This window comes from Ornithodoros turicata, unplaced genomic scaffold (genome assembly GCF_037126465.1).
Source record: "Ornithodoros turicata isolate Travis unplaced genomic scaffold, ASM3712646v1 ctg00000783.1, whole genome shotgun sequence".
Taxonomy (NCBI): domain Eukaryota; kingdom Metazoa; phylum Arthropoda; class Arachnida; order Ixodida; family Argasidae; genus Ornithodoros; species Ornithodoros turicata.
The window spans coordinates 802,014-868,584 of NW_026999401.1; the positions used below are offsets into that span (position 1 = coordinate 802,014).

Consider the following 66,571-nt stretch of genomic DNA (forward strand, 5'->3'; position numbering starts at 1 on the left):
ATTACTCAGAAAAGTAATTGATTACTCGAAAAATTACTTTGACACTAAAGTAACTGATTACTCGAAAAATTACTTTGACACTAAAGTAACTGATTACTCGAAAAAATACTCAAAAAGGTAATTGATTACAAGTAACGCAATTACTAGGAACGCGTTACGCACAAGTCTGGTTAGAGGTGCCACAGCAGAATGCAGGTCACGTGATGAATCCAGTGAGAGGTTCGCGAGCGTGACTTGGACCAAATGATCGCTTTCGAAGCTCTCCTTCGCAGTTATTGGGGGCCCACCAAAAGGAGCAACACGTTTTCATCTACGCGGAAGTCGTCGGCTATCATTTATGGCCTGCATCTGTTGTGTATGAGAAGGCAATAAGCCGTGGGCAAAAACCGACGCGGAAACGGGTGTAATTGCTTCCATAGGACTTCAACTGCAGTTAGATATATATTTTTCAGTGCCTAGTTAAAGTACCGTATTACATCCCTGATAACTCGCATGTACAACCTTTCATGATTGTATCTGCAAAGTTTAGCTATACAATTGATTTACTGAAGAGTAGTGCCATATTCTTTCCATACGTTTTGTCGTCGCGCGGAGATGATGTTTGTGAAATAGATTACGGGAATTTCTGAACGACATTTTAGTGTAGGAAGGGATCGACATGCTATACACTCTAAAAACAGCACTTCACCGTATAGCACGCTGTGCGCCAACCATTGCCGCGAATGATATGGTTATCTCTGCTGATTCGAAGAGAAGGGTGGGCGTACGCCTTTTTGTGGCAATTTAGATATATGAAAATTGCCACAAAAAGGCGTATGCCCCCCCCCCCTTCCCTCTCTTCGAATCAGAAGCGATAATCATATCATTCGCGGCAATGGTTGGCGCACAGCGTGCTATGCGGTGAAGTGCTCTTTTTAGAGAGCAGTATTTCAAGAGACTGAAGCTTCCTGATGCTTCAATGTTTGTAAATTAAATTAATAGGTATTTCCTCGCCCTCCTTCTAACGATAACTACGGGAAACGACTACCCCCACCCCCTCCCCAACCCGCCCCGGTGTCCTCACGCGCTAAAGTGTGACAAGCACGTGATGCAATAGTTGTCGGACAGTGCAAGCGCTAAAATGAAAAGTAAGGTTCATGAATCAGGTTTCTTTTCACCTTCTTTTTGCTTCTTAATGGGGGGGAGGGGGTACACTCCATCTTGGACAGCATGCTACATGCACTATCTAGGGCCGCATCGCCCTATGAAGTAGCCTGTGACGACAGATATTGAAGGGAGGCCAGGGCATCCGAGCCCCATTGATGACTAAGTTTTGCGGTATTACTAGTTACGTTCAAATGTAATTGTAACCGTAAGTAGTGTATTATTTTGTCAAGATAGCTAGCTGGAACTCTAGCGTAGTTTCTTTTTAAAAGTACCTTAGTGACCCAACCCACGACTGCCACTCGGTGTGTTGTTTCCCGGCACGGCGGATATGCCCCGATATGCGTTACAGTGTTGTACATAGCGGAGCTACTGGGCAGCGCAACTGGCTCCTTTTCATTTTTATTTTTCGCTAACGTATTCGCTATACTCTCTTTTTCTTTTTCAGTAGTGGAGAAGCCCCACTGGTGGATTTTAAATTTTGCGCTACAAATTCGCGTAGCGGTTGACTTTTTTTCATCTACCCCTCTTGCTGCTTTCCATGGAAGACCCAGAACACGGGTACTGCACCCCTGTTTCCCCCCCTTTTCACTATTTCCTTTTCCTTCTTTCTTTTGTTTATTTTCAGTTTCCTTCTTTGTTATCCTTTCTTCCTTACCCTCTTCCTTCAGTTTATCTTTTTCTTTATTTCTCTTTTTCGGAATAGCAAGCAGGCAATAGCCTGGCTGACATTTCCTTCCTTCCTTTTTCTTTCACTCTATTAAACGTATCCCCCCACCAACCCCCGAAACCCGGCGAAAAAACTGAAAGAAACGCCGGCACGTTATGCGAACACGTTTTCCTCCTATTTATTCTGCTTTCTTACCGCTATGGGGTAGCGTTCCACTCCTAGACTGGAAAACCTCCCCACTTCATCATCAGAATATATATGTTGTTGTTGTTCACCGTTCATGCAGACATGCACGGCGATTGTTCTTTGACTTTCCCGCGGATTAGGAGCGGACGACCCTGCGAAAGCCAAAATTCGCGAATAGTACCTCAAAATTATACCGTTGGCTCGTTCATGTCAGCTGGCTTCTCTCTATACGTACGTAGCATTATGGCTCAGCAGCAGCATAATTTAACATTTTCAATATTGCTAGTTACTTTCTCAAGTAACTTCGCCAAAGTAACTTGCGCAAATTTTCAAGTTACGTTCTCTTTGGCTTCTCGTCCACGAAGAACGCGGGTCTGTTCTTTTTTTTTTTTTTTTTCATTAAAAAGGCGATGGCAGTTAGCCCGTCGCTTGCACGTGTGCGGCGCCTGCTCCTCTTTTGTCGTTGCTGCGCGGTGAGCGTGGTAAATGCCACCGAGCTGCCGAGTTTTCGACCTGCGTGGTGACACCCCCATATTTTTTTTTATCAATCAATCAATCGACCTGTGTTTGAGAGTCGCAGCAGGGCATTCATTCTTTCGGTGGTTTGGGCATTTTTAATGGGGGAGGGATCTGTGCAATTTGATAAAATGCTTCGGCCGCACTTGGCAAGGTTCTACGAAATGTGCGCGGGTGAACTTCAAATTCGGATGCTTGCTTTGTACTCCATTGACAGAGTATTTTCGGACCTCAAGGCCGTCCAACGCACAGGCGCTGAATGCGTGGGGACTCGGCGCCCTGATCCCCATCCCCAACTCACCCTCGGGAAACATTCCCATGGGGGGACCCTTCGAGAAGTCCACGCAGCTGGCACTCAACATGAATGTTTCGAGGGACATCCTAAAAAACGCACGTTTCCTGCACTCTTAAAAATGAACTTCACCACATAGCACGCTCCTAGCCAACCATCATCCCGAATGACAACGTTCTCGCCCCTGATTTGTTGAAAACGGGAGGAGGAGCCTATTTTGTGCCATTATGCACGGCACAAAATAGGCTCCTCCTCTCGTTTTCAACAAATCTAGGGCGAGAACGTTGTCATTCGGGATGATGGTTGGCTAGGAGCGTGCTGTGTGGTGAAGTTCATTTTTAAGAGTGTGCGAATGAGTAGGAAAATCTAGCAAAAATCTGCCTCACATCGTTACAACACGGAATCCGCGGCACCCTACTCGACCTCCGTGTATGAACTGGGGGGGGAGGCGTTCTTCCTCGGGCCCCCTCGGGCAGATTGAAAACTCTCCGCGTATGGCCCAACGCGATCAAGCATGTACATGAACCAGCGGCATGGGGGGGTGGGGGGGGATAACGTTGGGTAGACGAGGGGTCTGCCTGCCCAGAGCCGTTTATAGAGAGAGTTTGGCCATTAGGAGGAGCCTAACTTGAACCGCGTCATGCGACGTCACGGCTGAACGACCTCCCTCGCCGCGCTCAATTGTTGTCCAGTCGTCAACCGGTCGCCGACGCCATGTTGATGCAAAGCGTTGGTCAAGGGGAAGCGATGCAAGGGGGAAGACACGTGCGTACCGCGTCCTTCGAGACCCCTTCGTCCTTGAATCTTTTCAGTTTGGTAACAAAGCCCCCATTTCACAGGCGCCTGTGGGCCATAAGCCGGCGACTCTGGTAGATTACATTGAGCGCGACAAAAGTACATGCCGACCAGCCGGTGAACTGCATCAAGATGGCGCCTACCTGCTGGCTGATAAGCGGATTTCGCTTGGATTCAGGCTTTTTGGGGGTGCAACACCGACTCTGACGTCAAAACAGGCTCCGCCCGTGAAGCGGCAGAAGATCAAAAGATGGCCAAACTCTCTCTATATACGGCTCTGTGCCTGCCTAGCTGGCGGCATGTTGCTCGGGGGGTGGGGAGGGGAGAGGGAGGGAGAGAAGGGGAGATTATACCCCAGTCACACGGCAAATTGAGGGTCGATTCGTACGATGCAACTTTTTGCTGCAACTTAGTTCCCGCTACAGTTGCGCGCAACCGAAGTTGCACCAAAAATGTCCCTTACATACGGCGAGCAACTCGGAATGCCGTAGTTGTCACCGAGCTCGCCAGATGGCGCGAAGAAACATCATTTTCGTCCGATCGCACTGCGACTTCCGCTCGTTACGACTTAAATGCGTTGCGAGTTTGATAATTTTGCATAATTTCCACTGGTCAGTGATAATTTCATCGTCTCGCGTACTGCCGCTGCAATAACTGACACATGGAAGTCTTCCTGATTGGTCGCGCTTGCAAGGCGGAGCCGTGTGACTGACAGGTTGCAGCTAGAGTTGCAGGAGAAATCGCTCGTGAAGCGATCGGCTGTGCAACTCCTGCAACTCGAGTTTCGCAACTACACTCTTAAAAATGAACTTCACCACATAGCACGCTCCTAGCCAACCATCACCCCGAATGACAACGTTCTCGCCCTAGATTTGTTGAAAACGGGAGGAGGAGCCTATTTTGTGCTCATTATGCACGGCACAAAATAGGCTCCTTCTCCCGTTTTCAACAAATCAGGGGCGAGAACGTTGTCATTCGGGGTGATGGTTGGCTAGGAGCGTGCTATGCGGTGAAGTTCATTTTTAAGAGTGTAAAGCTTCGCGTTCACACGGTGCAACTTGGTGGCGTAACCTGGTTGCGCCCAATTAAAGTTGCGTCGTGTGAATCGACCCTGAATTTCATTCCCAGAGAATGATATTCGCACTGAATGGCATTCGTTTCGTGTCACATGGTGAAATCAAATGGCAATGCATGCGAATGATTTTCGCCCAGCGAATGAGTTCGGGGAGCTCATTCACTTTTCCCTTTCCCACCGACAGCGTACCCTCGCAGTAGAGAGGTATCAAAAACAACAACGACAAACCGTTCGAAGAAATGAAAGACGAGTGTGAAGTTGTGCTCCAATATTTTATCCCGAATGTGATAACTTTTGACGCGAAGGAAGGAAGGCCAAACACTGTTTTTCGGAGAACTACCCTATAGTTCCCAGTCGCCACGTTGCCAAGTGCGGTGCAGGTAGGCTTCTTAGTTGTCCTTGCTTGTGGTACTTAGCCATTTAAGGCTGTAAAGCACAGTCGCCCTCACCAACGCCGCGTGAACTGCGAGCAGGGAACGCTGATCACAGCCACATCCTGAGCCAGAAAGATGTTGAATTGCGGGGAGCCATCGCTGCACTTTAGTTTCAAAGTGTTTAATGTGGCAAGCCCTGCGCAAGTCCGAGTCGATTACCACGCCAAGGAAGCGGTGGAAGCGTACCGGCTCAAGCTTCTTGGCACCAACCCAAAGAGGAAAATTGGTCATAGCTTTGCACGTGCAAGGGAGCTCGACGCACTTTTCAGGTGAAAGGTCCATCACAAGGTGCGTGAGGTACGTATGTACATTATTTAAAGCGACCTGCAGGCGGCACTGTATGGCTGGGCGTGATTTTCCCACTGTCCCAAGGGCGACGTCATCTGCATGCACGGAAAACGACACTTTGCGAGGAATTACTGATTGCAGGCCTGCCATCACCACATTAAAGAATATCGGACTGAGAATACTTGCTTGGGGGACCCCTTGATGAACAGGATGCTGAGGGCTTTGGCCTTGGGGCATACGGACAGCGACAGTTCGGTTCGTCAGGAAGTCTTGGAGCCAGAGGAAGAGCCGACCGGATACCTCAGACGAGCCCAAGGCGTGCAGAACACAAATGTGCGAGACGGTATCATATGCGCGCTTGATGTCGAGGAAAACCGATAGGACGATTCGCCGATGGGCACGAGCATGTTGGACTGTAGAGACTAGGTCGAGAACTGGATCCATGTAGCTTCGGTGGCGGCGAAATCCAGCCATTTCATGAGGGAACGCACGTTGTTTTTCGAGCCACCAGTCGAGGCGATGTAAAACCATTCTCTCCATCTGTTTTCCCATACAGCTTGTCAGGCTCACAGGGAGAAAGGAGGATAGGGCATTTGGGTGCTTGCCTGGTTTCAAGATGGCTCCACTTGGTCCTGCACCTGGTCCTGCATTCTTCGTACTTTATCTACTTTATCACGGGGATTGCAGGATCAAAAGCTCGACTATCGCTCGAGGGTGCGTGACATTGACAGGCGAGACACAATGTAATCGGGGTCGATTACTTTGACGAGAATAGGGCCCGAGGAGTTGACTGTGGTACACTCTTAAAAATGAACTTCACCGCATAGCACGCTCCTAGCCAACCATAATCTCGAATGACATCGTTATCTGCCCTGATTTGTTGAAAACGGGAGGCGTACGCCTTTTTTGTGACAATTATGAACCGCATAAGTGTCACAAAACGGCGTACGCCCCCTGCTTTCAACAAATCAGGGCAGATAACGATGTCATTCGAAATTATGGTTGGCTAGGAGCGTGCTGTGTGGTGAAGTTCATTTTTAAGAATGTAGCAAGTAAAGGCACTGGTAAAAAAAGAGCTCGAAAAGGTAGGGGACACACTGTTAAAACAGAACTTCACATGGCACGCTCCTAGCCAACCAACCACCATTCCGAATGATAGCACTGTGTGTCGTTAAAAATGGAAGGCGGCGCCTATTTGGGACACATTTTGCGTATCCCAAATAGGCGCCTCCCACAACTTGGAACAAACCAGGACACAGAATGGTATCATTCGGAATGCTGGTTGGCTAGGAACGTGCTATGCGGTGACGTTCTGTTTTAACTGTGCAGAGGGGAATCACCTTGAATTAGGCAGCGCCCTATCCCAGAGTCGAAGCTCAGAAACTGCCATTGACGTACTAAGACTTTACTACCTTCAACTTTACGACTGCAGTCGTAAGACTTTATGAGTGCCACGCAGATGCTGCTGGGCCTCCGTGTCCGTCGCTAAAGTTAGCGGCGGTTCTGTACAATAACTGCGATACTATGCCTTTCCAGTATCAACCATAGTCCGTGTCTTGTTTAAACGCCCCTTAGTTCACATTGTCGCGTCTGTCACAGAGTTTGATGCCCCCGTGTTTCCGGGTTTCGTCACGTTCTGAGCATCGGGTTATTTCGGGAACTGTAACGTAGGGTAAGATCGGAAGATATTGGGTGGGAGGATCTATTTTTGAGTGGAGAACTTAAAAAAAGAAAAGAAAAGAAAGAAACTCGATTCTCACATTCACACAAAGTACGAGATGCCGAAAGCGTGCACTGAGCGTGCGGCGCCTAGCGTTCTACAGTGCTCGTATTGGCGCCTTGGCAATTTCATTTTCCTGTTGTTGTTTTTTTTTTGCTTTTTTTTAGGTTTTGCACTAAATGAGAGGATGATGCAAACGGCGGTAAAAACGAGCTTTGCGTGGTTTGAACCTACAGAACACAAGGATCTACGTACATCCAAAGCCTCAATTTGCCTAAGAAATTAACGACGAAAGATGAAATTCACTGAAAAGGTTAGCCAGCTGTAGGACTCGAACCCAAAGCTTCTGGATTGCCTGTCCAGGGCTCTACCAATTGAGGTAAGTTATTTTTTTTTGTAATTTTGTTTTATTTTCATAAAATTTATAAACCACGACCTGTGTGTATTTCTAGTAAAATGAACACATTGTGCTGTCGACTGTTGACGGTGGCTCTGCCGACCTGGTGCTTATTTTCTCTTTTTCCCCGGCATTACACTGTTCTTCATCCAACATCCGAATGTTTTTGGCTGGAGCTGCCTAATTATAGGCTGAAGTTCTTCCCATTTTCGTTCATCACGAAGCCTCTCCTTCCCAATTAGTGAGAGCGTCCAGCAAAGCTTCCCTTTCAGGTAGATAACCGGCGACTGCACCCCTGCATGACACTCTACCCGCGCCGTCCTCGACTTCCATAAAGCATGTAGCCCGGCCATTAGTATAACACATTGCACTTCGACGTGCTCTTTGTTCGAGCAGTTGAGGAACTTCAGCAATTCATATGTGATTTCCAATTGAGCTAAGTTAACACGCCTTCTGAGGGACTTCCAAGGGTGCGTCATCTGAAGGGACAAACCACCCACGCTCTCTCACTCGTGCTCCTTTCAGTGGGCTAAATTAAACTGATGGCGATAATAGCATCGAGAACTACACCAATCAGCAAGGCAGGCATAGAGCAAAATTGAACCTCTGTATGCAATAAGGGGATAAGTCGAAAAATACCAAACCGAGAAAAACGGCCTGATCTAATTGTGCGTTCCACTGACACACATTCATTTCCCGTTTTTTTTTTACGCTGATGTAGCCGACCAATAAACTGCAATACTGTCCTAACTTTTCTCTGGCAGATACATACTGGTACATAGATGTCATTGCAGCGAAAAAAAGTAAAAATGGGATAAATCGACTTACCCCTTAATGCATACTCAGTGCGCCGTGGTGGGGGGGGGGGGGGGGTACACCGGGTCTTTCAGTTAAATCCCCGGGCTACATAATTTGCGAACCGGTGCACCAATCTAATAACTTTCTTTTTCGCAAGTATCTGTCCAATACCGCCTACAAGATGCGCACCGCGTGAATGAGCGGGATGTGCTCATTATTTAAATAAAAATTCAAATGAGTTTCGCGAAAAAAGCTAACTTCTACAGCAGGGCGCCATCGGTATTAAATTGGGTACTACCCCTCGTGGGACCGTCAGTGGACACCTTTTAGAGAAAAATCTGCCACCATAGCGGGTCATTTGTTGCAGTAATTAATTGGTTTCGGTTTACGTATTTTTGTCGCGGTGAAGCGCAAAAGGACGTAATTCATTGGTGGACATGGGAGTGAAAGAGCGTCCTTTTGCACTTCACCGCGACCAGCCGCGACCAAAATATGTAAACCGAAACCAATTACAGTCGACCCCCGTTTATCCGGACGGTGCCGTTCCCGGCGAAATCGTCCGGATACCGGGGCATCCGGATAAATGAAACGACCGAATAGAGACGTCCTACAGAGCAAGGTTTAATTAAAACACAGAAATCTCGTCAATGACAGCTGTTACATAGTAGTGTAGGCACTCGATTCCTCCAAACTTTTGCTAATTGCATAGAGTTGAGCCCGCTGTTGCGCTGCTCGAAGAATGTCAGTGCGGTCGCAAAGTGTCAATGTCCAAGCCTTGTTTCTCACCGGCGTCATCGGCACCGTCTTGCTGCACATGATCGGAGGCAACAGCAGCAATCACACCGTCATCAGTCATAGCTGCACACGCGTCATCATCCTTATCAACGTCAACGTAGTCAGAAACCGCAGCATCATCTACGGCAGTCGCAGTGAGCCTCTGCATCAGGAATCGCAGCTCAACGGGCCGTAAGCAGCAGGCCCTCGGGTTGGAGTTTTCCCCTCTAGAACCGGACAGTTCCTCGAGATTATTTCCAAATGACTCGACTGGTCAACGTGCCCCAACGCACACAAATAGAAAAGGGGGTCATCGTGCACGGTTGTCTCCCCTACGGAGGAATGTAGGTCCCTGAAGTGTGACGGGAATAACCCCGAAACAGCGAAAGGGTGACGAAGTGGGGTCAGCGTCTCCTCTTACTCACGGTAGTCCGGATAACTGAAGCTGGATTACAAGAATTTTCGACTTTCGTTCCCTGGAATTCTTGTCCGAGTCCGGAAGCTGAAGTCCGGATAAACGAGAACAAAATACATGGAGGAAAATCCGTTCCCGTGCCTTTTGTCCGGATACCGCGGGATCCGGATAAATGAAGTCCGGATAAACGGGGGTCGACTGTAATTACTGCAACAAATGATCCGCTTCGGTTGCAGATTTTTCTCTAAGAGGTATCTACTGAAGGTCCCAGAAGGGGCAGTACCCATTTTAATGCCGACGGCGCCCGGCTTTAGAAGTTAGCTTTTTTCACGAAATCCATTTGAATTTTTATTTAAATAATGAGCACCTCCCGCTCATTCACGCGGTGCGCATCTTGTAGCCGGTATTGGACAGATACTTGTAAGAAAGAAAGTTATTCGATTGGTGCACTGGTTCGCGAATTATTTAGCCCGGGGATTTAACTGAAACACCCGGTATATAAGGTTAATGAACAGGAGGTGGCGTCCTCCACGTAGGGAGAGGTCAGCCGGACCTATGTCGGCTTGCTACGCCCTTGTGGAACCAAAAAAAACACATAGGTTCCACGCATACACAGGTTCAGTTCCAAATAGTTTTCTGAAGAAATACTCGCCATTGTTTATTGATGCGGAAACAGAAGACACGTTATTCAAATCTCAAATTGTCTTTGGGAAATATGAATATTTGAATAAAATAAATTCTCGCGTAAATTTCTTGTACTTTCAAAAAAAATTATCGCGGTAAGAAACATAGTCAGGTGGCAAAGGGTAACGATCTTTATCTGTACCAGTTCAGTTTATGTACGATATTATGGAGGAGTCTCAGATTTTTCCTGCGAGTTTCCAATGTGGCCCATTTGAGCATATACTTCAAACGCCGTTACACTTGACGGCCCTTACTATATTTCTACCGGAGATTGGCAGGTTACCCTGAGAGAACTGATGTTCTGAGGCTGGAACAACATAAAAGGGGCAATGACATACAAGGCCTATGTTGTTCCAGCCTCACAACATCAGTTCTCTCATGTTCAACATTTGCCGCTTCCGTCGATCCCGTGTATGAATGTGTGTATGAGTGTGCAAAAATGTAAGAGTGAAAGGAGGATGAGTGAGAGAGACTGACTGGTTTGTCCCTTCAGATGACGCACCCTGGAAGTCGCTGAGAAGGCGTGTTAGCTTAGCTCAATTGGTAGAGCCCTGGACCGGTCCTACAGCTGGCTAACCTTTTCAGTGACTTTCATCTTTCAAAGTTACCCCCCAAAAGGAACTATATAGTGACGAGTTCCGTTACTGAGCTATATACAGGATGTTTCACCTAAAGTGATAAAAAAATTCTAACTTGCGACGTACTCACGGGAAGATTGTGGGACTTTCGGCAATTACATTCTGTAAACTTTCGCCACCATTGTAGAAGGCTTTGGACAATTTTGAATTGCGAGAAATTTATTTTTGTCAATTGAACTTTGAAAATAGCAGGAGTTTTTTTTTTTTTCTAGTATACTTCACTGGCTTTGCACTGGGCTTTCAGTGGTGACTTAGCTCACCCTGACGGGAGGAATCACGTGTTACGTGACCTTCTGACGCCATCCAGTCAAACGTTGCCTGCCTGCGTACTGTTGATGAGGACCAAGAAGGCCGAAACAGCTGTCCAATAAACTTCTACTCGAGAAACGTCATCATGGACTTTGGTAGACACACCGAAACCAAAACAGATCGGAAGAGGAGAGCTGGGTTCCACGAATGGGCAATTGTTCGCTGCCTCCTATTTATAGAAAAGTAAGACCGAATGTCGCGTCCTTTTCAGAGACCATCGTCATCCCCTGAAGACCGTGGCTTTCGGGCGCGACCTTGTTCGCCACTAGCATTGAACGTAGTTCAAATCTACCAAACTCGTGGCGCTGTCGAACATTATGACGTCATTTGTTTACAAACAGGTAGAGGTCTATACCGGCATGGCGACGTTTGACTTACAAACATATGCTATACGTGCAGCCAAAGAGCTCCGCCTACTTCTTTCTTTTTTTTCATAAGCAATCTAGTGGAAGACAGGAAGTTCACTGAACAATTGAAGAATCCGACGACGGAGCACAGGCCCTTCATAGGGGCCAATGAGTGCAGCTAAATGGACCATTTCCGACAATACTATGCGCATGCCCAGCCCTTGAGTCCGCCATTTTTGAGCGGAAAACATCGCCATGAACCCACCTGCGGGCGACTGTCATGTTCATTGTGGGGAGATAATCCTTTTCAAGGTTACGCGGACGTTTGAGGTCTGGTAATGAGTACAATACGCTTTCACCTCTTTCCGCATTCTTCTTCCAATCTTCTCTTGCTACTTTCCCACGCAACGTACGTGCCAGTTCGTAAAGCGTCACCATTATTGGGGGGAAGGACACGATGTTCGACATTCCGCCGCCAGGGGCGACGCGAATATGGAAAAGGTCCATTGAGCAGCCTCTTGCTCATACGGACAAGCATTTGCGGGCAGTGGTGTGCACATTTCATAAGAATGTGCTGGGTGTTCGCCACGACACCGCAGGTGGAACAGAGGATTATGTCACAGCATCTGATCATGCCCTTGAATTTTTGGTGGAATCCACATTTAGGCCGAGTGTAGGCTGGAGGGAGGTAAAATGGCGTAATAAAGCGGCAGGGAAAGAAAACGACAAATTTGGGTTTACCGAATACATGAGAGATTGCGCCGTGATGTTCCGGCGCCATTGGTGCAGAGCCAAGAATTGCAGGAGCTGTCAGGCCTACGCCATGCAGGCATTCGTGCAATTTTACGCAGACACCAAATTGGTGGACACAGTGTGACAGGCTGTGTGTGGTGTGCGAAAGTGTGTGTGAGTGAGTGACTGGGTGTCATTGTCAGTCATTGTTCTTATTGTAGTTAGCCATTTTTTGTTTATTCTTAGTGATCTGGAGTAGCCGGCTCTCGTAATGTGTTCCTACTTTTCCTTTTTTTCCCTTATCAACTCAACCCACACTCTAAGAAAAAAAAGGAGTAAAACGGAGAGTAATTGCAGCTTCTACTCCCCTAGTCTGCAATTACTCCCCATTTTAGTCCCCTAACCCAACATTTATTCCCGACATTTACTCCCATCGACTGCAAATTGTCACTAAACTTCGCGAATGGTCTCCTCAATGCAACAGTCTACGTATGCAACAGCCCTTGGTCAGTTTGAACGACATAAGGCTGTATAACTCAGCCAGCGTAGGAACTTTCCAGCCACAGAGAGTAAGAAACAGTTAGCCCATCTTTCTTCGCAAATTGTGCCATATGTATGGCGCAAGATGTCATATCACTCGATATATCACGGTTGACGGTTTGCTTCAAAGTATTTTCATGCATGCGCACCAATTATGTACCTGGGACTCTTACAACAGCGCGTGAAATGCGGTCTTCACTCTGTGACATTCATTTACTCCCGTGCATTTACTCCCGAAAGGGACTATTTTTTGTGGCAATGCAATTACTCCCCAAAAGGAGTAACAGTACCCCTTTTTTTCTTAGAGTGCAGCTCACAAAAAAAAATTAAAAAATACTGCAAGTCCGTACAGCTAAGCATGGTAAGAGTACAGTCTTAGAAATTAACTTCACCGCATAGCACGCTCCTAGTCAACCGTCATCTCCACTGAGATCGTTATCTGTCCTGATTTGTTGAAAACAGGAGGCGTGCGCCTTTTTTTTTTTTGTGTGTGTGTGTGACAATTATGAACAACATAAGTGCCAGCAAAAAGGCATACGCAAATGAGCCGTGACCGGAACTATGCACTTTTCGAGCGCAGAAACGACGCGGCGTCTGCCTCATTTTGGTCGAATAGCGGCCTGTGACGTCAACAGATCGACGCCTATTGTCCAATCACATTGATAGCTCTAGAGCGCGTGACCCTCTCACGAGGGTTGCCCATGTCGCTCTTTCTGCGCTCGACTAACGAGTATACTGCGCGGTGAATTTCGCAAAGGTTGTACATTTTGATCACGTCGTTAAATAGAAAATGACGTTCCTGACGCTTCAAACTTTGCAGAGTGATAGCCACTCGCCTTAAGTTATATCTATATTTTTGTCAAATGCTACGACTTCGTAGAGAAAAACGTTATAAGCAAATCAAATTCTCACCGCATGCATTTCCAATGGCGTGCACATCCCGCAAACCGACATTTTTTCTTCTCATGTACACATCACCACGTATAGGTGGCGCTGAATGGAAACCCTGCATCTGGTCCATCTGGTTGTTTTTTTTTTTTTATAGGTTTAGCGGTTCGGTTTCGTCTCCAGGCAGCCCTACCAGGCAGCCCGTGGTGGTGTGACGCACTCTAAAAACAGAACCTCACGGCATAGCACCATTGCGAAGAATGATAGGTTTTGCGCTATGATTCGAAGAGAGAGGGGTGCATACGCCATTTTGTGGCAATTTTCATATATCCAAATGACCACAAAAAGGCGTACGCCCCCTCTCTCTTCGAATCAGAACCGATAACCATATCACTCGAGGCAATGGTTAGCGCACAGCGTGCTATGCGGTGAAGTTTTGTTGTTAGAGTGCAGGCAGAGGAAAAATGGCGATTCGCGGGCGGTATATAAGCTATAGGAAATGCATGGGGTGAGAAGTTGCTTTGCTTCTAACTCTTTTCTTCACAATGATAGCATTTGAAAAATATATGGTTGAAACTTGAGGCGCATGACTACCTGTCTTCGAAGTTTGAAGCGCCAGAGACGTTACGCTGTATTTTTACGGCTGGATTGAAATGTGTAACCTTTACTAAATTCACCCTGTAACAGGCTCACTTGCGTAGAGAAATTTTGCAATTTATATCCCAACGTATTATTCGTTCTCATCACGTTTAATATGAAAGATATGTTTGAATAATGGCTGGCTCCGATTCTGCTAGATCACGTTTCCCAGAAAACATGTAGTTTACAAGTTAATTAATGAACGTTCTGCAATTAGCCGTCCAGACGCTGCATACACTGTCTTACGGGACACCAAAGTAAAAGAACGGGCATGTTGGAAGTTGATCTGGCATGATGAACTAACACTGGGAACGGGACAGAGAAATGCGACGGCAGGACAGGTGCTAGACTTGCAACAAAAGAATTTATTGGCAACATAGTATCGTCTTTAAATATCACACTCGGATGGTTAACAAGTCATTCACACACTCGTCATCCTTTTCCTTGCCTCACATTTTTAGGAATTTTACTTCGTTATCAAAGAAAGTGTCTAGGAAATGGATCTTACACACCGTTGCTCGCTTTTTCTTATTTCGAATGTGTCTATCCTATGTCCTACAGGATGTCCACCTGTTCGCATATCTCGTCTGCAAAAATGACGTCAGCACTACTCTCGCAGCTTTTTTGAAGAAAAAAATATGCGTCGAATAAAAAAAAAACACCCTATATAGAGCATTGCTACGTGTTGAAAGGTATTCTACCCTTTCGCACAGAGCCCTCCCCCATACAAGATGCACAGACCTGTCAGTCGCAAACTGGGTAGCATTTATAACGCAAAAACGAGGAAGAGTAGAAGTAATCATGTGCCGCGCCCGTGTATGCGGCCGGGCTCCCTGCCCTCGCCTTTTTCGGGAGAGAGAGAAACGGAAACCAGCCCGCGGTCATCTGGACTAGAAGCGACAAAGAAGGCAATATGAACAGACAGGTCCCACCGAGAGTCGAACTCGGATTGCTGGATTCAGAGTCCAGAGTGCTGACCATTACACCATGGGACCTCATATTCCGATGCGGGGAATCGAATCCGGGCCTCCTGGGTGAAAGCCAGGTATCTTAGCGACTAGACCACACCGGAGATGTTTTGAAACGAATGATCGATAGACAAAAGCGATTGTGACGAACACAAGCAGTCGCATTTAAAAAAGCAATATGGACAGACAGGTCCCACCTAGAGTCGAACTCGGATTGCTGGATTCAGAGTCCAGAGTGCTGATCATTACACCATGGGACCTCATATTCCGATGCGGGAACCGAATCCGGGCCTCCTGGGTGAAAGCCAGGTATCTTAGCGACTGGACCACACCGGAGATGTTTTGAAACGAATGATCGATAGACAAAAGCGATTGTGACGAACACAAGCAGTCGCATTTAAAAAAGCAATATGGACAGACAGGTCCCACCTAGAGTCGAACTCGGATTGCTGGATTCAGAGTCCAGAGTGCTGATCATTACACCATGGGACCTCATATTCCGATGCGGGAACCGAATCCGGGCCTCCTGGGTGAAAGCCAGGTATCTTAGCGACTAGACCACACCGGAGATGTTTTGAAACGAATGATCGATAGACAAAAGCGATTGTGACGAACACAAGCAGTCGCATTTAAAAAAGCAATATGGACAGACAGGTCCCACATAGAGTCGAACTCGGATTGCTGGATTCAGAGTCCAGAGTGCTGATCATTACACCATGGGACCTCATATTCCGATGCGGGAACCGAATCCGGGCCTCCTGGGTGAAAGCCAGGTATCTTAGCGACTAGACCACACCGGAGATGTTTTGAAACGAATGATCGATAGACAAAAGCGATTGTGACGAACACAAGCAGTCGCATTTAAAAAAGCAATATGGACAGACAGGTCCCACCTAGAGTCGAACTCGGATTGCTGGATTCAGAGTCCAGAGTGCTGATCATTACACCATGGGACCTCATATTCCGATGCGGGAACCGAATCCGGGCCTCCTGGGTGAAAGCCAGGTATCTTAGCGACTAGACCACACCGGAGATGTTTTGAAACGAATGATCGATAGACAAAAGCGATTGTGACGAACACAAGCAGTCGCATTTAAAGAAGCAATATGGACAGACAGGTCCCACCTAGAGTCGAACTCGGATTGCTGGATTCAGAGTCCAGAGTGCTGATCATTACACCATGGGACCTCATATTCCGATGCGGGAACCGAATCCGGGCCTCCTGGGTGAAAGCCAGGTATCTTAGCGACTAGACCACACCGGAGATGTTTTGAAACGAATGATCGATAGACAAAAGCGATTGTGACGAACACAAGCAGTCGCATTTAAAAAAGCAATATGGACAGACAGGTCCCACCGAGAGTCGAACTCGGATTGCTGGATTCAGAGTCCAGAGTGCTGATCATTACACCATGGGACCTCATATTCCGATGCGGGAACCGAATCCGGGCCTCCTGGGTGAAAGCCAGGTATCTTAGCGACTAGACCACACCGGAGATGTTTTGAAACGAATGATCGATAGACAAAAGCGATTGTGACGAACACAAGCAGTCGCATTTAAAAAAGCAATATGGACAGACAGGTCCCACCTAGAGTCGAACTCGGATTGCTGGATTCAGAGTCCAGAGTGCTGATCATTACACCATGGGACCTCATATTCCGATGCGGGAACCGAATCCGGGCCTCCTGGGTGAAAGCCAGGTATCTTAGCGACTAGACCACACCGGAGATGTTTTGAAACGAATGATCGATAGACAAAAGCGATTGTGACGAACACAAGCAGTCGCATTTAAAAAAGCAATATGGACAGACAGGTCCCACCTAGAGTCGAACTCGGATTGCTGGATTCAGAGTCCAGAGTGCTGATCATTACACCATGGGACCTCATATTCCGATGCGGGAACCGAATCCGGGCCTCCTGGGTGAAAGCCAGGTATCTTAGCGACTAGACCACACCGGAGATGTTTTGAAACGAATGATCGATAGACAAAAGCGATTGTGACGAACACAAGCAGTCGCATTTAAAAAAGCAATATGGACAGACAGGTCCCACCTAGAGTCGAACTCGGATTGCTGGATTCAGAGTCCAGAGTGCTGATCATTACACCATGGGACCTCATATTCCGATGCGGGAACCGAATCCGGGCCTCCTGGGTGAAAGCCAGGTATCTTAGCGACTAGACCACACCGGAGATGTTTTGAAACGAATGATCGATAGACAAAAGCGATTGTGACGAACACAAGCAGTCGCATTTAAAAAAGCAACATGGACAGACAGGTCCCACCTAGAGTCGAACTCGGATTGCTGGATTCAGAGTCCAGAGTGCTGATCATTACACCATGGGACCTCATATTCCGATGCGGGAACCGAATCCGGGCCTCCTGGGTGAAAGCCAGGTATCTTAGCGACTAGACCACACCGGAGATGTTTTGAAACGAATGATCGATAGACAAAAGCGATTGTGACGAACACAAGCAGTCGCATTTAAAAAAGCAATATGGACAGACAGGTCCCACCTAGAGTCGAACTCGGATTGCTGGATTCAGAGTCCAGAGTGCTGATCATTACACCATGGGACCTCATATTCCGATGCGGGAACCGAATCCGGGCCTCCTGGGTGAAAGCCAGGTATCTTAGCGACTGGACCACACCGGAGATGTTTTGAAACGAATGATCGATAGACAAAAGCGATTGTGACGAACACAAGCAGTCGCATTTAAAAAAGCAATATGGACAGACAGGTCCCACCTAGAGTCGAACTCGGATTGCTGGATTCAGAGTCCAGAGTGCTGATCATTACACCATGGGACCTCATATTCCGATGCGGGAACCGAATCCGGGCCTCCTGGGTGAAAGCCAGGTATCTTAGCGACTGGACCACACCGGAGATGTTTTGAAACGAATGATCGATAGACAAAAGCGATTGTGACGAACACAAGCAGTCCCATTTAAAAAAGCAATATGGACAGACAGGTCCCACCTAGAGTCGAACTCGGATTGCTGGATTCAGAGTCCAGAGTGCTGATCATTACACCATGGGACCTCATATTCCGATGCGGGAACCGAATCCGGGCCTCCTGGGTGAAAGCCAGGTATCTTAGCGACTAGACCACACCGGAGATGTTTTGAAACGAATGATCGATAGACAAAAGCGATTGTGACGAACACAAGCAGTCCCATTTAAAAAAGCAATATGGACAGACAGGTCCCACCTAGAGTCGAACTCGGATTGCTGGATTCAGAGTCCAGAGTGCTGATCATTACACCATGGGACCTCATATTCCGATGCGGGAACCGAATCCGGGCCTCCTGGGTGAAAGCCAGGTATCTTAGCGACTAGACCACACCGGAGATGTTTTGAAACGAATGATCGATAGACAAAAGCGATTGTGACGAACACAAGCAGTCGCATTTAAAAAAGCAATATGGACAGACAGGTCCCACCTAGAGTCGAACTCGGATTGCTGGATTCAGAGTCCAGAGTGCTGATCATTACACCATGGGACCTCATATTCCGATGCGGGAACCGAATCCGGGCCTCCTGGGTGAAAGCCAGGTATCTTAGCGACTAGACCACACCGGAGATGTTTTGAAACGAATGATCGATAGACAAAAGCGATTGTGACGAACACAAGCAGTCGCATTTAAAAAAGCAATATGGACAGACAGGTCCCACCTAGAGTCGAACTCGGATTGCTGGATTCAGAGTCCAGAGTGCTGATCATTACACCATGGGACCTCATATTCCGATGCGGGAACCGAATCCGGGCCTCCTGGGTGAAAGCCAGGTATCTTAGCGACTAGACCACACCGGAGATGTTTTGAAACGAATGATCGATAGACAAAAGCGATTGTGACGAACACAAGCAGTCCCATTTAAAAAAGCAATATGGACAGACAGGTCCCACCTAGAGTCGAACTCGGATTGCTGGATTCAGAGTCCAGAGTGCTGATCATTACACCATGGGACCTCATATTCCGATGCGGGAACCGAATCCGGGCCTCCTGGGTGAAAGCCAGGTATCTTAGCGACTAGACCACACCGGAGATGTTTTGAAACGAATGATCGATAGACAAAAGCGATTGTGACGAACACAAGCAGTCCCATTTAAAAAAGCAATATGGACAGACAGGTCCCACCTAGAGTCGAACTCGGATTGCTGGATTCAGAGTCCAGAGTGCTGATCATTACACCATGGGACCTCATATTCCGATGCGGGAACCGAATCCGGGCCTCCTGGGTGAAAGCCAGGTATCTTAGCGACTAGACCACACCGGAGATGTTTTGAAACGAATGATCGATAGACAAAAGCGATTGTGACGAACACAAGCAGTCGCATTTAAAAAAGCAATATGGACAGACAGGTCCCACCTAGAGTCGAACTCGGATTGCTGGATTCAGAGTCCAGAGTGCTGATCATTACACCATGGGACCTCATATTCCGATGCGGGAACCGAATCCGGGCCTCCTGGGTGAAAGCCAGGTATCTTAGCGACTAGACCACACCGGAGATGTTTTGAAACGAATGATCGATAGACAAAAGCGATTGTGACGAACACAAGCAGTCGCATTTAAAAAAGCAATATGGACAGACAGGTCCCACCTAGAGTCGAACTCGGATTGCTGGATTCAGAGTCCAGAGTGCTGATCATTACACCATGGGACCTCATATTCCGATGCGGGAACCGAATCCGGGCCTCCTGGGTGAAAGCCAGGTATCTTAGCGACTGGACCACACCGGAGATGTTTTGAAACGAATGATCGATAGACAAAAGCGATTGTGACGAACACAAGCAGTCGCATTTAAAAAAGCAATATGGACAGACAGGTCCCACCTAGAGTCGAACTCGGATTGCTGGATTCAGAGTCCAGAGTGCTGATCATTACACCATGGGACCTCATATTCCGATGCGGGAACCGAATCCGGGCCTCCTGGGTGAAAGCCAGGTATCTTAGCGACTGGACCACACCGGAGATGTTTTGAAACGAATGATCGATAGACAAAAGCGATTGTGACGAACACAAGCAGTCGCATTTAAAAAAGCAATATGGACAGACAGGTCCCACCTAGAGTCGAACTCGGATTGCTGGATTCAGAGTCCAGAGTGCTGATCATTACACCATGGGACCTCATATTCCGATGCGGGAACCGAATCCGGGCCTCCTGGGTGAAAGCCAGGTATCTTAGCGACTAGACCACACCGGAGATGTTTTGAAACGAATGATCGATAGACAAAAGCGATTGTGACGAACACAAGCAGTCCCATTTAAAAAAAGCAATATGGACAGACAGGTCCCACCTAGAGTCGAACTCGGATTGCTGGATTCAGAGTCCAGAGTGCTGATCATTACACCATGGGACCTCATATTCCGATGCGGGAACCGAATCCGGGCCTCCTGGGTGAAAGCCAGGTATCTTAGCGACTAGACCACACCGGAGATGTTTTGAAACGAATGATCGATAGACAAAAGCGATTGTGACGAACACAAGCAGTCGCATTTAAAAAAGCAATATGGACAGACAGGTCCCACCTAGAGTCGAACTCGGATTGCTGGATTCAGAGTCCAGAGTGCTGATCATTACACCATGGGACCTCATATTCCGATGCGGGAACCGAATCCGGGCCTCCTGGGTGAAAGCCAGGTATCTTAGCGACTAGACCACACCGGAGATGTTTTGAAACGAATGATCGATAGACAAAAGCGATTGTGACGAACACAAGCAGTCGCATTTAAAAAAGCAATATGGACAGACAGGTCCCACCTAGAGTCGAACTCGGATTGCTGGATTCAGAGTCCAGAGTGCTGATCATTACACCATGGGACCTCATATTCCGATGCGGGAACCGAATCCGGGCCTCCTGGGTGAAAGCCAGGTATCTTAGCGACTGGACCACACCGGAGATGTTTTGAAACGAATGATCGATAGACAAAAGCGATTGTGACGAACACAAGCAGTCGCATTTAAAAAAGCAATATGGACAGACAGGTCCCACCTAGAGTCGAACTCGGATTGCTGGATTCAGAGTCCAGAGTGCTGATCATTACACCATGGGACCTCATATTCCGATGCGGGAACCGAATCCGGGCCTCCTGGGTGAAAGCCAGGTATCTTAGCGACTAGACCACACCGGAGATGTTTTGAAACGAATGATCGATAGACAAAAGCGATTGTGACGAACACAAGCAGTCCCATTTAAAAAAGCAATTTGAACAGACAGGTCCCACCGAGAGTCGAACTCGGATTGCTGGATTCAGAGTCCAGAGTGCTGATCATTACACCATGGGACCTCATATTCCGATGCGGGAACCGAATCCGGGCCTCCTGGGTGAAAGCCAGGTATCCTAGCCACAAGACCACACCGGAGATGTTTTGAAACGAATGATCGATAGACAAAAGCGATTGTGACGAACACAAGCAGTCCCATTTAAAAAAGCAATTTGAACAGACAGGTCCCACCGAGAGTCGAACTCGGATTGCTGGATTCAGAGTCCAGAGTGCTGATCATTACACCATGGGACCTCATATTCCGATGCGGGAACCGAATCCGGGCCTCCTGGGTGAAAGCCAGGTATCCTAGCCACAAGACCACACCGGAGATGTTTTGAAACGAATGATCGATAGACAAAAGCGATTGTGACGAACACAAGCAGTCCCATTTAAAAAAGCAATTTGAACAGACAGGTCCCACCTAGAGTCGAACTCGGATTGCTGGATTCAGAGTCCAGAGTGCTGATCATTACACCATGGGACCTCATATTCCGATGCGGGAACCGAATCCGGGCCTCCTGGGTGAAAGCCAGGTATCTTAGCGACTAGACCACACCGGAGATGTTTTGAAACGAATGATCGATAGACAAAAGCGATTGTGACGAACACAAGCAGTCGCATTTAAAAAAGCAATATGGACAGACAGGTCCCACCTAGAGTCGAACTCGGATTGCTGGATTCAGAGTCCAGAGTGCTGATCATTACACCATGGGACCTCATATTCCGATGCGGGAACCGAATCCGGGCCTCCTGGGTGAAAGCCAGGTATCCTAGCCACAAGACCACACCGGAGATGTTTTGAAACGAATGATCGATAGACAAAAGCGATTGTGACGAACACAAGCAGTCCCATTTAAAAAAGCAATTTGAACAGACAGGTCCCACCGAGAGTCGAACTCGGATTGCTGGATTCAGAGTCCAGAGTGCTGACCATTACACCATGGGACCTCATATTCCGATGCCGGGAATCGAACCCGGGCCTCCTGGGTGAAAGCCAGGTATCCTAGCCACTAGACCAAACCGGAGATGTTTTGAAACGAATGATCGATAGACAAAAGCGATTGTGACGAACACAAGCAGTCGCATTAGAAAAAGCAATTTGAACAGACAGGTCCCACCGAGAGTCGAACTCGGATTGCTGGATTCAGAGTCCAGAGTGCTGACCATTACACCATGGGACCTCATATTCCGATGCCGGGAATCGAACCCGGGCCTCCTGGGTGAAAGCCAGGTATCCTAGCCACTAGACCACACCGGAGATGTTTTGAAACGAATGATCGATAGACAAAAGCGATTGTGACGAACACAAGCAGTCGCATTAGAAAAAGCAATTTGAACAGACAGGTCCCACCGAGAGTCGAACTCGGATTGCTGGATTCAGAGTCCAGAGTGCTGACCATTACACCATGGGACCTCATATTCCGATGCCGGGAATCGAACCCGGGCCTCCTGGGTGAAAGCCAGGTATCCTAGCCACTAGACCACACCGGAGATGTTTTGAAACGAATGATCGATAGACAAAAGCGATTGTGACGAACACAAGCAGTCGCATTTAAAAAAGCAATATGGACAGACAGGTCCCACAGAGAGTCGAACTCGGATTGCTGGATTCAGAGTCCAGAGTGCTGACCATTACACCATGGGACCTCATATTCCGATGCCGGGAATCGAACCCGGGCCTCCTGGGTGAAAGCCAGGTATCCTAGCCACTAGACCACACCGGAGATGTTTTGAAACGAATGATCGATAGACAAAAGCGATTGTGACGAACACAAGCAGTCGCATTAGAAAAAGCAATTTGAACAGACAGGTCCCACCGAGAGTCGAACTCGGATTGCTGGATTCAGAGTCCAGAGTGCTGACCATTACACCATGTGACCTCATATTCCGATGCCGGGAATCGAACCCGGGCCTCCTGGGTGAAAGCAAGGTATCCTAGCCACTAGACCACACCGGAGATGTTTTGAAACGAATGATCGATAGACAAAAGCGATTGTGACGAACACAAGCAGTCGCATTTAAAAAAGCAATATGGACAGACAGGTCCCACCTAGAGTCGAACTCGGATTGCTGGATTCAGAGTCCAGAGTGCTGATCATTACACCATGGGATCTCATATTCCGATGCGGGAACCGAATCCGGGCCTCCTGGGTGAAAGCCAGGTATCCTAGCCACAAGACCACACCGGAGATGTTTTGAAACGAATGATCGATAGACAAAAGCGATTGTGACGAACACAAGCAGTCCCATTTAAAAAAGCAATTTGAACAGACAGGTCCCACCTAGAGTCGAACTCGGACTGCTGGATTCAGAGTCCAGAGTGCTGATCATTACACCATGGGACCTCATATTCCGATGCGGGAACCGAATCCGGGCCTCCTGGGTGAAAGCCAGGTATCTTAGCGACTAGACCACACCGGAGATGTTTTGAAACGAATGATCGATAGACAAAAGCGATTGTGACGAACACAAGCAGTCGCATTTAAAAAAGCAATATGGACAGACAGGTCCCACCTAGAGTCGAACTCGGATTGCTGGATTCAGAGTCCAGAGTGCTGATCATTACACCATGGGACCTCATATTCCGATGCGGGAACCGAATCCGGGCCTCCTGGGTGAAAGCCAGGTATCCTAGCCACAAGACCACACCGGAGATGTTTCGAAACGAATGATCGATAGACAAAAGCGATTGTGACGAACACAAGCAGTCCCATTTAAAAAAGCAATTTGAACAGACAGGTCCCACCGAGAGTCGAACTCGGATTGCTGGATTCAGAGTCCAGAGTGCTGACCATTACACCATGGGACCTCATATTCCGATGCCGGGAATCGAACCCGGGCCTCCTGGGTGAAAGCCAGGTATCCTAGCCACTAGACCAAACCGGAGATGTTTTGAAACGAATGATCGATAGACAAAAGCGATTGTGACGAACACAAGCAGTCGCATTAGAAAAAGCAATTTGAACAGACAGGTCCCACCGAGAGTCGAACTCGGATTGCTGGATTCAGAGTCCAGAGTGCTGACCATTACACCATGGGACCTCATATTCCGATGCCGGGAATCGAACCCGGGCCTCCTGGGTGAAAGCCAGGTATCCTAGCCACTAGACCACACCGGAGATGTTTTGAAACGAATGATCGATAGACAAAAGCGATTGTGACGAACACAAGCAGTCGCATTTAAAAAAGCAATATGGACAGACAGGTCCCACCGAGAGTCGAACTCGGATTGCTGGATTCAGAGTGCTGACCATTACACCATGGGACCTCATATTCCGATGCCGGGAATCGAACCCGGGCCTCCTGGGTGAAAGCCAGGTATCCTAGCCACTAGACCACACCGGAGATGTTTTGAAACGAATGATCGATAGACAAAAGCGATTGTGACGAACACAAGCAGTCGCATTTAAAAAAGCAATATGGACAGACAGGTCCCACCGAGAGTCGAACTCGGATTGCTGGATTCAGAGTCCAGAGTGCTGACCATTACACCATGGGACCTCATATTCCGATGCCGGGAATCGAACCCGGGCCTCCTGGGTGAAAGCCAGGTATCCTAGCCACTAGACCACACCGGAGATGTTTTGAAACGAATGATCGATAGACAAAAGCGATTGTGACGAACACAAGCAGTCGCATTAGAAAAAGCAATTTGAACAGACAGGTCCCACCGAGAGTCGAACTCGGATTGCTGGATTCAGAGTCCAGAGTGCTGACCATTACACCATGTGACCTCATATTCCGATGCCGGGAATCGAACCCGGGCCTCCTGGGTGAAAGCAAGGTATCCTAGCCACTAGACCACACCGGAGATGTTTTGAAACGAATGATCGATAGACAAAAGCGATTGTGACGAACACAAGCAGTCGCATTTAAAAAAGCAATATGGACAGACAGGTCCCACCGAGAGTCGAACTCGGATTGCTGGATTCAGAGTCCAGAGTGCTGACCATTACACCATGGGACCTCATATTCCGATGCCGGGAATCGAACCCGGGCCTCCTGGGTGAAAGCCAGGTATCCTAGCCACTAGACCACACCGGAGATGTTTTGAAACGAATGATCGATAGACAAAAGCGATTGTGACGAACACAAGCAGTCGCATTTAAAAAAGCAATATGGACAGACAGGTCCCACCGAGAGTCGAACTCGGATTGCTGGATTCAGAGTGCTGACCATTACACCATGGGACCTCATATTCCGATGCCGGGAATCGTACCCGGGCCTCCTGGGTGAAAGCCAGGTATCCTAGCCACTAGATCACACCGGAGATGTTTTGAAACGAATGATCGATAGACAAAAGCGATTGTGACGAACACAAGCAGTCGCATTTAAAAAAGCAACATGGACAGACAGGTCCCACCGAGAGTCGAACTCGGATTGCTGGATTCAGAGTGCTGACCATTACACCATGGGACCTCATATTCCGATGCAGGGAATCGAACCCGGGCCTCCTGGGTGAAAGCCAGGTATCCTAGCCACTAGACCACACCGGAGATGTTTTGAAACGAATGATCGATAGACAAAAGCGATTGTGACGAACACAAGCAGTCGCATTTAAAAAAGCAATATGGACAGACAGGTCCCACCGAGAGTAGAACTCAGATTGCTGGATTCAGAGTCCAGAGTGCTGACCATTACACCATGGGACCTCATATTCCGATGCCGGGAATCGAACCCGGGCCTCCTGGGTGAAAGCCAGGTATCCTAGCCACTAGACCACACCGGAGATGTTTTGAAACGAATGATCGATAGACAAAAGCGATTGTGACGAACACAAGCAGTCGCATTTAAAAAAGCAATATGTACAGACAGGTCCCACCGAGAGTCGAACTCGGATTGCTGGATTCAGAGTCCAGAGTGCTGACCATTACACCATGGGACCTCATATTCCGATGCCGGGAATCGAACCCGGGCCTCCTGGGTGAAAGCCAGGTATCCTAGCCACTAGACCACACCGGAGATGTTTTGAAACGAATGATCGATAGACAAAAGCGATTGTGACGAACACAAGCAGTCGCATTTAAAAAAGCAATATGTACAGACAGGTCCCACCGAGAGTCGAACTCGGATTGCTGGATTCAGAGTCCAGAGTGCTGACCATTACACCATGGGACCTCATATTCCGATGCCGGGAATCGAACCCGGGCCTCCTGGGTGAAAGCCAGGTATCCTAGCCACTAGACCACACCGGAGATGTTTTGAAACGAATGATCGATAGACAAAAGCGATTGTGACGAACACAAGCAGTCGCATTTAAAAAAGCAACATGGACAGACAGGTCCCACCGAGAGTCGAACTCGGATTGCTGGATTCAGAGTGCTGACCATTACACCATGGGACCTCATATTCCGATGCAGGGAATCGAACCCGGGCCTCCTGGGTGAAAGCCAGGTATCCTAGCCACTAGACCACACCGGAGATGTTTTGAAACGAATGATCGATAGACAAAAGCGATTGTGACGAACACAAGCAGTCGCATTTAAAAAAGCAATATGGACAGACAGGTCCCACCGAGAGTAGAACTCAGATTGCTGGATTCAGAGTCCAGAGTGCTCACCATTACACCTCATATTCCGATGCCGGGAATCGAACCCGGGCCTCCTGGGTGAAAGCCAGGTTTCCTAGCCACTAGACCACACCGGAGATGTTTTGAAACGAATGATCGATAGACAAAAGCGATTGTGACGAACACAAGCAGTCGCATTTAAAAAAGCAATATGTACAGACAGGTCCCACCGAGAGTCGAACTCGGATTGCTGGATTCAGAGTCCAGAGTGCTGACCATTACACCATGGGACCTCATATTCCGATGCCGGGAATCGAACCCGGGGCTCCTGGGTGAAAGCCAGGTATCCTAGCCACTAGACCACACCGGAGATGTTTTGAAGCGAATGATCGATAGACAAAAGCGATTGTGACGAACACAAGCAGTCACATTTAAAAAAGCAATATGGACAGACAGGTCCCACCGAGAGTCGAACTCGGATTGCTGGATTCAGAGTCCAGAGTGCTGACCATTACACCATGGGACCTCATATTCCGATGCCGGGAATCGAACCCGGGCCTCCTGGGTGAAAGCCAGGTTTCCTAGCCACTAGACCACACCGGAGATGTTTTGAAACGAATGATCGATAGACAAAAGCGATTGTGACGAACACAAGCAGTCGCATTTAAAAAAGCAATATGTACAGACAGGTCCCACCGAGAGTCGAACTCGGATTGCTGGATTCAGAGTCCAGAGTGCTGACCATTACACCATGGGACCTCATATTCCGATGCCGGGAATCGAACCCGGGCCTCCTGGGTGAAAGCCAGGTATCCTAGCCACTAGACCACACCGGAGATGTTTTGAAACGAATGATCGATAGACAAAAGCGATTGTGACGAACACAAGCAGTCGCATTTAGAAAAGCAATATGTACAGACAGGTCCCACCGAGAGTCGAACTCGGATTGCTGGATTCAGAGTCCAGAGTGCTGACCATTACACCTCATATTCCGCTGCCGGGAATCGAACCCGGGCCTCCTGGGTGAAAGCCAGGTATCCTAGCCACTAGACCACACCGGAGATGTTTTGAAACGAATGATCGATAGACAAAAGCGATTGTGACGAACACAAGCAGTCGCATTTAAAAAAGCAATATGGACAGACAGGTCCCACCGAGAGTCGAACTCGGATTGCTGGATTCAGAGTCCAGAGTGCTGACCATTACACCATGGGACCTCATATTCCGATGCCGGGAATCGAACCCGGGCCTCCTGGGTGAAAGCCAGGTATCCTAGCCACTAGACCACACCGGAGATGTTTTGAAACGAATGATCGATAGACAAAAGCGATTGTGACGAACACAAGCAGTCGCATTTAAAAAAGCAATATGTACAGACAGGTCCCACCGAGAGTCGAACTCGGATTGCTGGATTCAGAGTCCAGAGTGCTGACCATTACACCATGGGACCTCATATTCCGATGCCGGGAATCGAACCCGGGCCTCCTGGGTGAAAGCCAGGTATCCTAGCCACTAGACCACACCGGAGATGTTTTGAAACGAATGATCGATAGACAAAAGCGATTGTGACGAACACAAGCAGTCGCATTTAAAAAAGCAATATGTACAGACAGGTCCCACCGAGAGTCGAACTCGGATTGCTGGATTCAGAGTCCAGAGTGCTGACCATTACACCATGGGACCTCATATTCCGAGGCCGGGAATCGAACCCGGGCCTCCTGGGTGAAAGCCAGGTATCCTAGCCACTAGACCACACCGGAGATGTTTTGAAACGAATGATCGATAGACAAAAGCGATTGTGACGAACACAAGCAGTCGCATTTAAAAAAGCAATATGGACAGACAGGTCCCACCGAGAGTCGAACTCGGATTGCTGGATTCAGAGTCCAGAGTGCTGACCATTACACCATGGGACCTCATATTCCGATGCCGGGAATCGAACCCGGGCCTCCTGGGTGAAAGCCAGGTATCCTAGCCACTAGACCACACCGGAGATGTTTTGAAACGAATGATCGATAGACAAAAGCGATTGTGACGAACACAAGCAGTCGCATTTAAAAAAGCAATATGGACAGACAGGTCCCACCGAGAGTCGAACTCGGATTGATGGATTCAGAGTCCAGAGTGCTGACCATTACACCATGGGACCTCATATTCCGATGCCGGGAATCGAAACCGGGCCTCCTGGGTGAAAGCCAGGTATCCTAGCCACTAGACCACACCGGAGATGTTTTGAAACGAATGATCGATAGTCAACGGGAAACCAGACTCGCTGTTTTTTAATGAACATGAACTTCGGTGCGCCTACATTTGTGCTCTCTAATCATCGGTCGAAACCAGTCATCCAGTACAGAAGCACGCGCTGGCCGAACGCGGTGTTAGAGTTCGGTTTCAAGTCCACAAACAAGAACGATTCCAGCATTCAGTACTACAGGTATGTATTCTGATTCGTTGTTCGCAGTAAACCTGTACCCGAGAAACGTCATTATGACGTTGGTAGACAGACTGAACCCGAAACTAATCGGAAAGGGGACGGCTGCATGGTTCCACGAATGGTCACTTGTTCGCTGCCTCCCATTGAAATAAAAGTGGGACACAATGTCCTACAGACAGGAGGTCCCTTTCGGGGACCGTCGTAATCCCCTCAAGACCGTGGCATTCGGGCGCGACCTTGTTCGCCACTAGCTTTGAACGTAGTTCAACTCTGCCAAATTTGTGGCGCTGTCGTCAACGCTATGGCGTCATTTGTTTACAAACAGGGAGAGGTCTATTGGGTCGAAGGTATCACGTGGTTTCCCCTTCCAAGAACGTGCCGTCCATGTTGATTCCCCTCCATCTAAAACCGGTTTCCTCGGTCGCGAACTAGCTGGTCACTAGCAGGCGTGGATCTAGGGGGGGGGAGCAGGGGTCCGGACCCCCTCAATTCCAGACTTGAACATAGGGTTCAGTGGACCAATCCCTGTATGCACGTGGCACTTGTCTATAGCGGACCACCCTCCCCCCCCCCCTCGGGAAAATCCCAGATCTGCCCCTGGTCACTAGAGGAGTGGCCTTTTCTCGTTTCTTTTTGAAGGTGCAGGAGTTTACGAGTTTTTTTAGGTCGTTCTGAATAAGAACCTTCGAGGTAGAGGACGTCCGTCAGTATGCCAGGCCTGTAGTGGGAAAGATGGTGGTGAGTTTCACCACGTAGCGCACACCTAGCCAACCAGCATCCCGAATGACAACGTTCTCGCCCCTGATTTGCTGAAAACGGGAGGCGGAGCCTATTTTTATGCACGTGGATAATACAAAATAGGCTCCTCCTCCCGTTTTCAACAAATCAGGGGCGAGAACGTTGTCATTCGGGATGCTGGTTGGCTAGGAGCGTGCTATGTGGTGACCAGCTCCGGTGGCGCAGCGGTAACGCGTGCGCTTGGAGACTGGGAGGTCCGCGGTTCGAATCCGCGGGCCGGCTGTGCCGTCTGGGGTTTTTCCTGGGTTTCCGAGCGGATTCCGCTCGGTCTTCCACTTCACCCTTTCCTCTCCACCACCTTTCCCTTCCCGAGAAACATGCCGCCTAATCAGGCAGGCAGACCTCTCGGGTTCCCTCCCAACGACACTCCTCCTCCTCCTGCTATGTGGTGAGTGCGGCCAACAACGGCAAGCTACCTCGACACCCCCTCTGTGGCGGTGAAACTCCCCACTCTCCAAGGTCAAAAATAAAGTTGTTGTTGTTACTGCATTGGTTGTTCTCGTATTTGAGCAAGCGTATACCCAATATGTGAATGTTGATTCCCACTTCTCTGGCGTTCTTTCAGTTTATTCAGGGGTACCACAGGGGTCAGTGCTAGGCCCATTATTATTTTTGTTATTATGTAAGCGATATGGCTGATTGTATTTTAAAACCTACACAACTGAAGCTATTTGCTGACGATTGTTTAATTTATTTTCCAGTTGAAACCAATAGTGATCAGGAAAAGCTCAATGCTGCCTTCCTATCCATCGTCAGTTGGTGTAATACTTGGGACATGAATATTAATTTTAGGAAAAGTTCCTATTGCCATATTACTTTAAATCAAAGTTCACATCTCTAGTTTCGGTATGGGATACCAGAAACTCGTTTCAATGAAGTGTTGGCGTTTAGGTATTTGGGGGTAACAATTACAAGTAGAATGGACTGGGGAAGTCACATTGACGCTATTTGTTCATCTGCAATGCGCAAGTTATTTATGTTCAGGCGAAAGCTCTCTAACTCGTCTTCTGATGTTAAATTATTGACGTACAAGTCAATACTTAGACCGTCGTTAGAATATGCCAGCAACGTGTGGGACCCACACACACACAAAAGCACATTGATAAATTAGAAAGCGTACAAAATAAGGCGTGAAGATTTATATTTTCTGCATACAGTATAGGCTTACGTCCGTAACTCAGTTGAGAAATCGTGCAAACCTTGATACCCTCAAGAAACGTAGGAAATTAAGTCGAAAATGAAAGAACTGACGTTCTGAGGCTGGAACAACATAGAAGGGACGAATACATACAAGGCCTCAAAATGCCTAAGAAATTAACGATGAAAGATGAAAGTCACTGAAAAGGTTAGCTAGCTGTAGGACTCGAACCCACATCTTCAAGATTGCCGACTGCAATCCGGAAGATGTGGGTTCGAGTCCTACAGCTGGCTAACCTTTTCTGTGACTTTCATCTTTCATCGTTAATTTCTTAGGCAAATTAAGGCCTTGTATGTATTTGTCCCTTCTATGTTGTTCCAACCTCAGAACGTCAGTTCTTTCATGTTCAACAGTTGCCGCCTGCGTCGATCCCGTCGTATGAATGTGTGTATGAGTGAGCAAAAATGTAAGAATGAAAGGAGGATGAGCGAGAGGGAGTGGCTGGTTTGTCCCTTCAGATGACGCGCCCCGGAAGTCGCTGGGGAGGCGTGTTAGCTTAGCTCAAGTGGTAGAGTCCTGGACCGGCAATCCAGAAGATGTGGGTTCGAGTCCTACAGCTGGCTAACCTTTTCTGTGACTTTCATCTTCCATCGACTTAAAATGTTTTATGCGATTTATACTGGTCAGCTGGATGTGGATCCTACTCGCTATATGTCTCCAAAGCTACAAGAAAGACCGATACGGACAGTTCATCAGGATACATTACAGCCATATCAGAGTAGAGTAGACGTATTCAAGTTCTCCTTCTTTGTGAGAACGCCAGAGGAGTGGAACCGGTTGTCAGTTCCTTTGCTTAGTGATGTATGTAACGATACTGTGTTTACTCGGCTGTTCAGAACGTATTGTGTAGCGTGTGGAAATATTGGGAAGAATTGTGTGTATAGATCGTTTCCTAGATGTACTGATATGTTATCTGTGTGCGCTTTGTTGCTCTTGGCTCTCCTGTAACGGCCCGGTAGGGCCCACAGTATTAATAAATAAAAAAATAAATAAAATAAAACTATCGATGGTAGTATCCATACTATCGATAGAGAATCGAACTAACGAGAGTAAGAAAACTGTCAATGGTATAGTCTAGCGTCACTAAATAAGCTACGCTTCAGAGTATCGACACTGAGTTCCAAGAGCGAGCGTGCACCATCTTGTTTCCGCGCCACGCTACCCACGCACACGCGCACTGCGGATTTTAGCACACGATGCCATCTATCGTGCGCGGGTGAAATGTTCCTTTCGTTTACAAGCAGCAGTTGACTACCTTGAGCCAGACTTGTACGTATTTGGAGTACTGTATTAAAAATACTGTATTTTAAATACAGTTTGCGGTATTTTGGCACTCTACTCAATACTTTTTGTTTTGTGTATTTGTACTCGATTTAAAATACATTTTATGGTATTTTCTACTCAATACTCTAATTACATATTTTGGATCTCCTTCTCAAACTTTCCATTATCTTGCTTGTTCAGTGGAAATTCCCTGAATCCCTCGGACTTGACCCGGACATTGGCCCTTCTTGGAAGTCTCCATTTAGAGATCTTGCCCCGTATGTACTAATCCTGGGCGGGTGAGGGTTCTATTATGTGTGCCCTGACGTGGTAACGGCGAATTCTGACCTCGCTGAGCAGGGACCTGCTAGAAGTTTGATTTGTTCTGGGTCACATATACTTAGTGGAGTTATATGATATCTCTTTGTCATCTCTTTGGGACTTGTGTTGAGATGACTCCTATCACACAGGGACGGCTTGCATAGTACGCGGGTTTTATGTGATTCATGTCACATTGCGGCGACTCGCCGCATTGACCAGTGACTTTTTGGGTTCAAGGATAAATACGTAGTATCTTAATTGTATTTCAAATACTTTTTAAGTATTTCGTACTCTATCTTAATTACATTCTAACGTCAGTATTTATTATCTTATCTTAAATACATTTTTGGGTATCTTGTACATGTCTGCCTTGAGCTTACCTTGACATCCTCGGGATGCTCTGGTTGACAATACATATGGATTATCGCGCAACAATCATACACGCTTGTCCATCCCACAGTGAGCATTATGTTAGCTGTCTTTGATCCTCAACTTGGGACGGTACCGGTGTGGTGCGGAATCAAGATGGCGCTTCTGCTCTCCCTTGGACCTCAGTGTCGATACTCTGAAGCGAAGCATATTTAGTGACTCTAGTATAGTCAGCTATCGGAAGACTATCGGGGAGCAGGTAAAAATATAAAAAAGAAAATGCCTCACCCCTACAAGTTCTACAACTCAGAGCAGCTTTTCCTCCGACGCGGACCCTGAGCTTCTCATGCTGCTCAAGCTACCGCAAGGTCACGTGATATTATCTGCACCGAATTGACTGGCATTGCAGCATCATGAATGCATGCGTACGATTCGATGATGAGAATCTTCTTAAGCTGCTTGACAGTGCATCATTTATGCATTACAGCTAAACGGAGAGAGCTTGTGACGCACGTGATTCTGTTTTGGTTGTCGCTGTCCAGGGGACTTAATCGCTGCATCGTCGTTACGGTCGTTACAAGCTAACGAGTGGCGGGAAATTCAAAAAGGCGGTCGGGAAATTTAAAAAGGTGGGCACGTGATAAAACACGTGCACGGCTGCTCTTCGCGCGATGGCCGTTGTACACGTCACGCGCAATGTGTCACGTACCCACCTTTTTGAGTTTCCCGCCACTCGTTAGCTTGTAACGATCGTAACGACGATGAAGCGATTAAGCCCCCAGGTGCCAAAACGAAGACGGGAACGACACCATCGATATAGTATCATTAGTCAATTTATCGATTGCTTTGCATCACTAGTCGGTACACGTTTCCAGATGCGATAGCCCCTTAAAGGGGCAATAAATAGGTATACAAGGTGCCCTTTTTTAATTAGTTGTGATACGTTGCTGGCGGTGAACGTTTTCCGAAAATTGTTGTCGCAAAAAAAAAACTAAATAATGGCTCCAAGCCGACCGAATATTCACTGCACTCTTTCGCGCTCATGCCCCTCCTTGCGATGCCCTGGCCACAATAGCCACACGTCATTTTGACGTCGTGTACCATCAAACATTCAAAATGCCGGACGCTTATACGTCGATTTTGTTGTAATATCGGGAAGTTTGGTGAATTCTAAACGTCTTGCCAATTGTCAATCCCAAGGTAGCCAGATCGAACGGTACCAAAAGCCCGCAATGCTGCATTTCATGTGCGCACTATGTTTTCAGTGTTGTATTGCTCCGCGAGGTCACCGAGATGCTCCCGCAACCGATTCCTTCGCCCTGTCATTGGCTGGGAGATCGAAATCTCCCCTACCGCCTGGAATGCGGTGTCGATATACGTTGGAGCCTGGTGACGTGCCCCGTTCTAAAGATGAAGGAGAGGCTCACGGGGATTATGCTCTTTGAATGGCATTGTTTCCTGGTAAAGACGCTCGCTTGAAGTAAATGAATTTCATACTTTTGATATCGTTCACGCTTTTTCATAGAGCGTAATAACTGGGGAATTAACTATGAAAGATGAAAGTCACTGAAAAGGTTAGCCAGCTGTAGGACTCGAACCCACATCTTCTGGACTGCCGGTCCAGGGCTCTACCAATTGAGCTAAGCTAACACGCCTTTTCAGTGACTTCCAGGGTGCGTCATCTGAAGGGACAAACCAGTCACTCTCTCTCACTCATCCTCCTTTCACTCTTACATTTTTGCTCACTCATACACCATTTCTCAACACACAACCCATTTCTTAGGGAAATTGAGGCTTTGTATGTATTTGTCCCTTCTATGTTGTTCCAGCCTCAGACCATCAGTTCTTTCGTGAACTGGAGGATGTTCGTTGAGCTGTTTAGTGCCCCTTTAACTGTGACAACGTATTTGGCAACAAAGGATTACACTCACCGGCCTCCGTAGCGTTTTCGAAGATAGGCGCTGACATAGGGCCGGCACAAGGTTATCATTCAGGAAAAGTCCCGGATAAACAGTGTTCATGTGCATGAGGGAGCCTGTGTTTGTACACGTGTTGCAGGAGCGTAACCAGAAAAATATTTCCAGAGGGGTTCGATGGGAACTTTACATGGGAGAGGAGGATTTCGCCCTATTTTCCCTCTCCCAAACGCACTACCAAAGGTAGGGTTTCGGGAAGGGTTCGAACCCCCCAAACTCCCCCTCGTTTTACGCCGCTGACGTTGTAGAGTGTAGACGCCAAGCGATAGGAGCACACACCCGACCTCCCCTGGTCGAGTCCAATATTGCTTCCCTCTTTGTCTGTCTGCCAGTCGAGTGCTTATCAGAGCGAGGTCTCGGCAACGGGTGATTGAATATGTAAAAAGACACTGACCATCCCAAGCGCTAATTAAACTACGCGCTCGAAAGTATTCTTTGTAAATATGAATAATCTTGGAGTGAATATCTTTTAAATTATATATAGGGAGTGACTTTTTCGGGTTAAATGCCTTTCTCAGATTCGGGGGGTAAAAATCGGGCGCTATTTTATATCTGTAATTCGGGGAGAAATCGGGCGATAATTGTGCCTTCGGCTGTTATCGGGTGTGTGTTTTTTCTTTCTCCTTTTGTCTATTAAGTCCTTTCCTCATCTCTCTTTTCTGTTTTTGTGTGTGTGTCTCTTTTTTTCTTTTTTGGGGGATCGTGACCTTCCAGCGGTAATCCCCGAAGGCATAGACAGTGTTAGCACGCATGGGTGTATAGAGCTGTTGCCCTAAAGTTTGAGGAGGGCGACTGGAGCGCCACTCTGACCCCTACCGTCGGAATGCTACAATGCTACGCGGCCGACGCAATGCTACGCGGCCGCTCACGCCTTGTATGCATAACTGATAGCAACGGATGGGATGCGTCAAAGAGTTCGCCGTTTATTTTCTTTCGAAATCGAGCTCTACTCTTCTGCAAAATTGCAAACTACTGTTGTGTCGTACGGTGCCATAGCAACAAGAAGGTGGCTAAGGCAATGACTTGCCCGCCCAAGAAATGTCCCTGGAAAAGATGTCCCCGAATGGCAACGCTATTCCGGCAGCTGGCGATATGCAGGCGGCGGTATTTTTGTTGTACACAAGGGCTAGCTAATTCCTGAAATATGAAGCCCTCAAATAACTATTCCTCACTAATGCCACCGCTTACCATTTTCTGTCATAGACTTGCATTGCGGCTGTGTAATATCCAAGTATAATTATTGCAGTGGACAAATATTAGCATCCGTTCTAATGAAATAGAACACAAAAACTTTGACCATATATGACATTTCGTTTTCTTGTATTTGCTTTGCATTTTTCTGCTTTTTATACTAAAAGTCAACTGTGCAGCCGATGCCTCGGATAATTGTCGCTGTGTGACAGTAACATCCCGAGTCTAGGGTCGACGAAAACAGACACACACAGACAGAGTTTGGACACATCTGTAGGTGACTGTTTTCGTCGTCCCTAGTCTCCGGGTCTTACAGTCATGAATTACACTCACCAGTTCACTTGTTTTTAGCAATTATTTCATTGGGTCACCGTCACCAGAAACACCATATATAACTTGTTGTTAAATATGCGTACGGAACCAAAGCTTGTGCACATATACACGAGGCTATATTGTATATGTATAGTTACATATACATGTATATGTGCACAAGCTTTTGTTCGGTACGCATATTTAACAAAAAGTTATAGACGTCTGTTTCAACGAGGCGGACATATAATAGCTGATTCCAAATTTAAATAGTCGAGAAGTTTGCTGAAGCTGCACCTCCCCACTTCATCATCACAATATATATGTTGTTGTTGAAGCTGCATGGCTGTGCCCGAAAACGCTTCGAAATCATCGGTACTGTGTTGCCCAATGGCTGTTTATTCTGTGTTCACGGTAGAGTCGTGAACATTTCGCACGCGGAGAACATAGCCAGAGGTCCCAGGAAAGTGCAACTATTTGGGTGTTGAACCATAAAACAGTTTGCCTTTCATTTAGATGTCCTGTTATTATTTTTCAACTATCTTCAATTAATAACGGCGAACGTTTTGTTAAGTCCCCACTGAATTCGATAAGCACCCTGCGAATTAATCTTTGTCTTGTTCTTGTGAAGCCTGATATTCCTCAGAATGAAATTTATATTTTGGCACCCCCAGTGCACCACAGAAGCACACTAAACGCTCTGACAAGCAGCGTCATTCGCGACATACACGCGTTGTGCATGTGTACATCGTGCTGCATATTGTTCACGTGTTTCAGCAACTTTCTTAAAGAATTTGTCGACCCTTTTGGCTTTTTCTATCCGTAAAGCAGATGATAAACGATAATGCCACACCAACTTAGCCAGCGTATAGGCTGAGTGTCGTCTGCTAGGGAGCGGCCGTGTGTTGAAAAGGTCGCCACGAGCGGCGCTCAAACACAAGGTTTGCAGCGCCACCTGGCCCAGCGCAACAGGTCTATTGCTGGGAACGTAAGTGACCCATTCTTGCACGTGTTACACGTGGCGACCTTTGTTCGTCTTCGGTGGAAACGCCACTTGAGGATTTCATAATGACCGCAATTGGTCGGATTGGTGGAACACGAATTGGTCGGGGGTGAGTTCGGAGGAAGGACTAACCGGGCGGAATCGGGTTTAACCCGAAAAAATCACTCCCTAATTATATATAGGGCCCTGCGTTTTCGGTTTTAATCGAAAAACACCGCATATACAGAGGGACATTCCAGGAACTATGACAGAGATAAATTGCTGCACGTGCCTCGCAAGTTGTTGATGCAGGTCAGAAAACCGTATAGAAATACGATGGTCGTGAAAAAAATGTCCGTTTACTTTTTTTTTTTTTTTCGTAGAACGCCACCGCAGCGAACAAGGCCATTTTGAATGACAGTCGTGCAGAAATTGTAATTTCTATTAGCCGATAATGTCGGGTAAGGCATGTATACATGCCAGGAAAAACATCGAAAAACGCCGATTTTGTGAAAATCAGTAAACACCGAAAAACATGCGCCGAATCCGCCCAAAAATAAAAATCGAAAACGCGGAAACCTGATTATATACTATGCTAGTATATGCTATGCTGCTATGCTACATACTACTATATACTAGCCAGTCTTGACACGGTTAGTATATAGTGATGAAATTTAACGTCAGTGTTCAAATTTTCAACTGCGAAACCCCCATTTTTTTTATTCGGTGCTTGCACCGCGAACCGATTCTGACCCCCTATGCGGTGACGCTCACGTGATGGGGAAATGACACCAGACAGGAATGGGAGACAGGGGATTAGTATATGCCTCTTGGGCCGTCTTCAGTGGAACCGTCCCGGCATCCGTCCGGAAAGTCTGCTGGCGAAATCGACGAAGAACCTTGGGCAGAAATGCTATTTTCGAAAAATAGGGTGCGTCCGAACAACCTAAATTCCGGATTGGGTGCGCGGTTTGGAGCTCCTGATGGCGATAACGACAAGGAGATAAAATGGGTATATGAAAAGGTTCGCTTGTTCGTTGTATGTCCAAGGTCATGTTGAACAATGGCAGGTGGTGTGATGGAAACCATTTCTACCCATCTACTTGGGTAGAAATGGTTTCCATCACACCACCTGCCATTGTTCAACATGACCTTGGACATACAACGAACAAGCGACCCTTTTCATATACCCATTTTATCTCCTCGTCGTTATCACCATCAGGGGCTCCAAACCGCGCACCCAATCCGGAATTTAGGTTGTTCGGACGCACCCTATTTTTCGAAAATAGCGTTTTAGGTTGCCGGTTGGAGTAACACTCCAATGGCCACTCCGCCATAACGGAGGGAAATGACCCACCACGTCATCATCCCACTTATGTGTGTGTGTGTTTGTATAGTAACACTATTCACAAACTCTCCTGCGTTGTCTTCGACTGCGTCCGCGGTGTAAGCCCCGTTTTTGCGTACGCTAAAAATGCGGTTCAGCCCTTCCTATAAAGGCTGAAGCGCATGGCACGAAAAACTGTCCGAAGACTGTCCGAACCGAAATCTGGACCGGCTTTTTTTCTGTGCATCACCGTACACTCTTAAAAATGAACTTCACTGCATAGCACGCTCCTAGCCAACCATCATCTCGAATGATATCGTTATCTGCCCTGATTTGTTGAAAACTGGAGGCGTACGCCTTTTTGTGACAATTATGAACAGCATAAGTGTCACAAAAAGGCGTACGCCTCCCGTTTGCAACAAATCAGGGCAGATAACGGTATCATTTGAGATGATGGTTGGCTAGAAGCGTGCTATGCGGTGAAGTTCATTTTTAAGAGTGTATGGTACCGAACTGCAAGCCGAAGTTCGGCTGACTTCTGACCCTGGGACACATCGCCTTTCAACCATCCATTCATGGGTGTAGAAGTCGCACAACCGCAACTGAAGACCCGATTGCTACGCGATTGTTGCTATGGTCTTCCTTCCGGCTGAATAGCTAACACTGGATGCTTGCTACTTTTCCGGTTGGCGTCACTTCCCATGGGGGTATCCCGAAATGCCACCGTTTAGAATCGCATATGTACAAAATCCCAAACGGCGCTAGCGTATAGCGTTGCGCGCGTACCCAACTGTGGGGAGCCCCCCCCAACGGCGTGGTAAACTGTCAAAAAACACCTAAACTAACGTAACCCAAGCAAATTCTAACAATTTTATTCTGCTTCCATTCCGTTGCAAAGCATGGAGGTAAGAAATTAAGGAGATGCACTAAGTGCCTCTATCCAATGCAAGCGAGCGTGCTGAGACCCGCGCATGGCATTGTGGTTAGTTGCCCACACACGTGACCCATAAACGTCACGGCAAGACGTGATAAAACATGGCGTCCTCCATGTCCGCAGCGTATCTTACCTGAATACAGAGACGAGCTGCGGCCGAATAACTTGTTTCCGCTTTCATAACATCTTTGGAGGTAGAAGTTATCACACCCGTTGAAACACAAGATAGATCATCTCAGTGTGGAAGCAATGGATCACTAAATCGCTAGAAGACGTACGTACGTCATCGTGACATTGCTTGGCTTCTCTTCTGTTTTCTGCTTCTGCTCAACTTTTGCTGCTATTTAGCACACTGCAAATGTTGAAACAACCCATAACCTCCAAAGTATTGTGCGAATGGACTTCTTGAAGGTAAGACGTTTGCTGAAGATGAGGTTTGCTAAACTTCCAAGCCTCCGCGCAGACCACCATAACGCCGAAACATGTGGGGATCCCGTGACCGGCCAACTAGATGGGCGTGGTATTGCCAGGAGCGACCGCTAGAGGGGTCCCACGGCCTTCCGATCTTATAGCCCTCTCCTTAGTTTCTTACCTGCATGTTGCAAAGCGTCGAGTTCTGTGTAATTTCCCTTTCTTTTCCCTTTCTTTCCCGTTCTTAATAAAGCGTCCTGGAGTAGCCAGTCTCGAGTGACTCGAGACTAACGTCTCCATTTTTTTCTTTTAAAAATCAATCAATCTAACAATTTTTGCTGCTCTGATGTGGCCGCCCTGCTAAGCTTAACGGTCGCCAAAAACCTGGTTTTTATTCGCGACAATGGCTTCTACTGACGTCAAAATAACTCAATACTGCGAGGTTTCTCAGTAAGATGTATTATTCAACAGTATCATTCCGCCATTCTTCATATGAAAGCTTTAGTTTACAAATCTGGGATTTGTTTACAAAGTCGGTATCGGAAAAGTATTTCCGCTACAAATTTATGGTAACGCGATCTCGGTATCGTTTACTTTCTAGTGCCCCACCCTTTCTTCACCGACCATATTTATCACTCTTATTCATTGCCAATGGTCCGCCTAGCCCTCGACGAGAAGCTTGCACACACGCTTACGTGCTCCGTAACCAGAATCATGGCATTATACCAAACACGTGTTTACCGTTTTTCTTTGAAACCGACGGAAATAACCACGATGTGTTCAACAAAAGGGTTGATGTCAACGAACAGAGGTCAAGACTTCGACAGTGTGCTCTGGATTCCACTGCTAAGCTGCAGTGTCGCACTGAGTCACGCTCACATATGCTGTGGTCATTGGACTCCACGGTATGCGTACCACACACACACACTGAGACACACTGGCCTCTGTCAGCTGCCTGAGAGACCACGGCTTGCAAGGATGGCAGAAGGCGATTTCAAGAACCAGCTATATTGTCACGAAGCGAAATGGGCCGGCGAGTCGTCGAATAAACAGCAAACGGTTTATTAAACTACTTGGTAGCAAAAGCACAAGAGTCTGTCTGAACCACGACCTACTCTATAGAAACACGACCATGACACTCGCCGATCCCCCTATGGGTCCGCTGTCCGCGGCCCGAAGCGGGGAAAACCGGTTTCGCGCTCAACATGCTCGCTAGGGGCGCCACGTGCGCACCCCACGACACGAGCGAACGGGAGACGGCTGCTGTAATATCGGCAATGTTTATTAGCATTGGTTTGTGCGTATGTCTACGCGTTCTTTTCGTGTATCCTGATGCGAAAGACGTCTAATATGCACGCTTAACGCAAGTTAGTTCTACTTTATGCAAAAAATACATGAATTTTCGCACCTAGAGCCGCCTTGCTTCTGACAGTGCTTGTACAGGATATGTGGTATCCCGGGGGGCCCCATTTGACGAATATCCTTGGTAAAACATTCATCGCTTCACACTGTGCTTCAACCGATGATAATACGAAGTTGAACTGAGATGAGTGATTGTGTGTTTTGTGGCGCAAAAGCATCACGGCTATAAAGCGCCACAAACGATGTAGTAATTGATGTACGTGGCTGTATTGCCGTGCGCGATCGAGCTCCAAACTAGACTATATATAGATAGGTCGAATAGAATGTGATAGACCAGCTTCTGTGACTGGTGATGACAAAGGTCGAAAGCAGTTGGAAGAAATGACTGAAAGCGATCTTCGCATGACGCCAGCCATGCATATCGAAGGAGCGAGTCGTTGCTGAAGCGTTACTCCTGCAACACGATAACGTTGAAACACACACATCGCACGTCACCGGCGAACTTCCTGTGATGTCGTACCGAACTCCCCATACTCTCGAGATTTTGCAAGCTGGAACTACCACTTATTCCGAATTCAAAGAGGGACCTTAACGCCATTCATTTCACCACGAATGATGAAGTGAAGCACCAAGTGAGGTCTTGGATCAAGGAACGTACGGCCGGAATTCTTCATTGACGGGATGAGAGAACTTGTTCAATGTTGGGAGAAATGTATAGCTGTATATTTTGACTACGTCAAAACGTAACTGTACGCGCTTGTAGACAATGAAACATACTTCGATCCCTTCGCTTCGATAACTTCGATAATACGTTTGATTATACTTTGATAATACGAAGTTGAACTGAGATGAGTGATTGTGTGTTTTGTGGCGCAAAAGCATCACGGCCATAAAGCGCCACAAACGATGTAGTAATTGATATACGCGGCTGTATTGCCATGCGCGATCGTGCTCCAAAGTTTAAGCGTGGACCCGTAGTTACTTGACTTTGCGAATGAGTATGTTAGCTGTCATTTCATTGTCACTACTGGACAGCATGCAGTTTTAGTTGGTTTTAATTCAAAGTTTTACAAAGAACACAGCACACATAACTGAACAGACACTTCTTTTTATTCCAGTTAATTTTGTCTGCTGACTATTTGGCAGAAATCTCACCACATCTACTTTGCTTTTTCATTACAATCACGTTGCGCATACACTCGACACCTTCAGGACCTTTCGCGGTACGAAATACTCGGGTCCGACACTCCTCGCTTCGACTTGCAGAGTGGGACGGTGCAGTACACCATCACAAACCACTCAATGGACGACATGCGACTAACCAGAACTTCACACGGTAGAAACAGGCACCCAAGTCAGGAACGAAAACTACCGTATCAACACGTGGAGCGGCGTCTGCTGTGGGGGTTACTTGTGGCGCCGCGACCTTGCAGCGGCCACTAAGAGAAACATTTTCTCCGGCGCTGGAGAGAGGCGCAAGTGTCATGGTCGTGTTCTTATAGAGTAGGTCGTGGTCTGAACACAACTCAGCCCAAAGAATGAATGCTCCAGCTTGGGGCGCACAAGCATTTAAGCGTCGCGCCGAAAAGTCCAGAAACAGCACGTGCGTTTGCCAGAGAGCAGGCGATGTGTCTGGAAGCTTCTTGCTTCTTCTTCAGCATGCGTCGGGATGAGATGTACCGTTTCGTGCCTGCCCTGGAAGTTTCTCGAAGATGGTTCGTGGCAATATTGATAAAAGTCAAGCGTAACGTTTCCGAGCTACATATGAAATATGCTGTCTTTTCACTGCAAAACTGTTCACTTAAGCGATATTTCTATATGTTGCGTCATCTCCGTACTTCAAACAAAAGTATCGCCGAAAGCATCGCGTTACTTTTTTAGTAAGGGTAGCGGTACTTCGTTACTTTAAAAAAAGAAGTATCGAAATATGGTATCGCGATATACCATGTTTCGGTAACGGGTACAACACTGGCACGCTGTCGGTGCGAGAGGGAAAAGCGAATCAGTTCCCGGTGCCATTACATGCCATCCAACGTGCCATTACATCCAACGCACCGGTACATCCAAAAACGAGCCGTTACGTCCAACATGCTGTTACATCCATTGTGCCGTTACATTCAACGAGACGTTACATCCATTTTTGGCCATTACATCCACGGGTCATTACATCCAACGAGCCAGCACATCCAACGAGTCATCATATCCATCGACATCCATACCGTGCTATTACATCCAACGAGCTGTTACATCCATCGTGCCATTACGTCCATCGATGGATGTAACAGCTCGTTGGATGTAATGGCCCCGTACCTTCCCGAAACTCATTCGCAGCTGTTGCCATTTGTTTTCACCGTGTGACACAAAACGAACGTCATTCAGTGCGGTTATCATTCTCCGGTAATGACGTTCAATATGCCGTGTGACATCCTAGCGTTGTGTGAAAGCACATTACGCCTTTCCTTATCAAAATAACCCCTCTCGTCGCGTACTAATTCCGAGGAGTGGGCCGAGTGCCCACTTCTGTTGCTTATCTCCATTTGTCGGCCGCAGATAAGCAACCCATAAACAGAGCGCAGTCGACACGGATTCTTACAGCACGTTTGGAGACAGTTGACACCTTGCGGGTATACTCTATTCTTGTCTCGTTTTATTGGTCTATCTGCAAGCGGTGCCAAACGGTGCTGTTTTGAGAGCGCCTGTGTTTGGGTGCGTGTTTATTATGCACGGGTAGTCGTGTTTTTTTCCGCTGTCGACGATAACGTGAGCCAAACATTATGCGATGTTTTCCTTTTACATTGTCGTGCCTGATGCAGCAAATTTTCCGGACACCAGGCATGGGCAGTGTTTAATACATCGCAATTGAAATAGTATTTAAACTATAAATTGATATTTTGTACTTAAATAGACTCGAAAAATATATTAATAATCATATTAAGATTAAGAGATATTAAGGTAATACTTATATTATAGTTAAAAATTATATTATGTTATATTTATATAACTAATAGTGTGCAAAGGGTGTTGTTCGGTTTTGCTGTATCGTTTACCCGTGTAATGACCCCCTAGTGGTCCCTTGGGTTTTGGAATAATAAAAATAAATAATTTAAATACCAATTTTTGAGTATTTATTTTTTGTAAATACTTCATAAATGCTCCTAAATACGTAGGATATTGACTCATATCTTAAAGTTACCCTGCATTTGACTTTCCGGTAAGAAGGGCAAAGCACAGTCTAGGAGAGAGAGAGAGAAATACATGATGACGATGATATGGGGATGACTTCCGCTCATTGAGCAGAATGCTACCCCATTGCTATTGGGGGAAAATGAGTGGATGGTGATGAGGATGATGCTGACGACGCTGACAGGGTTTTAGAGAGAGTCGATCAGGCCGGTAGTTTGCAGGAATGTGATGAAGGGTCGCAAGGCGGATATCTGCTTTCGTGTGTCCCATGGTCCCAAAATGAGTCTGAGGTCAAGGGGTCGGCTGTCAATCCGCGCAAAGTCGTTTCCCAACAAGTGACGCTCCGTCCGATAAGTGGGACATGCGATGATCACATGTTCCACAGTCTAGGAGAGCCGAGCAGTTATGCCGTGTTTTCGCGAGCACGCACATGCGACAAACCATTTTAGACGGCGAGTTTTTCACTGTTGTTGCGGACAACGGTCGAGACTACTCGACTACCTTATAGTTAGGGAGTGACTTTTTCGGGTTAAACGCGATTCCGCCCGGTTATTCCCCCCCAAACTGACCTCCGACTAATTCGGGTTAAACCCGATTTCTTCCCGAATTCTAGTCACTATGAAATCCTCAAGTGAAGTTTTCACTGAAGACGAACAAAGGTTACCACGTGTAACACATGCGAGAATGGGTCACTTACGTTCCCAACAATACACCCATGTGTGTCAACACTCTCTATGTCTTCGGGGATTACCGCTGGAAGGTCACGATCCCGCAAAAAAAACAAGGAGAGATTAGAGAAGGACTTAATAGACAAGAGGGGGAGAAACAGAAAACACCCAATAACATCCGAAGGCACAATTATCGCCCGATTTCTCCCCGAATTACAGATTTAAAAATAGCGCCCGATTTTTACTCCCCGAATCTGAGAAAGGCATTTAACTTGAAAAAGTCACTCCCTACTTATAGTGCGAAGCATCTTGGTCGAATTTTATACGAGCCTTTCTTCATCTGCGCCTCTGGAGAGGTGTTCTCCTTTGCGAATCCGATGCTATGCGTGCCGAACAGAAGATAGAAGATGCAGTCTTCGAGAAGCTTCTGATATTAAAACCGACGTGATAATCTAACAAATCAATGCTGTTGTTAATTTCTGAGTTGTTGTGATCACGATGATTGTTGTATGATCATCAATATTTCTCAAATTCCAGATGACGTCACCCTCGCAGTATTTATGGTGCTATTTATGGTATTTAGATACTCGTATTGAAAAGTATTTATGCAGAGTATTTAAATACCCCTTTCAACAAAGCATTTTGTATTGATATCTAAATATCCAAAAATATATTTATGCCCCCCCCCCCCCTGCCGGACACGAACTGTTACGGTCAATAGAACACCTATTTGGGCCCGCTGGTCTTAGTCAATCGATGATTACAAAGAGGGCAACGCATGTGTCAGCATATATAGAAAGTGTGTCGTTATCGGATAGGTACCTTTATGGGCAATAAATACCCGAAGAGCTTACGGAAATAAAATTGTTGACAGTGGGCGCTCTTTATGTAGTGCGTGTTTGTATTTAGGCAATGCATTTGTCTTGTGCATTTTAACGCTTTTATCTGTTACGTTCACAAGCGCTCATTAAAAGCTTGCTTACACAATCGTGGAACTAACATACGATGCACACGCGTATCATTTTGCTATTTTAAACCTGATACCACGCGTTAGATTAACTACATTAGCAGTAAAATAACAGTTTTTTCAGTTGTTAATTGAAGTGCTTCTCGTCCTGACGTATATATCCCTTAACATTTCCTTTAGGCTCGCTGGATTTTCTACGCTTCTACAGTTTTTCAGATTTCTTTTTTCTTTCTTTTTTTTTCTACTTCTTCTTAATGCATGTAACAGTTGGTTATGTTTGATAACTTGTTTATCTCTTACTGTTTCCCTCTTATATTGTATGATACGGCTTTATCAGTATGACCTGTAGAAATGTAAAATTATTCCATCGTGCCCATCAAGTGTCTGTTACACTCTCCACCCTACCAAGTAATCATATAAGGGTAGGTGGGACAAGATGAGACAGAAATTTACAATTGAATATGGAATTTTGTTTACATGTTCCTTCAAAAGCCCTAGCCATAGGCACATTCTCAGAGGTCTAGAGCTTCTGATCTGTAAATCAGAACCGATGTAGCCGGTTCGCAAATAAACACCCCCCAGAACAAGAAATTCAAAACTGCAGATTGTCTTATCTTGTCCCAAACTTCGGGGCAAGACGAGACATCGCGTGGGGCAAGATGAGACACGCCGTGGTAATGAACTATACAAGTTAGTTTTTATATATACAACACAAGCACCTACACAGCCCCCTTGCGCCCACCGCCCACGTGATGTGCTATAAAGCCACACAGAACCCGGTGCTATTTTCGTGCGCCGTCCTTTGCAAACAGGGTACCGGTAGTCTGATGTGTGACAGTGCCCCGTGTGTGGGGAGGTGTGTTAGCTTAGCTTAGCTCAATTGGTAGAGCCGCCCTGGATCGGTAATTCAGAAGATGCGGGTTCGAGTCCTACAGCTGTCTAACCTTTTCAGTGACATTCATCTTTCACTGATGTGTAGCTGGTCGCTACCTTTTGAGTGCGCCTCTGCTTTGGTGGAAATTTCTTAGGAAACAGGAAAATTTTCTGGAAAATCATAGGCAGTATGCAAAAAAAGGAATCTCTGATGAAGAAGCATAAAGCCCCCTGATAGTTCACTTATCCGTTTCTAACTTACATTAAATGTAAATTGCATTACATTTAAATTAGATTAGGTTGTCGCGTCTTCCTCTGTGCATATCATCAGACGCATTAATTTTTGAGTTAAACACCGGATAACCAAGATTGCCCATATTTTGCATATATCTAGATGAATGAATAAATAAATAAATAGAGTGTGGACTTACACTGTCAGAATAAGGCCAGCGACGCGCTGCTGCGTAGCTGACAAGAAAAATGAAAATCGCGCCTTTTTGCGGGTCTTTACATTCCAGGCAGAAGTGACCGATTTTTTTTCTCTCTCTCTCGCTCTCTTCAACGCAAACACCAATCCGGACAATTCTCACGTGCAATAAAGCGGACATGCAGAGCCACCTATGAGTAAAGTTTCAAGCGCGTGGAACAACAAGTCCCTGAGACAGACGGCGTCGAGCACACAATGTCGCATCTTGCCCCGCGTCTCATCTTGCCCCACTCTAATATCGCTCTCTTCAAAGGCACTGCTTAACGGGAGGGGGTATATGTTTCATAGAAAGTAAAGAGAAAATAGGAAATGTCAGCTAGGACGATGCCGCTTGCTATTCCACAAAAAAAGGAAAAAAATGATAAAAAATGAACTCAAAATAAACATTTAAAAAACATAAGATTACATCCGATAAGATTACATCCGATTTGTTTGACATCGGGTCACTATACGCTTAAATGTACTGCGTATTCTGACATTGAATTCTATCACACAAGGCTGTACTGTGTATTATCTCACATTTGTGTGTTTGTGTTAGATGGATTGCATTTACAGGCTTTGATCTCGCAACCCGGTTGTTACTTTGTGTATACATTGTCAAATTGCGCACAAATAAGGTCTGACATCTCAATATAAAGAAAGGAAGGAAAACAGTCAGTGCGGCACAGGCACGACATGGCGCGAGAAAGCCCGGCTATAGACGGCGGACACAAGGCCCGAATATAGGCTCTTTAAGTAACCGAGCGTTCTGCGCATATCTCCTCTCCCGGTTACTCCACTCGGGAAGCCCCATTGGCTAAGGCGGCGTCCTCCCTCTTCCCTCTCACTGCCTCCTCTCATGCGCAAAGACGCACTTGCACAGCGTATTGCAGGAAGCGGAGCAGGGCTGTGGCTGTGGTGACGGCCCACTTGGTAGGCCTAGGGACAGAGTATCGCATTCCTTTTCCGCGCGGAAGCCGCCGTTCGGTGTCCGCGATTGGGCCCGATCGTGTCACGTGGTTTCTCCTTCCAAGAACCCGTCGTCCATGTTGAGGCCCCTCCATCCAAAACCGGTTTCTTCCTGCGCGCTGTTCGCCGGCGGAGAACGGGGCGGTTGTCGTCCCGTTGCTAGGCGACGAAGCCGCGCCGGACCCAAGATGGCGGTGTCGCTCGACGGCGTGGCTCAGTGTCGCTACTCTGCTCCCTATTTAGTGAGTCTAGGTAGGCCGAGGGACGGTACCAAGGAGGGTGGCCGTGGACATCGTGTGTGCATCCAAACTGCACTAGTGACGACGACGGAGGGCTTGCTGTTGGGGAGGGAAGGTGCTGCTGACAGTGCAGAAGATAATGAGGAATGTCGCAGCCACCTTGCCGCAGCTGAAACATACAACGACAACAACAATAAATGAAGGAGATGTGATGATGACATGGGATGTTTCCCCGTGGCAGCCACAGGACTCTACCCCACATCACAGAGGTTAATATGAGAGGATGAATTATGGTGAGATTGAAGCGACGACAGGTTGGAGTTCTGTTTAGAGCTCTTCGAGGAGTCCAGTGGATTGCATGAAAGCAAAAAGGGAGCGAAGAACCCGGCACTGATGTGTAGGAGAGCTCCATGAGCCATGATAGGCAAGCCTGAGCGATGGGCAGGACACGTAAACAAACACAAACACGAAGGCGCAAAACCAGCATGCCCTGCCCATCGCTCAGGCTTGCCTATCATGGAATTTATCCACCAGCTAGCCTGCATTTACGCCATTCTGTCAATCCCCATGGGCCAACTACTTTACGGGGGGGATATATTTAATGCAACGAAAGAAAAAAGAAGGGAAAGGTTAGCTATTATGTAGGCTTGCTATTCACAACAGCTAACACACAAACAAAAGTAGATAAAAGCAGCAGGGACGCAGAAAATTATGGGAAAATACAGGGAAAAAAACTGCTCCTTCACTAATCGTTCTGCAGACAGTCATATAGGACGTATCGGAGAGTGGCCATGAGTTTATATTCCCGAAGGAATCGTGTCAGCGCAGACGTGACTTCGGCCTGCTGAGTAGGGCCAAGTAGCGCATCGCGAGGGAAAGATCTCGGTAGTCTAGATGAGCGAGACGGCGCCGGAGACTCGACCGGTGACCTTCGTACCACTGGCAGGCAAGGAGTATGTGTGGCACATCCCCTTCTACGTGGCACTTGGGGCAAAGAGGCGATGGATGCTGACCCATCTTAAAGTAGCACAGACGTCATTTTTAACACCCAGTTTTCTTCCTATAAAACTGTTAAGTAGGCCAGTAAGATGCACCATGCGAAGTAATTTACACCACAGAGCCATAATTATCGCGGAAATTGAATTTAAAATACGCCGCAAAAAGCGACCGTGCGCAACGGCGGTGAAGAGCAGTACCAGCCTGTGATCTGCCTGGAACCTCGCGCTGACGCTATAAGGAGAACGCTCGCTGATTGGCCTAGAGAAATGTTGTCTGCTACTCCGCTGTCGTCTGCTACTCGGCTGTTCGGGGTTCTGATAAAGCCTTTCTCCTTGCTCGGTAATGATTCGGCCGCTCCTTCCATCCCCAATTCTCCGGGAGAACTGGCAAAACAAGTTTACGGTGGCAAAGGGACAAGGCGCTGACCCCCACTGACCGGCAAACCAGAACGAGTTGTCCTTATACCGTCATCGGTGACGTGGCATCAAACCTCCTCATCCTCATTATAGCTGGAGTGGCGAGTTAAGGGTGAACGCGCGGAGCGGGTAAACGCGGTTTATGTGAGTTCTGGGAAACAAATTACACACATCAAAACCTTTCGCGCTATTCGGTATAATGACACACACACTTTCACCAGATGTCTTAATCCGAAATTTTTTTGGATGGCCCTCTGTACTCCTTTAAATCGGAGGAGTGGAGTTCGTGCCACATTCAGCCGCAGCCGGTGAAGCAGCGATTCCTCGATGCACGGGATGCGGCCAAGCACAGCATATGTCATTAGTTGGACATGCTGAATGGTCTATGGTCAAGGAGCTCAAGTTGGCGTCGAAACGCCCGGCGTTCACACGTGTACCGGTCACAGTCCTCGATGATATTGAGGATCGTAGCTGGGGTGTGGCAAGCAGTACACAACGCCGTGTTACCGTAACCTAGCTTAACCCGGAGCACAGGGGTGAAGGCGACGTTGAGTCGTAGACGCAAGGGGGAGCTGGATTGTCCCATTTTGTGTAGCAGCAACGGAGTGCGGGCAACATTGAGACGGAGGCGGTGCAGGTACAGCCTCACAGTCCCAATTAATAAAATAACCGATGTACTGTTTCGCCCGTTAAATGAGTTCGTACTTAGAAAGCACAGATTGGATGTGAAAACTTACGCAGACGACGCCAAGCGACGCACTGTCGTCTGATAAATTTTTCTTCTGCGTTGAAGATCGTGTACAGGGATTGTCCTACCCCCCCCCCCCCCGCACACACCCCGAACAGTCTCCAGCCCAAAAATACCGACCAAGAAGGCCAAAGAAGCCTGAAAGCTAGTAGATAAGAATGTCACCACTAGAGTCACTAAATAGGGAGCAGAGTAGCGACGCTGAGCCACGCCGGCGAGCGAGCTGGCCATCTTGAGTCAGGCGCGGCTGCGTCGCCTAGCAATGGAACCCCAATCTCCCCTTTCTCCGGTGGAGAACAACGCGCAGTCGAGCCACCTCGCATCCCAGGAAACCGGTTTTGGATGGAGGTGACTCAACATGGACGGCGAGTTCTTAGAAGGAGAAACCACGTGACACAATCGGCCCAATCGCAAACACCGAACGGCGGCTGCAGCGCGGAAAAGGAATGCGATACTCTGTGCCCCTATCTGGTGGCTCTAGTCACCACCAACTCACATATCCAAGATGAAAATCATGCAATAATCCCTGAGGGGATATATCTATTAGAACAACGAAAGAAAAAAAGGAGGAAAGGGCAGCCAAACGGGACGTCGGCTTGCTATCCCGTAAAAAAATGCAAAATAGTCCCTGACATCCTCCATCCCTAGGCAATAGGCTGTTCACTGTCGTTCTGTGCATATTTCTCGTATCCAAACTCAGACATGCCCAAATTTCATTCATATTTTAGCATTACGTTCGTTGCAAGGTGGCGCCACGCACCCGGGTGCAGAAAAGCACGAGAGAAAACGAAAAAAAAAAAGAAAACATTCAAGGACTAGGCGTGTAGTCATTTCAACGATCGAAGCGAATACGAAGCTAATATAGTTACGTAGTTAACACAAATACGAAGCGAGTAGTTAGCGGAACTGAACCGACCACACGTAATGCACCTAGTACTACTAACTCCCAACAGCTTCCTCGAACAAGGAGTAACGAGCCAGCCCGGTCTCGGCTAACTTCTTCTTAAAGACATAACAAACAAACAAAGATGTGCGGATGCGCAGCGCACACATGTAGGGTTGCCACCCTTCGCCACGAAAACTGCTTACCGTGGTGAGTGAGGCCCAAAGGGCGAGGAGGAGTGCAAACTTGAGTGAGAGAAACATGAGAGGGTGAAGAAGAGAAAGGGCTCTTTGAGCAGCGTGCACAAATATACACTCTTATACCGCTGTCAGACGGGCACACTTACGGCCTTCACAGTTACGGTCTTAAGTGCATACGGTCATTAAGTTCTTGCCAGACGGTGAGTCATACGGCCTTTCCGACAAAACTGAGGTGTAAGGGCAACGGAGCTCCCGTAAGACAGTTTACGGTGTTCCCCTGAAACTGTTGAAGTCTCGTTACCAAACGCCATGAACGAGATGGCGCAGATGTCCTTCAATTCGAAATAAAAAATTTTTTATGAGACGTAATGTTCTCCGAACCTTTTTCGTGCTTCAACGCTTCGAGTTTCTCTGGTGAATATTTCCACTTTGCTCTTTATTACATCTCGTCAATTCGTAGTGATACCCTGGAACCACTGCACGCCGTTTCGTTTGCATCCAAAACCGTGCTGGCACTACCAAGCATTGAAATTGCTTCAAAACAAATATCGTTCGCTGTCTTTCAAATTGGCTTAGTGCAAACCAAACGTTGCTTACGAGTGCTCACAGTGAGAACAAATGTGATTTAACTATATTACGGGGGAGGGGGGGGTGATAGCAGAGTCTCCGGAGCCAAGACGGAATCGAGGAACGACTGCCCGTGTTGAACGATGAGCACGAAGTGCCTCGTGAACGTTACTTGACGAGTCCTTTATTTTCATCAAAAACAGCAAAGCAAAAGAGAACAAAGTGATGATGAGTGAAACTGTGAATTGATGCAATGAGTGCTTTCAACATTCTCCCCCTCACGCTCATTCGTCAATTCACGGTGAAATGGAAAGTCCACAATGTGTACGGCGCAAAAGTTGTTCTTGACTCCTGATACCGGTTTCGTCAGGTAGTCGGCTACCATTTCTGTAGTGGGGATAAACGATACCTGAAAAAGTCCATCTTCTATTTCTTTCCTAGCAAACAAATATTTGAGGCCGATATGTTTGGACCTTTGGTGTTGGACGGGGTTTCCAGAGAGCTTGATTGCAGATTGATTGTCACAATACAGTGCTGTCGCATCTTCGCATAGAGAGTCAAATCCCAGCTCACATACCTTTATTTTCATCAAAAACAGCAAAGCAAAAGAGACCAGGGGGGGGGGGGGGAGGCTTACGAGTGCAGCTCCATAACTATTCTTATATATTCGGTTCGGAAGAGACGTATCACTTCGATTCAAAATTCGGATATGGAATTACAAATACACCTCGATGTGGCTTTTACAGCACAGCGGCGTTACCGCTTGAGGCAAGTTGACTCTCCCCAATGCAGCCACTGCGGTGCTGTTGAAGATCTCGAGCACATTCTTCTCTATTGCCAACACTATACCAACCTTCCCGAACCGTGCTCTTCGGATCCCTTAACGAGCTGGACTCTCGCACCTTCTCTCTCACAAAAGAGCTTGGTCCCTGGCCACATCCAGCCCACCAACGCTCTGCCCTCAAGGCTCTCTTCACCTCTCTAGATACGTAACATGAGATGTTACTCTCTAGATGAGAACTCTCTAGATACCATAGGACTTGGATCCTTATTGTGAAGGGGCTCATGATTTCATTCCCCGCAGCACCACCAGCAATGGGGTAGAGTACCGCCCCCTGGCGATGAAACTCCCCATTCATCATTAACCACCCACCATCATTCCCTCACCGCATTAACCTCATGCTTTTTTTAAGTCATCTTTTTCTGTAATCCGTCTCATCCTTCTTTCCCCGCTTGTTATACCCCTGTCACACGGGATGATTTAGTGTCATTTTCGTGTAGTGCACTCCAACCAGCGAATGTCACTTTCACTACGTGCTCGCTACACGGCTTAAGTAAGTGTCACTTATGTAGTGATGGCAATTACGATAGATAAGAATAAACGGCGGCAAAATTTTTAGGCTTGCGCCACAATACCTTCCTCAGAACGTTTTTCTTTGATTTAGAAACACTTCCTGTTAATCTTCTTCCAAGATTTAACAAATTGGCCTCAAAGATGTGCCACAACAAAAATGGCCGCCGCCGGATCGCCGAGACCACGAAGTTGTCCCAGGCTGTTAACGAGAGTAATGACATGTTTTTGGCACCATCTCACACTGTACTGAAACAAAATAAACACGCCGTTGAAAATACTTGTTTCAAAATGTTGTGGTGTCGGGACCCCTCGCTTTTTCTCAATATTTTTACCTGTGCCACAAAGCCTGCCGTCGAGGCTACATACTTTGTCAGCCGAAGAGAAGTGAAGTGAGTTTGGTGAACTCACTAAATCGTTAGTGCACTTTCTGCCGAGTGTCACTAAAAGATGTCGTGTGACAGCACACCAATGGTGTGACTCGCTGAAAGTGACACTAAATTAGTCCGTCTGACAGGGGTATTAGTTTATCCTTTATTTCCCAATTCTTTTCTCTCGTTTTTTATTTATTTTTTCTTTGTGGAATAGCAAGCCGGTGTCCCGTTCGGCTGACCTTTCCCTTTTTTTTCATTTGGTCTAATAAATATATCCCCCTCATTCATCATCTCACAATAAAGTTGTTGTTGTTGTTAACGCAATATGGGAGGCACTCCACATGAACGTCTTATACCTGTTGTAGAAAAACTGCCATGCAGTGAATGACGTAATGTTGTTTCGCCTGACAGGCGCGAGACAAAGTGGGCTGAAAACAGCTGCCTTTCTATAATACCTGTACATGTATTTCCTCATTCCTGGCAGCCTAATGGACGGGCGAAGTGCACAACCATTACGTCTCGTCCGATATGCATTACGTATATTGAAGGACGGAAATGATAGACGGAAATGACGGGATGGCATGTGTTTCGGGCACCGCTGAATTGTAATGTGATGTGATTCCAATGCAGTGTTTAAACATCGAATGAAAGCTGATCTTATAGCTTTCCTTCTGAGTCTTATATTATATGATGACTGCCTCTGTGTGTGTTAAAGGGACCATGAAAAGATATTTGAAAAGCCCACGATCATTTTTAATTAGTTCCCCTGTACTAAAGCATTGACTCTGCGAAATATGAAGTTGAAAATCGTACAAATAGCGAAAATATTCTGTATTTACCACAGGCGTGAGCGGCAGCTACTATATGGCCCGCCTCCGAGGCGAACTGGCCGTGACATCATACACAGAACATGTTGTCGATTCGCGGACGGGCTTTTGCGAGCAAAGTGCAAAATTTTCAAACACCCTTGCCTACTTTGTCATGAAATATGTTTTAATTTGACTTGGACACAAGAATGTAACTAACTATTGACACAGAATCCTACGAGAAATGTTATGTAGCTGTTGACTTTCAGCATGGTTACCGGAGCACGTTTTCCTCTTTGAACTTCTTCATCAGAACATACCTTCGTCGGTGACATTTTACGAGCTGCTGCGTACCGAACGATCCATAGACGCTATATGTGTCGCATAACCTCTTCCTCAATTGCTGATAATTTCCCTTTCGCCATATTTCAAATAATTTCGACAGGAGATATACGACGTCGTTGTTGTCCAAACCGAAACCATGCATCCACGTGGTCCGGCGGGGTGTGTCCTCCTCGTCGTTCACAGTTGGCTGGATGGCGATGACGTAAACCCACTTCGAAGGCATATATCCAGCGGTCACGCCGTGCTATTTTTGTCTGATAACTGTGCTCCCGTTATACTGAATACAGTTAAAAGCCGATGTGTGTACGATAGTGATTGATCATGAGAACGGTTTCCTGCAGAGTACTCGGAATTCTCAAAAATGATTTCATGATCCCTTTAATAGCGTCTGTCCGCGATTTTAGTACTGTGCAGCATTTCTTCACGGTTAATTGCATATTTCTACGTTTTCATTTTTTCTTAATAGTTGAGCTTGATTATAGAAAAAAAAAACGGAAGATTTTTTTTTCTATCATATTTCTATTCTATTCTGCATATTTCTCATGGTTTCACTGGTTGTCATCGTACATAGTACTGCTCTTCACTGTTTCATTGCATATACTACTGTTATTCACTGGTTTCATTGTGAATACCATCACATCAATGTAATAAATTTTCTTCATATATATCTAGCATTGTGTTACTCTTTGACTGACAATCACACTCTAAGAAAAAAAGGAGTAAAACGGGGAGTAATTGCAGCTTCTACTCCCCTAGTCTGCAATTACTCCCCATTTTGGTCCCGTAACCCAACATTTAGTCCCGACATTTACTCCCCAGGACTGCAAATTCTCACTAAACTTCGCGAATTTTCTCCTGAATGCAACAGTCTACGTAAATATGTGCCCTTGGTCAATTTGAACGACATAAGGCTGTATAACTCAGACAACGTAGCAATTTTCCAGCCACACAGAGTAAGAAACAGTTAGCGCAACTTTCTTCGCAAATTGTGCCCTATGTATGGCGCAAGATTTTATATAACTCGATGTATCACGGTTTAGGGCTTGCTTGAAAGTATTTTCATGCATGCACACCGATTATGTACCTGGGACTCTTACAACAGCGCGTGAAATGCGGTCTTCACTCTGTGACATTCATTCAAGGGACTATTTTTTGTGGCAATGCAATTACTCCCCAAAAGGAGTAAAAGTACTCCTTTTTTTCTTAGAGTGCAGACGGTGTGGGTTCAAAACCCACTGCTGTGCCTTTTCTTCAACTGCAGTTGCTGTCACCCATTTGAAACAAGTTTCGGTGTTCGGAAAATCCTGTTATTCGTACAGTCCTGCTATTCGTATTCATTAACAACAATAATGATGATAACACATTTTATTTCTTCTTTATTTTAGCAGAAGTCAGAAACTACTGGGCCGTCTAAGCCAGCGACCTCTTGTGAGCTGGGCCCGAGAGTCAGTATAGGCGACACACTGAATAACAATAATAACATAAATTTAAACAATAAATTTTCCTAAAACAATAACAACAATAGTAACATACGCGCTCAAAAACGGTGCAGAATATTCAAATACTGTTGGCGTTTTCTACTCGGTATTATAAAGAAACAGCGTCTGCACAATTTGTCTGTTTTCCAATTATATTTAGGGAGTGACCTTTTCGGGTTAAACCCGATTCCGCCCGGTTATCCCCCCCCCCCCCGGAACTGACCTCTTACCAATTCGGGTTAAATCCGATTTCTCCCCGAATTCCAGTCACTATAAAATTCTCAAGTGAAGTTTCCACTGAACACGAACAAAGGTCGCCAAGTGTAACACATGTAAGAATGGGTCACTTACGTTCCCAGCAATACACCCATGTGTGTCAACACTGTCTATGCCTTCGGGGATTACCGCTGCAAGGTCACGATCCCGCAGAAAAAAAAACAAATAAAGGAGATTAGGGAAGGACTTAATAGACAAGTGGGAGAAACAGAAACACCCGACAACACCCGAAGGCACAATTATCGCCCGATATCTCTCCGAATTACAAATTTAGAAATAGCGCCCGATTTTTACCCCCCGAATCTGAGAAAGGCATTTAACCCGAAAAAGTCACTCCCTAATTTATATTCCGTTTCACAAATTCGTTCCGCGTGCCCTGTCAATTCCACCTTACCTTCCGTTTTCTGGTACCGCAGTACTGACCTTAAAACTGACCTTTCCTGTCGATGGGTTTACCCCGGCCAAATTCGGCGTCTTTCAGGAGAGGACGCGGGAAATTTTGTAACTCGTGTTATGTAACTAGTGCTATCCGCGTTGGCAAGTAACCAGCGCTAACTTTGTACCCCAGTGCGAGACCGGAGTCGAGGCAAGATTAACTGGTATTGGCATCGCACCACGAAATGGAATGCAGAAAGGAGGTGCAGTTTGTTCCATGCAGCCTCAATATAGTGCACGAACACTTACACATGTACAGACAGAAACGATGATGAAGACGGGGCGGCCCACAGGGGGGGGGGGGGAATATGTTTATTAAGAAAAAGAAAGGAAAGGACAGGCTTGGCGCTGTCCCAGTGCCATTGTAGAGAATGAAGGATGGTGATGGAAGTGAAGTTCAGTCGAGAAGCCCGTTGATGTCAGAAGCACACAAAAGTGACGGATGTCTTGGTGCATTTGAGCGGGACCTGACGAGGGTCCCAGCACCCTGCCAGGGGCGGATTTAAAGGTACTATAAAGCAGTCGAGGTGCAACCTCACGTTTTGTGTGCCCTGAATTGCTCAGGAGTAAAATGCCGCAAAATTTTCTCACACAGACGTTATAGCTCCCGAAAAAAATGCAAATTTAAATCTACTGGCAACACTGTGGCGAAGCAGACCGACGAAACGCCAACTCCGCCAAGTACGGCGGCGAAAATGTCTCATGCGCACGACTCTGGGCCAAACAGAGCGACGGACTATTCTCTAGAGAGCTGGCCTGAGATTTTCCCTCTCCCTCGCGCGCCCCGCCCACCCGGAGCGCGCCAATGTAATTATCTGTATAGACATGTTACATTTTATATGTTGTGTTGTGTGTATCTTAGCGACTCTGCCTAGAGGGGGGTTTGGTCATTTTTTGCAGGTCAACAATAAATAAAACAAACATATGTCACTCAACTATGCCAAAAGCCTTTGCTACTTGCCGAGTTCCCCCTAACAGCAAAAGCATACAGATTTATTTACATACTACACACAGATCTTATTTACAAACATTTAGTGCAGCTACAAGCCTTATGCAGACAAACTGGAACGACAGTGTAATGGCCCTTTTTGTGTAAGCCCAGGTTCTCATGATTGGTGTGCCGATTAGGTTGCCTTCATCGGGGCCTCATCATGTCATACATTCTTTACTGCTGCTCGCATACCTAGGCTTCTACTGCCACAGCGCACTGCAGTCTTCTTCTTACCCAAAACACTGTTCACATGTCGCAGGTGAATGTGAAGTCTGGTATGCAGGAACACCCGAAGCAACTTTGACGAAACATCATGGCAGGTTGGAAGTACTTTGCATGTACCATCTTTTGCGATACCTTCAATAAACTGGTTCACGGTGCGGTGATTCCCAATGACCATGTCAACAGAGTCACGAAACTGTCTCTCTGCGGTCTTCAAGATGTCCATGACTAGATGTGATGGAACGTTCAGACGCATGGTTCCACTGATATACGCCTTCTCAGATGTCAATGCATTTGTGTCTGTTCTTGGACGAGATGATGAAAGCGCAGAGGTGCATATTGTGCATTTTATTTGCTTCTGTCACGGTCCTTGAACGGCACTTAGTTCGCGTACCAGGGACCGTATTTTCTATTTGGGAGGTAAAGTGGAAACACATATATCCCGTCCATACCTTCCCCGACACCTTTGCAGCCCCACGGCTATGGAACATGTGTTTTCCCTTAAAAGACACCCAGGTTGCAAGTTCATGGCATTAGTCGGCATGGATCCGTCAAAGGGGCATATGTGCACCCCGACCGACGCATTGTGTGCGACTAGTTAGGGAAAGGGGGACGAAAGAGACAAGGCGACGGAATTTAGCCAGAGTAAGTAGATGGTATTGGGCCACCTCCTTGAACGGTCAGCTTTGAGCCGCGTATCGGGCGCAGCGACAAAGTTGGCATCAGCATTGGGTTGATGTGAGCAAGTGCATCTCGTTCGTCCGTATTATTTGTGCATCAGACTCTTCTGTGAGTTTTGTGCCGTGCCTGCAAGTCTCCTTCCGTCGCAGCAACTCCCTCCGTCGCACCTCAGCAAGCATCTGAACATCCGCCGACCACCACCAGGAACCACCGGACTTACCGTAATATAAGTTTGATTCATTCTTCCCGAACTACAGTCATCTATTCCACGCGACTGTCTGTGTTAGCTGTACATCGTTACTAGTTTATGTGTATAAATGTTTTGTTTGATATTGAATACGAGTGGAGTGGTGTGGTCATTCACTGATCGGCGATAAAAAGCAATAGCTCTATCCCAACATCGTCAGGGTGTGGGATTCTCCTTCTCATCCGTCCCTCTGTTCACACTCGGGTGTGACAGCTTCTTCACTGCGTTTATAACATATCCAGCAAGATATCCCAAACAGTCCTCTTCATCATCGGGTAGCTGAAGCTCGTCTGCATCTGCTGGCATTCTCATTGGCATATCCTGATCTCCTCTGTCTTCTGACACACTGAGAAGCAGCTCTGCGTCGCTTTTTGCATAGCTTCCGGATTTACTCGGAAGAAGAAATTGCGCCATTGTGGCACTCCGCAATGCAGCTTTAAACTGCTTTGGAGCAGGGATAGGATTCTTCATTCGAATAGTGGAGAAGAAGTTTTCCAAAGCATCTTGGGAAAAGCGAGAAAACAAAACAAAGTCGAAGTTGTACTTCTGGGTATATAAGTAGTTCTTGCAAGCTAAGAGCACACGACGTTGCTAGAAGAACACCTGTTTGAACAGGCTCCAACACCCTTCTTTCATCACCAATGCTTATGTTTTCTACTAGTGTCATGAAACTGTCCAAGAATGCGACACCATCCCTCTGCCTGTGCAGCTGTGCATCTGCTTCTGTACGGGATGTCATCATTTTGAACCACTTTGACACTTCATTGAAAAACCAGGCAGTTGTGAGTGCTTCCTTTTCGAGTTTCTCAGCTTTGATGAGATACCGTAGCGCAGCAACTGTATCGTGATTGAAGAGTGTGTATGCTGGTCCAACGCTCATCTTGGAATAACGTGCTGGATTTACACATTCTTTGGTCAAACGTGGGGCCAGCTTTAGTTCATTCTCCTCATCGACCTCAATGAGTTGTTCAACCCATGAAAGAGATACCTTGGCTGTATAGGGATGTCATTCGTGATCACGACATCATGTGGTATATATATATATATATATATATGTTATTGACCACGTGTTAGGTGACCTCTCAAATTTTTCAGCAGATGTGGAACGTCGTCACTGAAGTAGAGACGACGGTTGCTGTCACACGGATGTTTGGTATAACACTGTTGATTGATTGGTTGATTTTTAAAAGAAAAAAAATGGAGTGTTTCCCCACAATGATGCCATGCGCTCTCCATATGCCCTGATTGCCACCGCCCATGTCACTGATAAGTACATCAATCTTGAGGCCTATGTTCTCGGCCTTCACAATAATGCTGTGCATCAGTTTTTTCACGGTTGGCACATGAAAAGAGTCACCTGTGAACCAGACTTGTACGTATTTGGAGTATCGTATTTAAGATACTGTATTTTAAATACAATTTGCGGTTTTTTGGTACTCTACTCAATACTTTTTGTTTTGTGTATTTGTACTCTATTTAAAATACATTTTATGGTATTTTCTACTCAATACTCTAATTACATACATTGGATCTCCCTCTCAAAGTTTTTGTGTCTCGTCTCTCCATTATCTTGCTTGTTCAGTGAAAATTTCATGAGTCCTTCGAACTTGACCCGGACATTGGCTCTTCTTGGAAGTCTCCATTTAGAGATCTTGCCCAGTGTGTACTAATCCTTGGCCAGTGAGGGTTCTATTATGTATTCCCTGACGCGGTGACGCTGGATTCTGACCTCGCCGAACAGGGACCTGCTAGAAGTTTGGTTTGTTCTGGGTCACATATACTTAGTGGAGTTATGTGGTATCTCTTTGTCATATTTTTTGGGACTTGTGTTTAGATGACTCCTACTACCACACAGCAGCGGCTAGCGTAGTGCGCTGCGTTTAGGTGATTCATGTGACATAGCGGCAACTTGCTGCATTGACTTTTGCTTGACCGGTGACTTTTTGAGTTCAAGGGTAAATAGTATCTTAATTGTATTTCAAATACTTTTTGAAGTATTTTGTACTCTATCTTAATTACTTTAATTTTCATGTATTTATACTCTATCTTAATTACATTCTAACGATAGTATTTATTACCTTATCTTAAATACATTTTGGAGTATCTTGTACATGTCTGCTGTGAACTCATATGCAATAACCTGCTTCCATCTGCTGCTCATGCCTCCCAACATGAATACTAGTGCATGGGTAGCAGCACAGGATTCCGGGAGGGTTCCATTGCTCAGTGGGATGGTGGGTTTTCCGATCACTCGCCCAGAAGAAGCGTCGAAATCAAGCCCTTCAGCAATCTGGATTTCGTCCAGCATGAGGACAGCATGACGCTCCTCTTCTTTCATGAGGCTGACCTATAGGAAACACACAAAGTATGTTACAATCCTCCATCAAGCCTTGCCATTTCTGGAATACGGAAAATAAAAATGTAGGCATAAAGTGTTTATTTACCTTCACTTCTAGGGGCTTGAGCATTTCATGAAGAATTTCCGATGAAAACTTGTAACTTTCAAGGCGCCTTTGAAGTATCTGAACTGAGCGCGCAAGATACACGGACAAAGAACGGAGAAACAGACAGGACGGGCGCTAACTTCCAACTAAGTTTATTGAAGAAAATGAGTAAGAAAGCATAAACCCTTCACAGCACACATTCTGGGCGCACCGGTTCTGAGGAAGATCAGTTCCTTTTCGGTTAGAGATACAGAAGGTGTGCTAACGCATACATCTTGATGGTTATTTATCTTTTCTGCTTCTATTATTTCCCTTGTTAGTTTAGTCTTGCTTCTTGCGATGATATGGCAATCTCGATAGATGGGTTCACATCCATGAGTGTTACAATGATAAGCCAACCACCCCTCTTTTTTCTTGTTGTTCACATGGTTCCGGTGTTCGCGCAAGCGATCATTGATACATCGCCCTGTTTGGCCTATATAACATTTTCCACAAGTGAGTGGTAACTTATACACCACTCCTTCATCACAGGAAACAAAGGGATTTCTGTGCTTGGTACTGCATGTGTGCGTAGCCTGGGGACAACTCAACTTACTGAGCTTACTTAGCTTTTCTGGGGCCGAGAAGACAACCCTTGCTCCTGCCCTTTCACCGATCTTTTTTAATCTTTTTTCTCCGTTCTTTGTCCGTGTATCTTGCGCTCTCAGTTCAGATGTCTCATTACCAACTAGCCCAATCCTCAACCCAGCCTTTGAAGTGTTCTTTCGGAGGGAAGGAGCTGGCCGAGCTCCTGCATCACAGTGTAACAACGAGCACCACAGGAAAGCCTCAGTTTCAAAGCTTTTATAACAGTGGCATCAGACCACTTGATGCCTTGCGTGGTAGTTTTCTTCAGGCAAACGACCTGATCCTCATTCAAGTACTGTTGTATTCCTGTGACACACGAGAAAATTAAGCTACATGTTTCAGCACCACTTTGTCATTGCTTGCATTACCGTGTTGAATGACTCTATCATCATCAAAACTTGAGATTCCCTTGCCTTAAGTCAGATTCTTGTTCTCAGCTCCCAATTTAGCAGCACGTTTTTGTAGTGTGGAAAGTCGCCTCTGTAGAGATGAGATTTTCTCTTGCAGTTCAGCTACCTGCTTTGCGTCATTTCCAGGAACACAGGGAGGTTCTGCACAATGAAGTTAAGGACACTGGTGTTACATGACATGACTATATGTCAAGGCTGCTGTGTCTAGCGGAAAGCGTGAGCTGCTCTCGCCTACTATAAGCGCAGGCTGCCGGCGCCTCAAAAGCTGTCGCTACTTCTCAATGATCCAGGGACTTTAGGTTCACAGATCGAGCAGCGCCATCTCACGGGCCAACTCAGGGCCGTGGTGGATGGAACGACCCAGTGAATGTAGCATCACCAAAAGCACGTCCCCGTCTACGTTCAAACCTCTGCCCCCAGATGGCGCTCAGCCGACGCCGCTCACGCGTCCTCCCATTGGCGCGCTCCGGGTGGGCGGGGCGAGGGAGGCGGGAGAGGGAAAATTTCCGGCCAGCTCTCTAGAGAATAGTCACCTTTGAGTCTCTCCACCAGCACTCTCACGTCATGCTGATTGCATAGGTTCGACCTCGACTGCCTTATAGTACCTTTAAGGGTCTGTCATGGGGGGGCGGCAGTTTTAAGGAAATTTCGTGCTTTGCGGCACAGCATCACCCAGGAGATAGGGTTTTTACATAGGGAACACAGACGTATGGGGGGGCGACCGCACGTCCTCCCCGCCCCTCAATAAATTCGCCCCTGCACCCTGCCGATGGTAAAGCGACGGTGGTCAACTGCATGCATCCCGCGCTGCAAGATGTCAGGCTAACCTTTTCAGTGAACAACAACAACAGCTTTATTTTCGGCCTTGGAGAGTGGGGAGTTTCATCGCAACAGGCGATACTCTACCCCATTGCTGGGTGGAATGGGGGGAATAAAATAACGAGCCCCTTCACAATAGCGATCGAAGTCCGATGGTGTCCAGATGTCAGAAGAGCTTTGAGCGCAGAGCGTTGCTGGGCTGGATTGAGCCAGGGACCAAGCAATTTCGGTAGGGAGAAAGGGCGAGAGTCCAGCTGACGAAGAGACTCGGAGAGTGTGGTTCGGGAAGGTTCGTAGTGAGGGCAATGAAGAAGAATGTGCTCCAGATCCTCAAGAGCACCACAGTGGCAGCAGGTGGGAGAATCAATTTGTCTCAAGCGGTAACGCCACTGAGCGGTAAAGGCCACATCGAGGCGCATGCGGTGGATTAATGCAGCATCCTGACGATTAATCCTTTTCAGTGACTTCCTTCTTTCATCATTAATTTCTCAGGCACTTGAGGCTTTGTATGTATTTGTCCTTTCTATGTGTTCTAGCCTCAGAACATCAATTCCCATCATGATCAACATGATGGGGGGAATTGAAAATTAGTGGCGACACTGTGTCGACGTCGCCGCCAACTGCGCAATGTTGATCGGAGTACGGCAGCAACTACATAGCATGCTCAAAACACTGTGTCTAAAACGAAAGAAGTATGGCTACGTGTCGGTTACGTAGCCGTCCCAAGAGCAGCAAATCAGTCTGAAACATACGTAGATAAACTGTTGTTTGAAAAATTGGGTATTATTTCCCACCAGTCGTCCCCCCCGAGCCGTTTTACTGCGAATTAAAAATTTAGCGAACTAAAAAGCGAATAAAAAATATGTAGCCTTCCCTGTGACGTGCAGAGGGTTGGCCAAGATAAACTTCGGGGTTTTCAAACTTAGATAAAACAAAGAGAAACAGTGTCAGGAAACTGAAGTAGATGTTAGAATCCATACTTCCAGTTGGTTCATTTCTCTGCAGATAAATCGTGAAAATTAAAAAAACTACCGCTGCCTAACATTTCCAGTCGGCTATATCTGTGTTTCTACTCTTTCCGTCAGATGGTGAAACGGTCGAAACGGCGTTGCAGACGATTATTGAAACGAGGTGAACACGTGAACGCAGACGACTCCTGTGCGAAGTGTTCTGCAACGCATGTGTTCAAGCGTTTCGCCATCTGACGGAAGGAGCTGAAAGACAGGCACAGCCGATTGGAAATGATATGCGGCGACGTGTTTTCTTTTCTTTTATATATTTTTTTTTGTATCACTGTTTTGCCTGTATAACTCACTGTGTTGGGTTTACAAGCAACAAGCTGTTAACCAGCGCCGCCGACATGACCTGTCTGCCTTGCTGCCCTTTAGGTTACTGCTACTACTCAACTCTAATTACTTTCATTTCCCTTACATTCTGCCTCGGGTATTTAGTATCGCATCGCATCGTAGTTGCTTTTACCAATAAATCCATCAATCAGTATCGTATGGTGAACACCCCCATCTTTGTAGTAACTTTGTCTGGCTCCGTCTCTGTGTCTGTTATAACGACAAGCTGGTCTATCCAGTTCCAGTAGAACGCTGTTTCGTTTTGCTTTTGCTTATGTGTCTCTTGTTATAATGAACGTTCAGGGGAAGAATGATGTTCTATGTATAAGGCGAATATTCTACACCGCAAAGTACTGTATACTTCTGGAAATTTTTAGGCACCGCATATGGTAGTAGATGCGCAGTCCCAGAAAATGTGTGTGTTCTATAGCCTGAGTCGTCAGTATATTTTTGCGTCACAAATGTTCGTGGTAACTGCGCTCATAGTTTCTTAAAATGTTAAAATTGAAAAGTACGAACAACATCGTGGGGAATTCCCCACCAACTGCGTACTGCTCGTCATGTACGGCGCGGCAAACTACATTGCACACGCAGGACGCACTGGATCCAAAACGGATAAAAAGTCGGCTACGTAGC

General features: G+C 46.8%; 52 non-coding genes across 52 annotated transcripts; all 52 read right to left on the reverse strand.

The window, feature by feature from the left end:
* Window positions 1-15,203: 15,203 nt before the first annotated feature.
* On the reverse strand, window positions 15,204-15,275 carry Trnaq-cug (transfer RNA glutamine (anticodon CUG)). Its single transcript has one exon. It is a non-coding gene; the product is annotated as a tRNA-Gln (tRNA).
* A 1,321-nt stretch (window positions 15,276-16,596) lies between these two features.
* Trnaq-cug (transfer RNA glutamine (anticodon CUG)) lies at window positions 16,597-16,668 on the reverse strand. The gene has a single exon. It is a non-coding gene; the product is annotated as a tRNA-Gln (tRNA).
* A 4,801-nt stretch (window positions 16,669-21,469) lies between these two features.
* Window positions 21,470-21,541, reverse strand: Trnaq-cug (transfer RNA glutamine (anticodon CUG)). The gene has a single exon. It is a non-coding gene; the product is annotated as a tRNA-Gln (tRNA).
* A 160-nt stretch (window positions 21,542-21,701) lies between these two features.
* Trnaq-cug (transfer RNA glutamine (anticodon CUG)) lies at window positions 21,702-21,773 on the reverse strand. The gene has a single exon. It is a non-coding gene; the product is annotated as a tRNA-Gln (tRNA).
* A 624-nt stretch (window positions 21,774-22,397) lies between these two features.
* Trnaq-cug (transfer RNA glutamine (anticodon CUG)) lies at window positions 22,398-22,469 on the reverse strand. The gene has a single exon. It is a non-coding gene; the product is annotated as a tRNA-Gln (tRNA).
* A 5-nt stretch (window positions 22,470-22,474) lies between these two features.
* Trnae-uuc (transfer RNA glutamic acid (anticodon UUC)) lies at window positions 22,475-22,546 on the reverse strand. Its single transcript has one exon. It is a non-coding gene; the product is annotated as a tRNA-Glu (tRNA).
* An 84-nt stretch (window positions 22,547-22,630) lies between these two features.
* Trnaq-cug (transfer RNA glutamine (anticodon CUG)) lies at window positions 22,631-22,702 on the reverse strand. The gene has a single exon. It is a non-coding gene; the product is annotated as a tRNA-Gln (tRNA).
* A 5-nt stretch (window positions 22,703-22,707) lies between these two features.
* Window positions 22,708-22,779, reverse strand: Trnae-uuc (transfer RNA glutamic acid (anticodon UUC)). The gene has a single exon. It is a non-coding gene; the product is annotated as a tRNA-Glu (tRNA).
* Window positions 22,780-22,863: 84 nt separating this feature from the next.
* Trnaq-cug (transfer RNA glutamine (anticodon CUG)) lies at window positions 22,864-22,935 on the reverse strand. The gene has a single exon. It is a non-coding gene; the product is annotated as a tRNA-Gln (tRNA).
* A 5-nt stretch (window positions 22,936-22,940) lies between these two features.
* Trnae-uuc (transfer RNA glutamic acid (anticodon UUC)) lies at window positions 22,941-23,012 on the reverse strand. Its single transcript has one exon. It is a non-coding gene; the product is annotated as a tRNA-Glu (tRNA).
* An 84-nt stretch (window positions 23,013-23,096) lies between these two features.
* Trnaq-cug (transfer RNA glutamine (anticodon CUG)) lies at window positions 23,097-23,168 on the reverse strand. The gene has a single exon. It is a non-coding gene; the product is annotated as a tRNA-Gln (tRNA).
* A 5-nt stretch (window positions 23,169-23,173) lies between these two features.
* On the reverse strand, window positions 23,174-23,245 carry Trnae-uuc (transfer RNA glutamic acid (anticodon UUC)). The gene has a single exon. It is a non-coding gene; the product is annotated as a tRNA-Glu (tRNA).
* An 84-nt stretch (window positions 23,246-23,329) lies between these two features.
* On the reverse strand, window positions 23,330-23,401 carry Trnaq-cug (transfer RNA glutamine (anticodon CUG)). The gene has a single exon. It is a non-coding gene; the product is annotated as a tRNA-Gln (tRNA).
* Window positions 23,402-23,406: 5 nt separating this feature from the next.
* Trnae-uuc (transfer RNA glutamic acid (anticodon UUC)) lies at window positions 23,407-23,478 on the reverse strand. Its single transcript has one exon. It is a non-coding gene; the product is annotated as a tRNA-Glu (tRNA).
* Window positions 23,479-24,258: 780 nt separating this feature from the next.
* On the reverse strand, window positions 24,259-24,330 carry Trnaq-cug (transfer RNA glutamine (anticodon CUG)). Its single transcript has one exon. It is a non-coding gene; the product is annotated as a tRNA-Gln (tRNA).
* Window positions 24,331-24,335: 5 nt separating this feature from the next.
* On the reverse strand, window positions 24,336-24,407 carry Trnae-uuc (transfer RNA glutamic acid (anticodon UUC)). Its single transcript has one exon. It is a non-coding gene; the product is annotated as a tRNA-Glu (tRNA).
* An 84-nt stretch (window positions 24,408-24,491) lies between these two features.
* On the reverse strand, window positions 24,492-24,563 carry Trnaq-cug (transfer RNA glutamine (anticodon CUG)). Its single transcript has one exon. It is a non-coding gene; the product is annotated as a tRNA-Gln (tRNA).
* Window positions 24,564-24,568: 5 nt separating this feature from the next.
* Trnae-uuc (transfer RNA glutamic acid (anticodon UUC)) lies at window positions 24,569-24,640 on the reverse strand. Its single transcript has one exon. It is a non-coding gene; the product is annotated as a tRNA-Glu (tRNA).
* Window positions 24,641-24,794: 154 nt separating this feature from the next.
* Window positions 24,795-24,866, reverse strand: Trnae-uuc (transfer RNA glutamic acid (anticodon UUC)). Its single transcript has one exon. It is a non-coding gene; the product is annotated as a tRNA-Glu (tRNA).
* An 84-nt stretch (window positions 24,867-24,950) lies between these two features.
* On the reverse strand, window positions 24,951-25,022 carry Trnaq-cug (transfer RNA glutamine (anticodon CUG)). The gene has a single exon. It is a non-coding gene; the product is annotated as a tRNA-Gln (tRNA).
* A 5-nt stretch (window positions 25,023-25,027) lies between these two features.
* Window positions 25,028-25,099, reverse strand: Trnae-uuc (transfer RNA glutamic acid (anticodon UUC)). Its single transcript has one exon. It is a non-coding gene; the product is annotated as a tRNA-Glu (tRNA).
* An 84-nt stretch (window positions 25,100-25,183) lies between these two features.
* Window positions 25,184-25,255, reverse strand: Trnaq-cug (transfer RNA glutamine (anticodon CUG)). Its single transcript has one exon. It is a non-coding gene; the product is annotated as a tRNA-Gln (tRNA).
* A 5-nt stretch (window positions 25,256-25,260) lies between these two features.
* Window positions 25,261-25,332, reverse strand: Trnae-uuc (transfer RNA glutamic acid (anticodon UUC)). Its single transcript has one exon. It is a non-coding gene; the product is annotated as a tRNA-Glu (tRNA).
* Window positions 25,333-25,416: 84 nt separating this feature from the next.
* Window positions 25,417-25,488, reverse strand: Trnaq-cug (transfer RNA glutamine (anticodon CUG)). Its single transcript has one exon. It is a non-coding gene; the product is annotated as a tRNA-Gln (tRNA).
* A 5-nt stretch (window positions 25,489-25,493) lies between these two features.
* On the reverse strand, window positions 25,494-25,565 carry Trnae-uuc (transfer RNA glutamic acid (anticodon UUC)). The gene has a single exon. It is a non-coding gene; the product is annotated as a tRNA-Glu (tRNA).
* Window positions 25,566-25,719: 154 nt separating this feature from the next.
* On the reverse strand, window positions 25,720-25,791 carry Trnae-uuc (transfer RNA glutamic acid (anticodon UUC)). Its single transcript has one exon. It is a non-coding gene; the product is annotated as a tRNA-Glu (tRNA).
* Window positions 25,792-25,945: 154 nt separating this feature from the next.
* Trnae-uuc (transfer RNA glutamic acid (anticodon UUC)) lies at window positions 25,946-26,017 on the reverse strand. Its single transcript has one exon. It is a non-coding gene; the product is annotated as a tRNA-Glu (tRNA).
* An 84-nt stretch (window positions 26,018-26,101) lies between these two features.
* Trnaq-cug (transfer RNA glutamine (anticodon CUG)) lies at window positions 26,102-26,173 on the reverse strand. Its single transcript has one exon. It is a non-coding gene; the product is annotated as a tRNA-Gln (tRNA).
* A 5-nt stretch (window positions 26,174-26,178) lies between these two features.
* Trnae-uuc (transfer RNA glutamic acid (anticodon UUC)) lies at window positions 26,179-26,250 on the reverse strand. Its single transcript has one exon. It is a non-coding gene; the product is annotated as a tRNA-Glu (tRNA).
* An 84-nt stretch (window positions 26,251-26,334) lies between these two features.
* On the reverse strand, window positions 26,335-26,406 carry Trnaq-cug (transfer RNA glutamine (anticodon CUG)). The gene has a single exon. It is a non-coding gene; the product is annotated as a tRNA-Gln (tRNA).
* A 5-nt stretch (window positions 26,407-26,411) lies between these two features.
* Trnae-uuc (transfer RNA glutamic acid (anticodon UUC)) lies at window positions 26,412-26,483 on the reverse strand. The gene has a single exon. It is a non-coding gene; the product is annotated as a tRNA-Glu (tRNA).
* Window positions 26,484-26,567: 84 nt separating this feature from the next.
* Trnaq-cug (transfer RNA glutamine (anticodon CUG)) lies at window positions 26,568-26,639 on the reverse strand. The gene has a single exon. It is a non-coding gene; the product is annotated as a tRNA-Gln (tRNA).
* Window positions 26,640-26,644: 5 nt separating this feature from the next.
* Window positions 26,645-26,716, reverse strand: Trnae-uuc (transfer RNA glutamic acid (anticodon UUC)). The gene has a single exon. It is a non-coding gene; the product is annotated as a tRNA-Glu (tRNA).
* Window positions 26,717-26,870: 154 nt separating this feature from the next.
* On the reverse strand, window positions 26,871-26,942 carry Trnae-uuc (transfer RNA glutamic acid (anticodon UUC)). The gene has a single exon. It is a non-coding gene; the product is annotated as a tRNA-Glu (tRNA).
* Window positions 26,943-27,095: 153 nt separating this feature from the next.
* Window positions 27,096-27,167, reverse strand: Trnae-uuc (transfer RNA glutamic acid (anticodon UUC)). The gene has a single exon. It is a non-coding gene; the product is annotated as a tRNA-Glu (tRNA).
* An 84-nt stretch (window positions 27,168-27,251) lies between these two features.
* Trnaq-cug (transfer RNA glutamine (anticodon CUG)) lies at window positions 27,252-27,323 on the reverse strand. The gene has a single exon. It is a non-coding gene; the product is annotated as a tRNA-Gln (tRNA).
* Window positions 27,324-27,328: 5 nt separating this feature from the next.
* Window positions 27,329-27,400, reverse strand: Trnae-uuc (transfer RNA glutamic acid (anticodon UUC)). Its single transcript has one exon. It is a non-coding gene; the product is annotated as a tRNA-Glu (tRNA).
* Window positions 27,401-27,484: 84 nt separating this feature from the next.
* Trnaq-cug (transfer RNA glutamine (anticodon CUG)) lies at window positions 27,485-27,556 on the reverse strand. The gene has a single exon. It is a non-coding gene; the product is annotated as a tRNA-Gln (tRNA).
* Window positions 27,557-27,561: 5 nt separating this feature from the next.
* Window positions 27,562-27,633, reverse strand: Trnae-uuc (transfer RNA glutamic acid (anticodon UUC)). The gene has a single exon. It is a non-coding gene; the product is annotated as a tRNA-Glu (tRNA).
* Window positions 27,634-27,717: 84 nt separating this feature from the next.
* On the reverse strand, window positions 27,718-27,789 carry Trnaq-cug (transfer RNA glutamine (anticodon CUG)). The gene has a single exon. It is a non-coding gene; the product is annotated as a tRNA-Gln (tRNA).
* Window positions 27,790-27,794: 5 nt separating this feature from the next.
* Trnae-uuc (transfer RNA glutamic acid (anticodon UUC)) lies at window positions 27,795-27,866 on the reverse strand. Its single transcript has one exon. It is a non-coding gene; the product is annotated as a tRNA-Glu (tRNA).
* A 153-nt stretch (window positions 27,867-28,019) lies between these two features.
* Window positions 28,020-28,091, reverse strand: Trnae-uuc (transfer RNA glutamic acid (anticodon UUC)). Its single transcript has one exon. It is a non-coding gene; the product is annotated as a tRNA-Glu (tRNA).
* An 84-nt stretch (window positions 28,092-28,175) lies between these two features.
* Trnaq-cug (transfer RNA glutamine (anticodon CUG)) lies at window positions 28,176-28,247 on the reverse strand. The gene has a single exon. It is a non-coding gene; the product is annotated as a tRNA-Gln (tRNA).
* Window positions 28,248-28,252: 5 nt separating this feature from the next.
* Trnae-uuc (transfer RNA glutamic acid (anticodon UUC)) lies at window positions 28,253-28,324 on the reverse strand. The gene has a single exon. It is a non-coding gene; the product is annotated as a tRNA-Glu (tRNA).
* Window positions 28,325-28,408: 84 nt separating this feature from the next.
* Trnaq-cug (transfer RNA glutamine (anticodon CUG)) lies at window positions 28,409-28,480 on the reverse strand. The gene has a single exon. It is a non-coding gene; the product is annotated as a tRNA-Gln (tRNA).
* Window positions 28,481-28,485: 5 nt separating this feature from the next.
* Window positions 28,486-28,557, reverse strand: Trnae-uuc (transfer RNA glutamic acid (anticodon UUC)). The gene has a single exon. It is a non-coding gene; the product is annotated as a tRNA-Glu (tRNA).
* An 84-nt stretch (window positions 28,558-28,641) lies between these two features.
* On the reverse strand, window positions 28,642-28,713 carry Trnaq-cug (transfer RNA glutamine (anticodon CUG)). Its single transcript has one exon. It is a non-coding gene; the product is annotated as a tRNA-Gln (tRNA).
* Window positions 28,714-28,718: 5 nt separating this feature from the next.
* Window positions 28,719-28,790, reverse strand: Trnae-uuc (transfer RNA glutamic acid (anticodon UUC)). Its single transcript has one exon. It is a non-coding gene; the product is annotated as a tRNA-Glu (tRNA).
* Window positions 28,791-28,874: 84 nt separating this feature from the next.
* Trnaq-cug (transfer RNA glutamine (anticodon CUG)) lies at window positions 28,875-28,946 on the reverse strand. Its single transcript has one exon. It is a non-coding gene; the product is annotated as a tRNA-Gln (tRNA).
* A 5-nt stretch (window positions 28,947-28,951) lies between these two features.
* Window positions 28,952-29,023, reverse strand: Trnae-uuc (transfer RNA glutamic acid (anticodon UUC)). The gene has a single exon. It is a non-coding gene; the product is annotated as a tRNA-Glu (tRNA).
* An 84-nt stretch (window positions 29,024-29,107) lies between these two features.
* On the reverse strand, window positions 29,108-29,179 carry Trnaq-cug (transfer RNA glutamine (anticodon CUG)). The gene has a single exon. It is a non-coding gene; the product is annotated as a tRNA-Gln (tRNA).
* Window positions 29,180-29,184: 5 nt separating this feature from the next.
* On the reverse strand, window positions 29,185-29,256 carry Trnae-uuc (transfer RNA glutamic acid (anticodon UUC)). Its single transcript has one exon. It is a non-coding gene; the product is annotated as a tRNA-Glu (tRNA).
* Window positions 29,257-66,571: the final 37,315 nt, after the last annotated feature.